The following is a 72,089-nucleotide window of genomic DNA, read 5'->3' as shown; positions in this document are numbered from 1 at the left end:
ATCAGGGAAACCCAGGGCACAGGGCACATCAGTGGCACAGGTCAGGTTCTAACCAAACAAGGTTTCTTCCCCCCACCAGATCCGACATGGACAACCCAAGGACGAGCGACGCACAGCCTCTAGAGGCAGAGGATGGCACGGAAGGGCATCCTAAAGGTGCGTCGCCGCCCAGCTCAAGGCAACCACGGTCCACGACCAGCCAACCACACGCAAGGCACCACTCCCCGACCCCGCAAGCAGAACCGGGCAACATCACGCAGCATGGTCCATCAACAGGAGAATGGAGAATGGACACCAGCTGGGACGACGGGTGGCACGCCAGACTGCAGGAGTGGGACGCGCAGGAGGAGGCGGCAGCCCCGGAAAGAGGGGAGAATCCCGATTGGCAGCCGCTGGACCACGCACCAATGAAGTGGCTATCGCCAGTTCCCACCGACCACAACGCCCCGAACCCGGAACCGACGAACTGCACGGCCCGAGAGGCCGAACCAGGAAACCCGAGCCAACCAAAGGAGGACAGCGACCTGTCATTGGGCTTGGAAGAGGCAGAGGCGGGCGGACTACTCACAGCGTTCGAGGGGATGCCCGAGCTAAACGCGCTGCAGGAGGAGCAGGAATGGCCAATCGCCCCAGTCGCCTGGCGGGGAAGCACGCCTGACCGCCGCATCCCGCAAAGCCTGCTGGAAGGCGCCAGCGCTCAGGCAAACGCGGCGCGTCACGTGCGCAGCCGGATCCGCAGCCTAGAACACCACCACGGCCAACGCTTCCGCGTATGCATCAGCGGAAATTTGGTGCGCATTTCACCGCGCCCCACCCCGAAGTAGGAAGGGAGTGTGAAGGCATAAGCCGCCACAACACTGACCACGACACCATCCCCTGAAGGGACCGCCCCGACGGCTTGTTATCTAATTTCATTATTATCTCAGTTCATTATCACTATTATCCGATTTTATTACTTCTATTATTATTAGTATTACCAAGACAAGCAACAATGAATCCTTATTTTCACCCATTAAACAGTAGGCCTTTTTTACTTATTAGAACTAAGAGAACCAACACGTAAGAGAGACGCACACTACGGCCACGCAGCAAAGAGAGACGCACACCACGGCTATACGAAGGCGAAGAGAACCAACACGAAAGAGATACGCTCTTACGCCCACGCAGCCAACGCAAGGAAGAGAACGGCTATACGCAGACGAAAAGAGACAACATGAAAGAGAGCGAAGCGGCAGAGAAGCTGCCGATCGGTCTTACGCCCACGCAGCCGAGGAAAAGAGCCGACGGCGAAGCAGGCAATACACCCACGCAGCCGGGGCCGGCAGCCGAAGGCGGCGCAGCAGCGAAGCGGCAGAGAAGCTGCGAAAAAGAAAAGTCGAGGCCTGGCACGGTCTAGCGCGAGCCAAGCTCGGGAGTGATCTCGGAGGGCTGAGCCAGACCGGTTGTGCGGCGGAAGCCAAAATAGATTTAAAAACTAGCCGTGACCGCGCCGTGTACGCAATAAGCCGGACGCGGTGAATAAAAACCAGCTGTGAGCCCTGGTGTGCAAAGGAAGCCACCGACGTGACGAGGACCGGCCGCCGGACCCAAGGAAGGGAAAGCAAGGGTGAGCCACCTCACGTATGTGAGCTCTGGGGGGATAGATCGGTGCAGTAGGCACCGTGTACGCACAGAACCAGAAGTTTTCCCGAAAATGTTGTAAATTTTTGTCATTTATTCCCCCCACAATAAAGACACCCACCTCATCCCACCGGTTTCAGAACTCTCGCCCGTAGGAGTCCCTCAGCCCCACCCCCTCTCTTCCCTATTCCCTGGGGGCCCGGCGAAGGGGATGTGAGTCGTGGATCATGCGGCATCCCCCAAGCTGGGCTTCCCTTCCCCGTACCTGTCTCCCCTGGAGACCCGGCGATGCTGGATGTGAGTCGTGGATTCACGCGGCATCCGCAAAGCTGGGTTCCCTCTCCTACACCCTCGCCCTTGGGGACCCGACGATGCTGGATGTGAGTCGTGGATTCACGCGGCATCCGCAAAGCTGGGTTCCCTCTCCTACACCCTCGCCCTGGGGACCCGGCGACGCAGATGTGAGTCGTGGATCATGCGGCATCTGCTAAGCTGGGCTCCCCTCTCCCCTACCCTTCCGACCCCTGACCCAAACCCCCTCCTCCCGCCTCGCATGACCCCCAACACACGTCTCGGCAGCTCCCCAAGCACGGGCTCACCCGCGCCTCGATTCACCCCACGGGTGCGCTTTCGCTGCGAACAGCTCTCCCCTTAGGTCCTCACACAACAAATTTTGCTGTGGGGAAGGACCGGGCCCTGGACAGACTGAGAAGCTGTACCTCGGCCTGAGAACTTCCTTACAACGGTGAGGTAGAAATTGCGAGCCGGCAAACTCAACCGTAGTATTTCCTCCAGCCAAGGTAGAATGAAACGGCATGCGGCCGCTACTCTTAGCCATTTCCCTCATAATCGCCGCCTTCAGCGAGCTTGCAAGTGACTCAAAAATGTCACACAAACCACTGTGAATTTCGCGTCGATCCAATTCCTCAAGCTCGCCGTGAAACATCTCAAATTTGCTGATCAACTTCTCGACTTGCTCTTGCTTTACCACGAGCATGTAGTAGTCACAGTCTGACGACTCATTCTGCCAAGCGGTAGCTAACCTTTTCATTTTCTCGCATAATTCCGTTGACTTAAGCTTCAAAAAAGACACCCTGTTTTGCTCACTGGTCATTGGAATTTCGTTAGCAGCATTAACTTCCATGGTAGCGGCAGCGTTAGCAGAAAGACCAACGTCTCTAGCGGGAAGATGATCGCAAAGAGTAACACGAGCAATAGACGACAAGAACCGAGCCCAGCAAGCGAACAGCTATGCACGAACTGTATATACAAAGGCGACCGGTGTAAGAAACGTTTATTGCGGGAAGATGACCGAAAAGAGAAGCGCAAGCCAACAGCTCCGTGCACTACCGAATATGCAGGGGAGGCCGGTGTATATATGTATGGATAACTTATGTGGTCGATGACACTGGTTGAGATGGCAATTAGTTAAGATCTTTGAATGCTATATTAGTTTGTGATTGCACTGATGGATTATTTATTGCACAATCACGTCGGGGTCACCAAATGTTAAGCTATTAAGCGTTTTTAACAACTGTTGCAATTTGAAGTTAATGAAAGTCGAGAGGCTGTTTATAATTCACAATTTATTTGCATATGTAAACCAACTTATCGCGTATGTACATATGGGGATGATTGGGGCGAACGATTGATGCGAGGATGTTAGTCTAATAGCTGCGACGATTAGCTCAAGACTGCCCATGCAAGGGCTGATGGGCCAAATTGCCGGACCCTATGCAGCAAGCTTAGACGCGAGCGAGAGCGTATGATAGCCCGAGAGCGTTAGAGCTGCTCGGGGACGCTGTTAAGCCGAGTCCGAGAGATTGCGACATAAGGAGACGAAAGAATTCCGCTGCATTCGCATATGCGGTAGCAAATGATCTTTGCAGTGGGGGCATTGGAAACGACAACACCAAAATGCATTTCCTTTGGGCCGCACCACTGGCAATAATTTAAAATATTTAAGCTGCTTGACCCGACATACCCCAATACTCATTTTGAGTATCGGGTATAATTAGATGCCATCCAATTCGAGTCATTAGATGATTACGACATAGTAAATAACAGCAACAATCCTAAACACACCGAAATTTTAAACAAACTAAATAAAAATTTTCCCCCACAGTTCAAAACCATTCTCACAGAACTATGCACCAAATACAGTGACATATTCGGAACAGAAACCGAATCGATATCAACTAATAATTTTTATAAACAAAAGATAAGAATGAAAGATGATGAACCGGTATATATTAAAAACGAGGGGGAACGTTGTGAGTTGCTGCAGACACCGCAACTCTACGGTTATACCCGATACTAAGTCAGTATGGCTCTCCTCCGGCAGACGCCGCTAATATTGAACGACACGACAAAGAGTGCGTGCGAGAGAGACAGAAAATCAGTCTGAGCGTGACGTCGGGCGCTGCGAAGCCACTGCAAATTGATTTGTTCCTATTGGCTATAAAAATGATCTGATCTGATCCAGATTCAGCAATCTGATAGATATGGTCATTGTCTATGATTCTGCGTTTTTAGTTTTCTCGAATGTGCAATATTGTGGATGCAACAGATTTTCGTCCTTTGTGTGGGCGAAAGGGAATGGGGAGAAATTTTGAGATACACGTTTACTCTAGCCTTAATAGTCTCTGAGATTTTTGAATATCCCCAGATTTTCGTCCTTTGCGGGGGCGGAAGGGGGTGTGGCGAAATTTTGAAACAAACTCGTCACGGTCCGATATATTAGGAGTGTGGATACCAAATTTGGTTGCTCTAGCTTTTGTAGTCTCTGAGATCTAGGCGCTAATGTTTTACTCTAAGCAAAGCCGCCTATGCTACGTGTGTGTTAGAGAGAGACAGGGCGAGAAAAAACGAGGGGGAACGTTGTGAGTTGCTGCGGACACCGCAACTCTACGGTTATACCCGATACTAAGTCAGTATAACTCTCCTCCGGCAGACGCCGCTAGACAGAAAATCAGTCTGACGTCGGGCGCTGAGTAGCCACTGAAAATTAATTTCTTGCTTTTGGCTACAAAAATGATCCGATCTGATCCAGATTCAACAATCTGATAGATATGGTCATTATCTATGATTCTGCCTTTTTTGTTTTCTCGAATGTGCAATATTGTGGAAGCAACAGATTTTCGTCTTTTGTGGGGGCGGAAGGGGGTGGGGCGAAATTCTGAGATATACGTTTTATAGTGAGATCTAACAGAAGTGCGGATACCAAATTTGGTTACTCTAGCCTTAAAAGTCTCTGAGATTTGTGGATGCCCCAGATTTTCATCCTTTGCGGGGGCGGAAGGGGGTGTGGCGAAATTTGGACACGAAACGGTCAAGGTCCGATATCACAGGAGAGTGGATACCAAATTTGGTTGCTCTGGCTCTAATAGGTTCTGAGATCCTTGAACTCATATTTTGCAATTGTCAAAACCGACCATGAAACCTGTGTGTTAGAGAGAGACAGAGCGAGAAAGAATGAAATTGTTTTCTTGATTCTGGCTATAATCATTATTTGATCTGGTTCAGATTTTCAACTGTAGAAGATATGGTCATCCTCACCGATTCTGCGTTTTGGTTTTATCGTATCTTTAAAAATGTGGATGCCACAGATTTTCGTCCTTTGTGGGGGCGGAAGTGGGCGGGGCGAAGTTTTGAAATATTTTTGTAGCAGTGACATATCACAGAAGTCTGGATCCAAAACATCGTTGCTCTAGCTCTTATAGTCTTTGAGCACTAGGCGCTGAAGGGGACGGACGGACGGACGGACGGACGGACGAACGGACGGACGGACGGACGGACAGACGGACAGACAGACAGGGCTCAATCGACTCGGCTATTGATGCTGATCAAGAATATATATACTTTATGGGGTCGGAAACGATTCCTTCTGGACGTTACACACATCCACTTTTACCACAAATCTAATATACCCCAATACTCATTTTGAGTATCGGGTATAATGAAATTGTTTTCTTGATGCTGGCTATAATAATAATACGATCCAATTCAGATTCCGCAGTCTTAAAGATATGGTCATTCTCTACAACTCTACGTTTTTGGTTTTCTCATATCTTTAAAATTGTGGATGCCACAGATTTTCGTCCTTTGTGGGGGCGGAAGTGCGCGGGGCGAAGTTTTGAAATATTTTTGTTGCAGTGACATATCACAGAAGTCTGGATCCAAAACATCGTTGCTCTAGCTCTTATAGTCTTTGAGCACTGGGCGCTGAAGGGGACGGACAGACGGACAGACGGACGGACGGACAGACAGACAGGACTCAATCGACTCGGCTATTGATGCTGATCAAGAATATATATACTTTATGGGGTCGGAAACGATTCCTTCTGGACGTTACACACATCCACTTTTACCACAAATCTAATATACCCCAATACTCATTTTGAGTATCGGGTATAAAGAGGGGGAACGTTGTGAGTTGCTGCGGACACCGCAACTCTACAGTTATATCCGATACTAAGTCAGTATGGCTCTCCTCCGGCAGACGCCGCTAATATTAAACGACACGACAAAGAGTGCGTGCGAGAGAGACAGAAAATCAGTCTGAGCGTGACGTCGGGCGCTGCGTAGCCACTGCAAATTGATTTGTTCCTATTGGCTATAAAAATGATCTGATCTGATCCAGATTCAGCAATCTGATAGATATGGTCATTATCTATGATTCTGCGTTTTTAGTTTTCTTGTATCCTCAATATTGTGGATGCAACAGATTTTCGTCCTTTGTGGGGGCGGAAGGGGGTGGGGCGAAACTTTGAGATATACGTTTTAAAGTGAGATCAAACAGGAGTGCGGATACCAAATTTGGTTACCCTAGCCTTAATAGTCTCTGAGATTTGTGAATATCCCCAGATTTTCATCCTTTGCGGGGGCGGAAGGGGGTGTGGCGAAATTTTGAAACAAACTCGTCTCGGTCCGATATATTAGGAGTGTGGATACCAAATTTGGTTGCTCTAGCTTTTGTAGTCTCTGAGATCTAGGCGCCAATGTTTTACTCTAAGCAAAGCCGCCTATGCTACGTGTGTGTTAGAGAGAGACAGGGCGAGATAAAATGAAATTGTTTTCTTGATGCTGGCTATAATAATAATACGATCCAATTCAGATTCTGCAGTCTTAAAGATATGGTCATTCTCTACGATTCTGCGTTTTTGGTTTTCTCGTATCTTTAAAATTGTGGATGCCACAGATTTTCGTCCTTTGTGGGGGCGGAAGTGGGCAGGGCGAAATTTTGAAATATTTTTGTAGCAGTGACATATCACAGAAGTCTGGGTCCAAAACATCGTTGCTCTAGCTCTTATAGTCTTTGAGCACTAGGCGCTGAAGGGGACGGACAGACGGACGGACGGACAGACGGACAGACGGACAGACGGACAGACAGACAGGGCTTAATCGACTCGGCTATTGAAGCTGATCAAGAATATATATACTTTATGGGGTCGGAAACGTTTCCTTCTGGACGTTACACACATCCACTTTTACCACAAATCTAATATACCCCAATACTCATTTTGAGTATCGGGTATAATTATAGAATTCCGCACAGTCAAAAAGAGGAAGCAATAAAACAAGTGGACAAACTAATAAAAGACAAAATAGTAGAACCCTCAGTCTCAGAATATAACAGTCCATTATTAATCGTACCGAAAAAATCATTACCAAATTCAGATAGTAAAAGATGGCGCCTAGTGATTGACTACCGCCAAATAAACAAAAAAGTATTATCAGACAAATTCCCACTGCCCAGAATAGATGATATTCATGATCAATTAGGTAGAGCCAAATACTTTTCATGTCTAGATCTGATGTCAGGCTTTCATCAAATAGAGCTTGAAGAAAGTTCAAGAAATATAACGTCCTTTTCAACGAGCAATGGCTCCTATCGCTTCACGCGGTTACCATACGGTTTAAAAATAGCGCCCAATTCTTTTTAAAGAATGATGACAATTGCATTTTCAGGTATCGAACCTTCTCAGGCATTCTTGTATATGGATGACCTAATTGTCATTGGTTGTTCCGAGAAACATATGATTAACGAGGGGGAACGTTGTGAGTTGCTGCGGAGACCGCAACTCTACAGTTATACCCGATACTAAGTCAGTATGGCTCTCCTCCGGCAGACGCCGCTTATATTAAACGACACGACAAGGAGGGCGTGCGAGAGGGACAGAAAATCAGTCTGAGCGTGACGTCGGGTGCTGCGTAGCCAGTGCAAATTGATTTGTTCCTTTTGGCTATAAAAATGATCTGATCTGATCCAGATTCAGCAATCTGATATATATGATCATTATCTATGATTCTGCGTTTTTAGTTTTCTTGTATCCTCAATATTGTGGATGCAACAGATTTTCGTCCTTTGTGGGGCGGAAGAGGGTGGGGCGAAATTTTGAGATATACGTTTTATAGTGAGATCTAACAGGAGTGCGGATACCAAATTTGGTTACTCTAGTCTTAATAGTCTCTGAGATTTGTGAATATCCCCAGATTTTCATCCTTTGCGGGGGCGGAAGGGGGTTTGGCGAAATTTTGAAACAAACTCGTCTCGGTCCGATATATTAGGAGTGTGGATACCAAATTTGGTTGCTCTAGCTTTTGTAGTCTCTGAGATCTAGGCGCTAATGTTTTACTCTAAGCAAAGCCGCCTATGCTACGTGTGTGTTAGAGAGAGACAGGGCGACAAAAAATTAAATTGTTTTCTTGATTCTGGCTATAATAATTATACGATCTAGTTGAGATTTTTCACTCTAGAGCATATAGTCATTCTCTACGATTCTGCGTTTTTGGTTTTATCGTATCTTTAAAAATGTAGATGCCACAGATTTTCGTCCTTTGTGGGGGCGGAAGTGGGCGGGGCGAAGTTTTGAAATATACTTGTAGCAGTGACATATCACAGAAGTCTGGATCCAAAACATCTGTTCGGAGCAGAACCCAGCCGATTAGCTGCTTGCCAAATACCACCTAATTCTTGGCCCTCAGCCGCTTATTTTGTTTGTTACTTATGTCTATGTCACTCATTTGTTTGTTAAAGCTCTGCGCTTGCTTGCCCTGCTAAACGCTCTCTGCCAGCTCGCTCTTCGCTATCTCCGCTTTGCGTCTGCCTACCGACGTCGGCCGAGCGAAGCTGCGCTTAGCGATCGGAGCGGCAATGTAAAGGGCAGGCAAGCCACACTTGCAATTTGGATGTCACGCATTAAAGAACATATCGTAATTTTATTTCTGCGCCGAGTTTTATTTAATTCGAAATAATTAGTCGGCCGATTGGGGATAAAAAACATTATCTCCTCAACATCGTTGCTCTAGATCTTATAGTCTTTGAGCACTAGGCGCTGAAGGGACGGACAGACGGACGGACGGACGGACGGACAGACGAACAGACGGACAGACAGACAGGGCTCAATCGACTCGGCTATTGATGCTGATCCAGAATATATATACTTTATGGGGTCGAAAACGATTCCTTCTGGACGTTACACACATCCACTTTTACCACAAATCTAATATACCCCAATACTCATTTTGAGTATCGGGTAAAAAAATACAATTTATGAAGCCAACCTTATTGCAATATCCAGATTTTAACAAAGAATTTTGTATAACAACGGATGCAAGGAACAAGTATGTTCTAACACAAAACTATAACGGAACTCAGCTACCAGTTTGCACAAATCCAATTACCACAAATCTAATATACCCCAATACTCAATTTGAGTATCGGGTATAACAAACAAATTTCCGGCTTCTGCGTTGTTTAAAACCAAGAAATTGATTGCACGTATTATATTTGCACAAGAACAAAATAATTTGGCATCTTAATCGCTTGAACCGCTTTAGGTGTGACCGACCGAGGGGGAACTGAGAAAGCTGCGATAAGAGTGCATGCGTATGCAGACCAAAAGCTCTGCTTAGAAAAAAGCCTTGGAGAGCGAAAGCCGAGCAAAAGCTAACTCTCTTTCGGGTCATTCGGTTTGATGAAAGAAAGAAGAATGCTGTTGCTGTTTTACTGAGCAAAATAAGACCCGAAGAGACAGCGTAGGCGAGTCAAAGCTCCTCTCCCTCTCACACCGAAGTACGAATCATCTGGTAGTATATATAATATGAGCAGGTGATCTCTCTCGCTGCAAGCTCGCTCCCTAATTAACATGCCTCTGTAGCGACCATACAGAATTTGTTCATTCTCTGTTAGGTCGCAGCTAACAGCAGAGATCTGCCATGTGTTGAATAAACTTATACATACATATGTAGCCTTATACATAGATCTATGAAAATAGGTTATGTAGAGTGTTCTCTTTTTGTTTTTCCCTTTGATTTCGATCAATCGATCTGGTGCCTCTCATTGTTTCATCCACGCCACGAACGGTCTGCAATTAGACACTTGAAATCCTATGTAGTGTCTTTTGGTCTTAAATTTAAGGTGTTATTGTGATCCATTTATATTTGTGTATCCAAATGTGTTCATACGTTCTATATAGCCATACACACATCCTTTAACATCCTTTGCGAATGAACCAAAGGGATTACCATTTCCCGGGGACTCCACTAACTAACTAACCATACCCTGCACCCCCCAACCACCCTCTCACGGCAGTCCGTTTTCCTCTCTGTAAATTAGCGCTCCATCCACTCAGGGAAACACCTGGGAAACTAAACGGTTCTTGTAATTTTTTTTTGAGCCACTTATAAGTTGATATAAAAAATGCATGCCGAGTGCATTACGAGCACTTCCGCCGGCAGGGGGCAGCAAGGGGCGTGCAATAGAGCCAGCTCATTAGCCAGACGCCTTCACACTTCCACTGACCCCCCACCGTCCCCACCGTCCCTACCAGACAGCCGCCACACTTCGAACTGGGGAAATTTGAGAGAGCGTGAGCGTGAGCGGGTCGGAGGCGTGCTCAAGTGACCCGCCCAGCTGCAAGTCGGGAAAACTATGTCAAAAACTTTAAAAATATTCACTGCATCCATTGGCGTCGTCTCTGTCTCCGTCTCCATCCCCGACGCTTTTCCCTTCGCGTGGCGCTAAAATGTTTGTTGTTCCGAGTGCTTGCGTCTTAGAATGTTTGCCACTTGTGTGTGGCGCCGGCGCCTGGTTGCAGGTGTGAGGTGTGAGGAATACTTTAAAAGTTTCCCGATGAAGGTACCCTTTCTGCTTCTGCTTCTGCCTGTGCCCCTGCTTGTGCTGCCAGCAGCAGCTGTAAATTATATGCAAATTACTTCGAAACGACAGATATACGTATCCGTGCGGAAAATCATGCGAAAAACAAAGTTGCTGACTCCGCTCTGCGCTGGCAGAATGCGAAACGTGTTCAAGATGCCGGCCAGACCGAGGAGTTGGGCGTCCTGCCTGGACGTCCTGCCTTTCCACCATGGAATCCTGCCACCATGGAATCCTTGAGCTGTATTGATATTTGTGGCACGTCACAGTCGGAGTCATCACGTTGCCGGAACGCAATGCCACCGTATCAGAATGCCACAATCTCAAGGCTGCTGCAACATGCAGTCTCAGACTCCAGCTCCAGCCTAAAAGCAGGCAACACTCCTTTGCGAGACACTCACACAGGGACAGAGGAGCAGGGGAGCAGGGCCAGGCTTAAACACATCACGTCAGCGCAATATGGTCCGAGTGACCACTTTTGTTGGCCAAAATTAATAACTCCCGAACGGAACAAGATTTTTTAATTTAGTTTTTTGTATTGGATTTATATAATCAATAAGAAGTGGATTTAAGAAAAAAAATGGGTGTGGCACCGCCCCTTTTTTTAATAATGCATATTTAAATTATTAGATATAGTGAAAAACAAGTCTTGAGCATATTTTCAACATCTTTATTAAAAATAGAGGCATTGGATGCCTAAAAGAAATTTTTTTACTTAAATATAAACAAAAATTGTGATCCAAGTCAAAAAAATAATTTTTTAAAAGTTGCTTTTGTCAAGGGGCTCTGAAATATAAAAGATTTACATTTATTCTAACTGTGCTGTTAGTTTACCAGATTATACACACCTACATGTTTTTAAGCCTCATGCTCTTCGTTTTCCACTTCCATACTCCATTGCAATCCAAAATTATCATAATCATCTTCATTCCGACCGTGGTCTTCTAATGGGCTACCTTCGCTTGATAACATTTCCAAAACTTCAGTTGGAAGCTTTATTCTGTTTTGTCTCTGAATACGTCTATCTAGATTTACCGATGAAATAATAGTATCTGATGTATCCATTGCTCGGTGGAACACGTCTGTAAAATTATGCATTCGGCTGCACTTCCGTGCATGATGTAACCGATCAGATTTATATAGTTTATTTCTAGATTCAGCGCCCTCCTCTCCAAAATATCCTACAGGAAGAACAGTGCTTTCCATAATATCACTTGAATGAACCAGAATTTTGTGAACTGTTGCAGTCATTGGTAACCAAGGGTATTTGTCAATAATTATTTCCGCAGTTTTATAGCAGAACTGTTTAAATTTTGAAACATTTATTGGCAATTTTCATGAAAGACATATCAACACAATCCTTAAGTTGCTAATAAGCTGTTCATCAATGCCAGTGATTTTTATACCCGATACTCAAAATGAGTATTGGGGTATATTAGATTTGTGGTAAAAGTGGATGTGTGTAACGTCCAGAAGGAATCGTTTCCGACCCCATAAAGTATATATATTCTTGATCAGCATCAATAGCCGAGTCGATTGGGCCCTGTCCGTCTGTCCGTCCGTCCGTCTGTCCGTCCCCTTCAGCGCCTAGTGCTCAAAGACTATAAGAGCTAGAGCAACGATGTTTTGGATCCAGACTTCTGTGATATGTCACTGCAACAAAAATATTTCAAAACTTTGCCCCGCCCACTTCCGCCCCCACAAAGGACGAAAATCTGTGGCATTCACAATTTTAAAGATATGAGAAAACCAAAAACGTAGAATTGTAGAGAATGACCATATCTTTAAGACTGCGGAATCTGAATTGGATCGTATTATTATTATAGCCAGCATCAAGAAAACAATTTCATTTTTTCTCGCCCTGTCTCTCTCTAACACACACGTAGCATAGGCGGCTTTGCTTAGAGTAAAACATTAGCGCCTAGATCTTAGAGACTATAAAAGCTAGAGCAACCAAATTTGGTATCCACACTCCTAATATATCGGACCGAGACGAGTTTGTTTGTTTTAAATTTCACCACACCCCCTTCCGCCCCCGCAAAGGACGAAAATCTGGGGATATTCAAAAATCTCAGAGACTATTAAGGCTAGAGTAATCAAATTTGGTATCCGCACTCCTGTTAGATCTCACTATAAAACGTGTATCTGAAAATTTCGCCCCACCCTTTTCCGCCCACACAAAGAACGAAAATCTGTTGCATCCACAATATTGCACTTTCGAGAAAACCAAAAACGCAGAATCATAGATAATGACCATATCTATCAGATTGCTGAATCTGGATCAGATCAGATCATTTTTATAGCCAATAGGAACAAATCAATTTGCAGTGGCTACGCAGCGCCCGACGTCACGCTCAGACTGATTTTCTGTCTCTCTCGCACGCACTCTTTGTCGTGTCGTTTATACGACATACATACCCATACTGACTTAGTATCGGGTATAACCGTAGAGTTGCGGTGTCCGCAGCAACTCACAACGTTCCCCCTCGTTGAAAATATTTTTGGGTCACTAAAGGCACGGCGGGCAGTATTTCCATCATTTGTACTGCCAAATCCGCCAGTTTTCGGTCTATCAACTCTTAGAGAAAGTTGTACCCAAAACAATTCTTGAATATGCCTTTTTCTTTCATAGACTTCCATTTTATTATTTTGATTGCATATTTTCCACTTTTTAATATTGCACTTGTATCCAGCGTGGAAAATATATTCAAACATGCGAATCCAGCAGTGTAGAGGGCTTAATCCATATTTCAAATTACTTAAAATGGGCAAAAACTTTTCACATTGGAAATTTTTATTATTAATAAAATCGGAAGGTAATGCACCACATATTGGACAGGCGTGTGTTGACTTTGTGCCTGTCAAGGCGTTAAGCACTTTGCCATCGATTGCTGTTAGTTGTAAATTGAAACTTATATAAACAAATTTTCCGTCTTCCATAATCATTTTGCAGGGTTGCAAGTGTTTTATCTCTTCTTTTAAGTCTGAATTTTCTTTTAATATGCACTCTCTTTCATAAAGGCTAGTCTTAAGGGCCGACAAAATCTAATAGATTGAGGTGTTCGGTTGTTCCACAGTATGTTTCCGGATGAATCTACTAGCCTTAATGGTGTAACAGTTGTGGCTAAAATGCTGGAGTCCATATCAAATGCTTCACCTCCAGAATAACCTTGGTTGTAATTTGATTGTCCAGAGCTACCATCGAAACCATAACTCAAAGTCAAATCTGCAGTCAAAAACTTCACGCCTTGCTCTTGCATTACATTTAAAATAACTTCATCTTGTAATGAAACAATTCTACTTGCAGTGTGGTCTAGAAGACTTTGAAGCGGGACCTCTGCTTTTGTGTCCACTGTGAAAATATTATTCGGCCGACAGTCTTTCTTTTGGTCCAAAATTTTGTGATATGAAGGGTATATGTCGCAATTTTTCCGTTTTGTTTGCTCCCTTATTGCACAGTACTGCTCTTTGCTAAGATCCTTGTCGAGAAGCAGAGCTAACGCCTCGTCAGGGGAGATCGGGGTCGGCTTTCCTACTGGGTCCTGCACAGCCTATTTTTGGCCTTCTCTGGGCATACAGAGAGAAGTTTTAGCACAAAAGCGAGGTCGTGTTTGCCTCGCTTTCGTGCGGCAATGCTTGCCGCTTGAATCAATAAATTGATGTTTCCTTTCTCTGATGTAACAAGATCTGCAGCCTGCCTTCTTTGTGCTCTGCGACCTTTTTTGGTATATAACAATACAGGGCGTCCCACTGACTTTAAGGCTTTTGGGACGACTACACTTGTTTGTTGATCAAGCCAATCCACATATTTCCGTTGAAACATCTTTATATTTGACCTGCATATTTTCCATTTTGTTGTCAACCGATAACAAATTTGTTTGCTGGTTTCAACAAATGCTGTGGTCATTTCTTCTGATATGTCACCATTAAGTGCTGATTTTAAAAATTCCAGTACCACATTTTCCTTTTTGCTTTTTTTACCCTTTTCTGAATGCCATAAGGCAAACAATTCTGCATTTTTGAATGTGAGGTAATGATCTAATAATGCAAATTTAAAGAATTGTGGTGAAAAGTGGCAAACCCGACTGATTAAGATTCATCAAAAAAATATAATCAGTTCCTTGCGTTTTTTAATTTTTGAGAGATTTGAAATTGTTCTTAATCCGGCACTTTTTCCCTTCACGTGCTTTTCGATGACAATAGCTGGGTTGAACAGCTGATTTTGCAGAAGTGGCGCCATCTATCGAAATTTCTGGTACGCAGTTTTAACGGTCCATCTTTTTCGAATGCAGCGCGATCAAAACCAGGTTTCAGCTTTGACTTTGAAAAATTAAGTTTTGGCCAACAAAAGTGGTCATTCGGACCATAGTGCAGCGTGCTGTCAATGAGCACTTGCACGGACATGGTACAGAATGGACGGGAATGCATACGGTCTCCTCGAGACTCCCCGCCTCCCTGCCTCCCTGTGGCTGTTCACAAATGTTTTATAAGTCATTTTTTATAAATTTTTTCCTGTATTTCAGCTTTATCCTGCCTTCAGGGATTCTCACAGTGATGACCACATTTCTGTGCTTCTTTTGCAGTGCTTTGAAGAAGTGGAAGATCCAAGTAACAGTTCGATCCTATACCCTTAGATTAATCGGTTGGGAGAGAGCTCTGATTCAGAAAATATCGGCTTCTTTGCTGATGATCGGTGGATGGTTACCTAGCTTCAGAGCTGCGGGAAGAACCGAGCACCTCTGACGACGTTGCCTGGCCCGGCCTCAGTGTGAATATTTTTTGTATTCATTTTCCATTTTCTTTTCCTTTTTTTCCTGCTACTGGGGTGTTGCTGCTGCCGCGCTCATGGCTTGATGCTAACAATAGCACTCCGGGAAAGGGGAACGGGCAACGGGGAATGGGGAATGGGGAATGGCGAGTGGTTTGATTCTGATGCCATGCCGGAGTTCCCCAGCTCAGAGCATCACAGCATCAGCTCGCCTGGTTTGTCGAGTTTTCGGCGTTCCTTCCTGTGCTGGCTCACGCAATGCATACACATGCACAGATTGACAGTCTTTTAATTAAGAAGCCGTCAAAGATGGCGTTGGCACGCTCTCGAGCACTCCGGAGCCATTGGAGTGCAGCCGTGTCACTGGCAATTATGCAGTGCCTGGGCCCGGCACCCAGCCTCCCACTCAGAGGCCGCCCAGCCAGAGATGCTGCTGCAGCAGGCATCCCGCAAACGACAACGACAACGCCAACGCAATTCAATTTAAAGTTTATTCACAAATTAATTGAATTTTTGGTATTCATTGTGCGAGCCGAGTGAGATGGAGCCATGGAGGAGCCACACAGATGCAGATGATGCAGTGGACGCAGACGCTGATGGAGCTGCTGCCGGCCCAGGAAATGGTCTGATCGATTAATCATATGGCCAGCTAATTAACCGCAAGCTCTATATCGGAAAAAACGATAGAAATGACTTGCCGGACACTGGGGAAGACAACAGATTGCTATCAGATAAACATACCCGTACTTCTGGGACTCTTGGGAATTCAATGATGATATTCCTTGTGCTTTTAACTGCCTTCAGTCGAAAGTTCAATCAATCATATCACGAAAACCCTCTATGTGCGCGTATTCCCTTGATTGCAGGTGTCATATGGATCCTTTAGTGGGAGAATGTTTCACAGGAATAGGTTGGAGGAACACTCGTAACGAAGTTAATAATAATTTAACACTGGATCTGCTCTTTTCTGCTGAGCTGTGCTTGTTTGAACTTTGAAACTCATCGTTAGGGAACTTTTTCTTGTTGTTGTTGCAGCTTGCGGGGCGGATGGGGGGGCCAAATTGCATCCTCGCTGCTCGCTATCTTTGATGGGACACAGGAAAGCCTTGACAATTTATTCAGTTGCTCCTATTTAACTTTGGCAGCTCAAAAGTTGTCCCACTTGGACTTTGCTAAAAGCGACTCAAAAGAACTTATTTCAGTTTGCCAAAGGTAAAGGGGCACGGACTGGGTCAGGCACTGTCGCTGGAGATGCTGGGGAAGCTATTTTCGAGAGGCCAATGGAACCGAAGCTCCAAGAAGTCTCCAGTTCAATTTGAAGCGTCACTTCAGGGGGCAGAGAGAGAGAGAGCGGCGCGGCGCACGGGGTAAGTGCTACTTGAGGCTGAAGGACTGCTCGCATGCAAATGCACATAGGAATGGATGAACTACATACATTAGAAGGCAGTTATTTGGGGCCTTCAAACGACGGCTTATGCTAATGGTGTGGGGGCAGCAGCGGGAACCCGTCCTGGCAATTTATTCGAAGCCCGGCCGAAAATACTTCGCATTTTGTGCTTTTCTGGTTGCTTGATTACTTATGCCCCTCCGTTCCCAACACCACATCCGTTCACACACCCGGAAGAATGCAACAATGTGCATAAATTGAGGCAAACTTTGAAATGGCCGCCGACGCTGCAACCAACAATGTAAAGTGCCACATACTCGTATAGAGAGAAAGTTGCAACATATTGCGCATAATTAGTGTTTATTTTTGCACTTTAATTGGTTATTAGAAGTGGAAGCAGCCAACTTTTAATGGCTCTGACGGGCCATCCACATAAGAAGCCAGAAGGGAAAGGAATGTTGGGTTGTGGTGGAGGGGGGGGAGGTGGTTACTTAAAGCATATTAAGTGCATTGAAATTTATGTTGATTGTAGCCATTGGGGGGCACCAGCAGCCGCCTAATTGAAATAATTGACATTTAATGCCACATGTGGCAAAGTTCCTAATGTTAACTGGGAGGAGCCATGAAATGCTTGATATGCCACCTAATTAATCTGATTGCTCCACTTGAAAACGAGTCAAAAGAATTACAGCATCAATTGCTCGGCAAATACGAGTACTTGTCATCAATCTGTTTAGAATTGGTGTAAAATTAGCAATCAGTTCCAGTCTCGGCATTAAAAAATAAGTCTTTGGCTTCTTCCACGGTGTAGCAGTCAGATGCCCCCCCTTCGACTGGGAATAGTTGGGAAGTGGAAGGTTTGACCCTTGAGGGTGAGCTTCAATTGGTCCATGAAATGAATATGAAACGGGGAGTGGTTGGGGGGCTGTACTCGTACTCGCTGCACAAAGAGTATTTGCCTCACGCTCTTCTTGGACAGTGCCTCAACAGAACTGCCTCTAGCTGCCTCATCTTTTCACACATTAAAGACCTCAAAGCTCATTCCATTAATCTGCTCATTAATTGCCCTGCCACTTGCCGTGTATCTGCTTGACAGCTTTTTTTGCGTATCCGTCCAGTTTGCGCTGCACTTTATGTCGCTTTTTCCATTAATCGGTTCCTGTGGCGACAACGTGGCAGGTAAACATCATAATCGTGAAGATAGTGCAACCCATCGCCCACCGCCCAAGGGGGTCTTCACACACGGGCAAACATAAGCACTTTATAATTATGACACATTAATTAAATAAAGTGCACTTCCGCTGTCATTAACACGGCTAGATTCAGAGCCAGAGCCACCAGCAACGTGCACAATGACGAACTAAGACCCGCTCTAGCCGGTGGCATTGTTCGACGACTTCTGCAGCTCGACATTCGCTGAGGGGACAACAAACAGCGACGGGGATGCATCTGCAGGTGAAGTGACAAAAGCAGTTGCTCAGCCCAGCCCATGCCCGCTCCAGTCCGGAGGCCCGTTGACATTTGACAGCGGCAGTCACACCGAAGAGGCTAAGCAGCAAGGGCGAGGTCATCCCAGGGTCGGCTGAAGCTAGTTGATGGTCAAATGGCCGACGCTTAAGTCCGGGCCCCCCGTGAACCGGCAGACACACATGTGAGGCCCACAGTCCCCTGGGCCCCAGAGATGCGCCCGTTTGCAAAGTTGCTGCCACAGTGGTCCCACAGAACATTCTCCCATCTAATAGTGCAATCTTTTGAGTGTTCACACCACACAATCTCCACTGTAGTTCACTATTCAAAGCTGATTATAGTGCGGGGGCACCAGGGAGTGCTGAGAGTGCCTCAGCACTGATAGGCATTTGTCCGAGGCAGGCCTGCGGAAAGTATCCCACCCACTCCCCAATCCTTTCAAAGAGTTTTCCGACCCACTCAGCCACACCCACACACACACACGCACACACACACACACACACACAGTCAGAGAAGAGAGTGTGTATTCTAGTGAGTGCGGTCGTGTTTTTAAATCGTTCCGTATAATTCAGTGGAAAACGTCGGAAGTTAGCCTGGAAAAGAGCCAAAGAGTAGTTAGCGCGAACCATAGTAGTGCTGCGTTGCTTACCTGCGCGGAACGCAAGTCCGCAAGCAGAGAAGCGGCCACCTGGCCAATAGTACTGGCCGAAATCCCAGTGGGACGCCGTCGAGCCCTAGGCCGAAGGGGGGGAAGGAACAGCAGGTAAGTGCCTGTTTTCCCGCCACTTGTTGGTTGCTGCCTTCTTTTTGTTTTTGGGCAAAATTGGCCAAGCACACCGCAAGTGGTGTTGGATAACGACTGAAGAACAGCTGACTGGAGGCACGGAGCTAAGTGCTGGAAAACGACAGCGTCTGGCCAATATAGGGCGCGGCCACAGCAACCGGAGTTGCCAGATCAACGAACAGATCGGAGATGAGCGATCAGCGGGAACAAGCTGGGGCTTGCAGCACTCCGCTGACAAGCTCATTCGCCTGGGATGAGGAGAATCCCTTTCGCCGGAAAAATGCTCTGGCGCGATCGCCAAACCAGCCGGCGGAAGCAGTGGAGGAGCGCGCAAGTTCCTCTCCTCCAACGCTGCAGCGCCCCAACAGGAGCAAGCAGACCCGAAGGAGAGGGCCATGGCGCATTTGGCGAGCTTGGGCCAAAAGGCCAGAGAGCTGAGGAAGCTGATGGTGCTCCCAAAGAGGTCCATCACGAACCCAATCTGGTGGATGCGATCGAATATCTGCAGCGACAGTTGGAATCGTGCTGGCAGGCGATCTCTGCGGAGCAGGCTGTAGCCAAGGTTACACAGCCGGAAGTGACGGAGATGGCGGGAAAGAGGGCACGGCCAGAGCCCAGGAACACCACCCACCCGTCCCCGTCCCCAATGCCGAAGAAACCAAAACATGGACCCAAAAAGTAAAAAAAAACCGAGAAGAAGCCGCAGGAAGGCCAAATGAGGGACGCCGTAGCTCGCAAGGGACCGGAGGACGCCCCAAAGGATCGAGAGGTGGGGTGGGTGAAGGTCGTAGCTAGGCAAAGGCCAAAGCCAAAGCAGCAGCAACGACCAAGACCGGCACGCAGGGATGCAATAGTCATCGCCGCCACCAGCACTGTCTCATACGCAGACATTCTAAGGAAGGTTAAGACAGAGCCAAGTCTTAAAAAGCTAGGGCAATCGGTGCAAGGGGTGCGACGCACAGCAAAAGGAGAGCTGTTGCTGATAAAATCGGCGGATCCGAGAACCCACGAGATGCAGGCAGCAGTCAAGTAAGCGCTAGGAAGCACGGTTGAAGTAAGGAGTCTTACCGAAACTGTCATTTTGGAGGTAAGGGACATAGACGAAGTGTCCACCAAAGAGGAAAATCTGCGAGGCCGCAGCCATCTCCATCAGACCAGCCTATAGGAGCACGCAGACCCTGACTCTGAAAGTTCCACCGGCCATAGCAAAGCCCCTCCTGGAGAAAGAAAGAATTCGTCTGGGGTGGGGGTATTGCAGAATACGACCCAAGTCAACTCCCAGAAGATGCTACAAGTGCATGGAGTTTGGCCACATCGCGCCTAATTGTAAGAGCAGCCAAGACTTCACGAAGTGCTGCTACAATTGCGCAGGAGCCGACCACCAGGCCAAAGATTGCAAAGTCGAACCAAGTTGCAAGCGCCACCGGGTGAAGGACCCGAAGCACCAAACGACGAGTTCGAGGTGCCCGCAGTACCAAAAGGCGATGCAGCAAATGAAGGATAGATGAAAATCATCCAAATAAACCTCAACCACTGCGAGATGGCACGGTAGCTGCTGGACCAGACCATAAGGGAGCACCGTATTGATGTAGCAGTCATACGCGAGCAATACCGGAATCGCAACTCGGGAGAGTGGATTGCTGACTCGAGCAAGAAGGCAGCGATATGGAGCTGTGCGAGTCCCACACAGCAACTACTGCAAACATACGTCGGAGACGGATTCGCCAGAGCCCGGATAAATGGAGTGCACATATATAGCTGCTACCTGCCCCCGAGCCTCAGCCTACAGCAGGCGACGCAGGCACTGGAAAGGATTGCTGAAGATGCGCGGGAGAAACACCCTACGCTCATAGCCGGCGATTTCAACGCCTGGGCGACGAAGTGGGGATGCCCGAGAACGAACCCAAGGGGACAGGCGCTCTTAGAATGCTTTGCGACGTTGGATGCCGTACTGCTGAACACAGGCACACAGCAGACGTTCGGCAGAGCTGGAACGGGGTCTATAATAGACCTTACGTTCGTGAGCAGCAGCCTCAGCCGCAGGACAACGTGGGAAGTTAGTGGCTTATACACCGGGAGTGACCACCAAGCCCTCATATGTGAAATCCAGGAAGCGGGCGCACCTAACCTGTTCATTGGCAAGCAGATCGGTTATAAGACCGAAACGCTAGAGCCGGATATGGTCCGGGCCATGTTTGAGGACTACGAGACCAACGGTACGGCTGAAGAGAGAGGCTGGTAATAAAGAGACTGCGAGTGTTCAGTCCCCCGCCGCCTATGTGTGCAGATCTGCTGGTTAACATAGTAGAAACCCTATTTCCAGAGAAAGTGGCAGCCCAGAGGGTGATGGATAGAATTCCGGCACGTGAAATAGAAGCCACCACGGGAGCAGAAGTCCTCGAAGCTCTACAACGGATCAAGAACGGCAAAGCACCAGGACCTGATGGGGTCCCAAATGCCGTTCTCCGCACGGCTATTGAGACCAATCCACAAATGTACGTGGATTTATTCAATGCGTGCATGTCCGAAGGGACCTTCCCCAGACCATGGAAGCGACAGCGGCTAGTCCTCTTACCCAAGGGGAACACGCAGAGCACTGCTTCTTCGAATGTCCAAGATTTCGGCAAGATCGAGAGGATCTAAGCAACAAGCTTGGAAGAATGCCAGCGGTGGCAAACCTGGCAGAATGCCTGCCTGAGTCGGAAGAAAACTGGTCCGCGATTAGATTCATGGCCGCAACTATGGCTACCAAACTGCGTCGCAAAGAAAGAGCACGCAATGCAAGGAGATAAAGGATAAAGGAGATTATTAAGAGAAGAGCCCTACGGGCGTCTCCCCCGGCGAAGTAATATCTAGCGACAGTACCGCCGGGATCCGGGATAGGTGTGGTTGGTTTTAGAGCGGTTAGAGTCCCTCACTTCGGCTTCGGCTGAGTCGGCATGAAGCTTTCCCGTAGTCACACAACAACGAAAAAAAAAAAAAAAAAAAAAAAAAAACACACAGTCAGACAATGAGAACGACACTGGAGTCGTCGTAGCAGTTGTTGTCTCTGCTGCTGCTGCCGCTGTTGATGGCTACAGTTGTTGTCGTTGTCGTTGTCGTTGTCTGACGCCGAGTGTATTTGCTCTTTGTTCGCCAGCGAGGCTTTGTGCCGCGACTTGCGATGAACTAATAATTTGAACTCTGATACTGGGGGGCACAGGCAGACGGGGGAGCGGGCAAATCGATATTGCAATAGGGCTTCCATCAGATACATTTCTGCAATATTGCATTTTTGTTGCCGAATTTAATTCTATTGGTAAATATAGCTACGTATACGTAATACCCCTATGTGTGCCCGCGTAGTGCCGGTTTTGCTCGGTCCTGGCTGGTAATATCAATTAGCGGCACTCATGCGATTGATGGTTGCATAAATTACAGCGTTACGCCAGTGGCGGCGCCATACAAATTGCGTGCAACATGTAATATGACAGGCGACAGTGTTCAAACAGTCATCGCTCACCCGGGTCGAGCGGCGGATGGAGATGACTGTATGAGTGCCGGGCCATCCACTCAGTCCATCCATCCGTTGCGACAGTAGCAGGTGCCGCCCCGCCCCGCCCCGCATGCTCATTCCGTGCCCCAAGACATGGCAAGACATAATTTGCAGCAAAGGCGAGAGGAAATGTCCCGCCGCTAAAGTTGCGGCTGTGTTTCCTCAAAGTTTCCTATCCTGCAGACCCGGCAGACCCACAAACACACACGTACTTAGAACCCGCCTCGCCTTCCCAGTTCTTTGGCGGAAAAATTTATCATTTCACCACAGCCAGGCAAAGGTCTGGGGAGGGAGCCCCAGAGGGCTCGGAAAATTGACTTAAAGACCATTAAAGCAGAGCACTTTTTAATGTTATTAAGTCAAAGTTGATTTGTTCAGGCTTAAACCGATTTGCCCTTGTCGCTCTGTCCCCCGCTGCCCCCGCTTGCGGTAGGCCACATCAATGGCCATGGGCCTGGCCACAGCCGCGCTCTTAGCCGGGCTCAACTGAATATTGAATTTATAAACCCGCACGATATTCCGCAAATTTGTTTCACCAACAAATCTATTCGCAGTCCTTGATAAAGTCGCGGAAAAAAGTCGCATTTTGCATTGACACATCAGCGTAAACAAATTAACTTTAACGCCCTCAACAGGCATGAAAAAAGAGTGGAAAAAGCCGTGACAAGTGACAGGAAAGAGTCACTTTTAGCCGGAGTAGCCGCATCGTCCCGCACCGCATCATTTATGCACTATCCCAGCACAGAACCCTCGAGGTTCGGGCTTTCGGATCGAGTAAAACCAAAAGCCAAAATTAGTCTTTATATTGTGCAAAAGAGGTACCAGGACTGTACAATTGAATGAGCCACAAAAAAAATATCGAATATTATTCAAAAGTATTTTGTGGAATAAAGAAATCCATACGATTTAAATATCATTCCATCCAGATTCAGTGGAGCGGAGAGAAGCGAATCTTTACGACAGCCATAAACATGTCGAAATGGATCCCTGCAATATGCAAATATTACAGTGGTGAAAAAAAGCTATCGGCGCAATGCATTACAGATGTCGAGAGAGTGCCGCTTCTCCATACCATACCAACCATATTGATAAAAAAACATCAAATAGTCCTTGGGACGGGGTGGGGGGGAAAGTGCACGAAACCAAAATGAAAACGCAAGCAATAAGGGAAATCGTAAATGTCGGAAAATGCTACTGGCCCTGGCGGCCCCTGGCAGTTTGAGGTTGAACGCGGGCCTGGTCCTGGCGCTGCTCCTGGTCCCCGTCCTGTGGCAGTAGGTGATGATGAGGATGCTGACGCTGTTAACAGTACACCAAATGGTTTGCATTTTCCATTTTTCGCAAATTTACAACTGCAATCAGTAGGGAGACGGACACAAAACGGAGGCAAACGACAAAAAACGAGGGGGAACGTTGTGAGTTGCTGCGGACACCGCAACTCTACGGTTATACCCGATACTAAGTCAGTATGGCTCTCCTCCGGCAGACGCTGCTAATATTAAACGACACGACAAAGAGTGCGTGCGAGAGAGACAGAAAATCAGTCTGAGCGTGACGTCGGTCGCTGCGTAGCCACTGCAAATTGATTTGTTCCTATTGGCTATAAAAATGATCTGATCTGATCCAGATTCAGCAATCTGATAGATATGGTCATTATCTATGATTCTGCGTTTTTAGTTTTCTCGAATGTGCAATATTGTGGATGCAACAGATTTTCGTCCTTTGTGTGGGCGAAAGGGAATGGGGCGAAATTTTGAGATACACGTCTTATAGTAAGATCTAACAGGAGTGCGGATACCAAATTTGGTTACTCTAGTCTTAATAGTCTCTGAGATTTTTGAATATCCCCAGATTTTCGTCCTTTGCGGGGGCGGAAGGGGGTGTGGCGAAATTTTGAAACAAACTCGTCTCGGTCCGATATATTAGGAGTGTGGATACCAAATTTGGTTGCTCTAGCTTTTGTAGTCTTTGAGCACTAGGCGCTGAAGGGGACGGACAGACGGACAGACGGACGGACGGACGGGCGGACAGACAGACAGGGCTCAATCGACTCGGCTATTGATGCTGATCAAGCATATATATACTTTATGGGGTCGGAAACGATTCCTTCTGGACGTTACACACATCAACTTTTACCACAAATCTAATATACCCCAATACTCATTTTGAGTATCGGGTATAAAAACAGTGTCGAAAATGGCCAACAGCATTTCGCGCTTAAAACAATCAAATTGTTTTTTTCGATTTGCGAAGGGTAAACAGTTAAACAAACAACGGGGCCTGCAATTAAGCCGTGGCGCTTAAGCCAGAAGCCCCAAATCGGGACATAGGTCGGGCCAAAAGTTAAGCCAAACAAATCGAAGCGAAATTTAAAAATTCATTGGAAAATGCACATCTGCTCTGCTCGATTTCATTGTCAAGTGCTCCAGCTTTGATCTGTTTGTGTAATTATCTTGGCCGCCGGGCTGCCTGGCTGCCTGGCTTTTTTCCAACTTTCAATTGGTTTTTCTTTCGTTCGGTTATGGACATTCATTCATAGTCCCTGCAGACAGGACACGAACGAGGTGGCTTTGGTCTCCTTTTTTCACAGTAGGCACTGTTTGAGCGAACTTCAATTTGCAAGTGGCAAACAGTTGTTACCAGTTCGCTTCGCTCGTTTTTTGTCTGGTGTCCGCTGGCAGCACCCGTAATTAAAAATTCATCATACGCCACGTTGACTGCGGCCCACACAGAGAGTAAGAGACAGACAAAAAGCGAGATAAAACGAGGGGAAAAAGCGCGCCAGGGGCTAAATGAACTTCAAAGTTTTTACACCAAAACTAATTGGAAAACAATTCTGGATGCTGAACGGACCCCAAACTACGAGTGTTTGTATTACAATACAAGAACCGGCACAACTTTCAGCTTGCTACTTTGCCCACTTTTTCATCTCTTGTTCAAGTTGGGGGCAGTCGTCAGAGCCGCCCTCCTGTTGTTCTATTGCCTGTTCTTGCAGGACAAACAAAACTATGGGAACATGAAATTTGTTTCGGATCCCCGCGCAGGGACAGGCCAATCGAGCGGAGCTGAGCGCAGCAGGTAATTGAAAAACTTTGAACGCTTCAGCTTTTGGACTTAGCAGCAGGAAAGGGAAAGTTTTCGATTGAAACTTTAGCTTGTTGAGGCAAATGCGCCAAAGAGCAGAGGCTGGCTTAATCAATTGGCGATTGGATTTGAATTGGCACTGCCCTGCCCACCTCCTCCCATCGCCAGCCCGAACTAGGCCAAATATTCAATGCGCATCAGTTGGCTTTGTCGCAGCAGTCGACAGGAGCAGGCCGTGCACTAGCTCTAGCGCCACCCACATCCTGGCATGGCAGCTTCCGGCCTGGCCACACGTCGCGTGCGTGTTGCCAAAAAACGGAAATGCACAAATCATCGACCGCATACATTTGTTGCTGCCAGCCAGCCATCCAGCCAGAACGGAAATATATGCCAAACATATGCGTGGGTGCGACAGCATACCACACTCGGGTGCCCCATGGCACACCCCCGCTTGGATACACTGCAGCTGCGGCTACTGGTCTTGAGTAATTATTAATTGGCAAAGCAGCGGCAGAGAAATGCAGATGCAAGCTCCCCAGCACCCAAGCTCTCTCGAACTGTGGACACGACACTGTTGCTGGAAGAGTAGAGTGTGGAACGACTATGGCAAGCAAGCGAAACGCGCCACCGAGGCGAAATCCACTACTGACACACAGAGAGATGCAAACGAATCCCAGCCCCATCCGCCGGTGTGGGAGGGGCTGCTGCAGCTGCTGTTGCCGGCTGAGAGAAGAGAGGAATGTTTACACATGTTATGGCCAGAACGGCTGCCGTTTCATCTGTAGTTCGGCCCCAGCTCCGGGGCGAGCGGGCTGTCAGCAACTTAGGCACGTTCGCTGCAATTGAAACTTAAACTTTTTTCGCAAAATGCGAAATACAAAATTGCAACAACAACAACCAATGTCGGGGCTAAGAAAATAAATAAAGAGTGGAATCATGCCACAGCGCAACACAATGGCAGTTGAACAAAAGTTTCGCGAGCATGTACATATGTACATATGTGCATATGTATAGGTTTTTTATGCAACTTTCGGCGGATGCGGAAACGCGTGTAGCGCCATTGCAATGGCAGCTTTGTTTGGCAATATTTGACTCAAAATAAAATGTACGAGCGGAGCACGCCAGTACAGTGGGGGCTGGCATTGAAGGATGCGGGGCAAGGGAGCTTCGAGAGAGCATTTCCATGCACCGGAGTGCATGTACAATCGAGCTACGGACGTGGCCTAAATGCAATTCAATAGTCAACTTTCTGCCCCATTGTGGCACTTGCAACAATGCAGATTTATGCGCTTATCTATCCAACGGAGTTCAACGACATGGCAGCCGGTGCGCTGGATCCTAGGATACTAGGATCCGCGAGAGTTGTGGACTCCACGAAAACATAATTAAAGTGCCATAGAAAATGGCCGCCAGCCAATTAACCGCTTTGCCAGCTCCGTGCCCCAAGTTCGGAAACAATGGAGCTGCAGCCAAAAGGCAATGGCAATCATAAAGTCAGTTGGAGCACGGAAATTGCAAGTTGCGGCTAAAAAGGTGGCACGCTTCAGCCATAACTTCAGCTGCTCCTGCTCCTGCTCCTTCTGCTGCTCTGGCTGCTGCACGTGACCAGAGCCGGGGTCACGTGGCTGTCTTAGTCTATAGCTAAACGTCCGAAACTATTCAGCAGCTGCAAAACGGAAATTGCAAACTACGGTTCCTGCTCGTCCTTCGCCTCCAACCTCCCCCCTTCCGCATTCCACCCGTCAGCGGCATCTGAAAATTTTTATATATTTCTCATTTTACAGGCACCTTGGGAGGACTTGCGGGTAAAGACCGTTCGTGTAATTACAAATATTTAATGCATTTCGAAATACATCGGCTTTTGTGGCTGCTGTGCTCTATTGGCCCAGGTTGAGGCTGAGCTGCTGCCCAGAGTGGAGGGGCAGCGGCGGCTTTACCTCGTTGGAAACGCCCTTGACGATCTCCACCTCAATCTGATGAGGGGGCTATTGCTCAGGACTAACCTCCACTTCGACTTCGTGATGGCTCTGCACGCCAATGTCCGGCAACCAGCTCCACCACGTGGCTTGCGCTCTCGTGCACGGGCTTGATGTCCAACTCTACGTGCTGGGGCTTGTGTTCCGCTTGCTTGATCTCCACCTCAACGACGTGGCTCTCGGCAGCTGGCTTGAACCCCGCTTCAACAACGTAGCTCTCGGCAGATGCTTGATGAGCTGGCTTTGTCTCTACCACAAGATGTTGCTCCTTGACCTCCAAGTCGACACCTTGCTGTTGGTGCTTCTGACCTGCTGGTCGTACCTCAGCAAAGATATGTGCATGGGGCTCGCTATAGGGCCTCCCCTTGATTTGGGGAGCGCCCAGAACAGTGCCGACGAGTACCAAAATAATAACTGCTTTCATGTTGAATTCGCTTGAATTGACTTCGAACGAACCACTGGAAAAGCGAGCTTAAATAGTCGACTTCAACATCTCGGTGTGCGAAAATCGGGCACTTAATTAACCATCAATAAGTTGTTATCAGGAAGCAAACTCCCACTGCTCTGGGGGGAGCCCAGAACTCCGTGTATTGCAGGTGATTAGATAACGTCGTTCGATATACAATGTACGATACTGAGAACGGAGAATTCCGCCGTGTCTGCACAGTGGCTACAGCTTACTAATTAAACGCTAAAAGTTTAATAAAGGCTGTTTAATGCACACAATGTCAGATTCACGTCATCTTTATGTTGTAGATGCGGACCAAGTGGTCCTCCCCACAGCTGGCCAGTTGCAAATGCTGTTGGCCAGGTCGGAACTGCAGCCGACGAACGGTCAAATGGTGGGCTTGACTGAAAATAAACAAAACCCTTGTCAGACGAGGCCGGAAAACCCAACTCCAGACTCTACTCACTTTTTGTTTAAATCGCAGAGCAGCTTCCATTCTCCCTGAGCGAGCTGGTAAATCCTGATCTGGCCAGTCTCCGTGCCGCAAGCAAGAACGTAGGTGTCAGTAGTGCCACTCAGGTAATCTCTGGCAAAGGCCACCGCTGTAATCGACTCGTTCTTGAGCTCTAGAATGCCCGCCGCCTGCCAGCCGTTCAGAGAGGATTCCCCAGACTGTTCTCCCTTCTTCCATGCCACGACCTTTCCGTCCCGGAAGCTTGTGACAAAGTGTCTTCCATCGTGCGACCAATCGCAGGCCCAAATGATGCGCGTGTGCACTCCATTCGTCTTGTCCGTGGTGGCCACCAGATTGTAGCCAGCGGAGGACTCCTGCCTCTCGAACAGAGACCAGCGGCGGTCGCGGGAAACGGACACCAAGTATTGTGCATCGGGGGAGAAGCTGAGCTGTGTAACGGTCAACTGATGTCCACCCAGCTTCTGCACTTGCTTCCAGTTTGAAGGGTTCCTGCAACAAGGCTGTCTCTATCAGTTTTGTATAGAATTGTTTGCTTTGGCTACCCACCAGAGAATAATCTGAGCATGATCTGCGGTGCTGGCTCGACAAGTGGATGCTAGGAGGGAGCCATCTGCAGTGGCGGCCAGGGCAAAGATCTCATAGCCATGTCCATAGAGTTTCTGCAGCTCGGTCCAGAGCGTGTTCTGCATCAGAGTCTCCTCCTGGGGCGGGGTCTCCAAGGTAATAGGCACAAAGTAGTTGTCTGGATAGTCGTTTTTGGCCTTCGCTGTCTCGCCACTGTCGGATTCTACTTTGTAGACAGCCTTGTTGGACAGTCCCAGCGAAGGCACGGAGGCTCCTTTGGGCAAAGCTGCAAGCAAAAACAACAAAATATTCAACTAACGGAAAGAAGAATGTATCCATTACTCTCTTACAATCCAAAAGAGCATCTCCCGCCTCATCATTCTCCACGCGACTGATGTGACGGAAGTTCTCAATGAAGTTCGCCGGGGCCTGGGGTCGGGCCAGCTCATGCCAGGTACAGTCTCCGCTGTCCTGCAGCCAAGGGGCATGAAGGCGTGTTGTCTGATCCACGGAGACCGTCATCAAATAAGGTCCGTCATGCTCCCAGGCCAGGTCGCGCACCTCTCCGTAATGACCGCTAACAACAACGCTGGAAGTCCATAGATGGGGCTGATCTTGGTTCTGATTCCATATGTGAAACCCTCCTTGATAGCCATGATGGAGCGCCCGTCGCTTGAGAATTTGCCCCCAAAGAAGCCCATCGAGTTGCCTCCCACCTCGCCAACTCGAACTTGCTCCAGCCACACTCCTTGCTCCGTTGGTGCCCACACAATGAGGGTTTTATCGAGGGAGGCAGACAGCAGGCGTATCTCTAAAAGTATCGGCTGCATATTATGAAAGTTCTTGAGGCTTATTATTCTCTTCTTACCCTGCTGCTCTGTGATGTGCCAGTGGACTCCGTAGATCCATCCTTCGTGCCCGTACAGAACAGATTCTAGACTCACGGCATACCAGGCATTCGCCCCCAACTGTAGAATCTTTTCCTCTACTTTGAGCTCTTTATCGCTGTTACACAACTGAAACAGAGTCACCCGATTCTCCTGCCTTTGCTCTTCGCTGCGTGGGGCGATTCTCCAGAGTCGGATGAAGTTATCCTGCGAGCCGCTGGCCAGCAGCAAATCCTCTCCGTCGTACACAAAGTCCAGCCCTCGCACCCAATCTTCGTGGCCAATCAGCTTGTGAACGCATTCAAACTGTCCCTGTTCCCGTGCTTGACTGCCGCCAGCATGGATCTGCTCTGTCCACAGCGACACGGTTTCATCATCACCGCTGAAGGCCAGCAACGCATGATCTTTCGGCAGAAGCGCGAGCCAGAAACAGAAGCCCCCAGCCTATTGGATTGTTTGAAAGCATCGTACATCGTCATCTTTGCAGATCCAGAGCTTCAGGGTGTTGTCTGCAGCGGCGGTGGCTAGGACCCAAGAACCGTCTGGCCGACGCACGCCATCACCGGCGTTTACTCCACTCGAATGTCCCTTGAGCACAGTGCGCTTTGTGGCCCCAAAGTTATCCAATCGCCAGAGGACGGCGCCGCCATCGTCGGCCCCGGACAAAAGTTGATCATTATCCAGCCACTTTACAGTGTTCACCCTCTTTGTGTGTTCCACGAGAGTGTGCAGAATCTTGGCGGAATTCTTATTAAACTGCAAGGAATCTATCTTATTAGTTTGCCATATCCTCTCTCTGTATATTATTCCCTTACCTTGGGATCCATTATAGCCACGGCATTGCAGGCCCCGAAAGCAATTAGGCCATTTGAACCCCAATCGGCACATTCTGTGCAGCGGTTGCAGGCCACTGAAGTGTAGAGATTCTCTACTTGCATGCTGTTTTACTTAAAACGTCGTTTATTCAGCAGAAACATTCACAATTAAAATCCAGTCGGCACTTTGTTTTTGTTTTGCACGTGTGGCTTCAGTGGCTATCAAACTGTTGATCATATGGCGGCGTGGACAGTGCTGCCAGTCTATTGGAAAAAGGTGATTCTCAGCGCTGCCATTTAGTGGAAATTTTAACCGGTATATTTACGGTATATCGGTATCTTGTCAATTTTATCCATCTATTAAATTTCATTTTTATAGAAATCCAAGAAAAATTAAATGTTTAAGATACGCCAGTCAAGTAAAAAATAGATTCATCAATTGTATAAAATTATGTGGGCATGGCCAAATGTTCTATTTAGCTGAGAATATTCGACGGAAGATAAAAAACGAGGAATATGTAAAATAGAACTTGAATTCGTAAGAATATTTACGGTATATTTTTAAAGTAAGACGGTATGTTTCGGCATATTTCTGAGGTTCGGACGGTATAGGTCACACTGCTTGTTTATAAATAAATAAATAAGTGCAAGCGTCCACAGCATTAATTAAAAGTAATTTTCATAATTGATTCGATTGGGTGCACGGGTCACTAGAGCAATGATGGTCAAAGTGGGGCTCAGTTCATGGCCGCCTCTCGGACTCACAGTGGTTCCCCAACAGTGCGCTTATTTTCTGTATCAATAATTTTTTTTACGTATCGCATCGCAGGGTTCTTCAGTGTAGAATGCTTGAATGTGTTTCGCCAGCAGCATAATTGAAGCGCATAAGAAGTTATTTATAGCGCCCCCCGAGACCACTCCCTCGCGCTCAAGTGCCAGCCACAGTCGGGCGAGCATTATGTCGCGCAGCAAACGGCAGCGGCAACTTGACGGGCAGCAAGCACGTGCCACGCTGGTGCAAGCCCACGCCCAAGGATGCCCTGCACGTCAATCTGACATTTGTGCTGAAGCCCAGTCTGCAAGATGACGGCGACTCCAGCGGCAGTGGCAGCAATCTGGAGCAGGAGCTGAGTCGGCAGCTCCACGCCAGCGTGCGGACCAGCAACCTGGAGACCTCCCTGCGTTTCCTGGTGCAGGGTGCCGATCCGAACTACTATCACGAGGACAAGCTGTCGACACCTTTGCATATGGCGGCCAAATTCGGCCAGGCCTCGCAAATCGAGACGCTGCTTGTCTATGGAGCCGACGTAAACGCCTTGGATGGCAATGGTATGACTCCCCTGGAGCTGGCCAAGGCCAACAATCACAACACTATTGCCTAGCTATTACCAGGGAATCTTAAAGATTACTGATCGTTTCTGTTCATATCCCTAGAGTGGGCGCCACCTGACAATACCCGAGACGAACGGAGCCGACATCAGCGAGCAGCTGAAGATAGCTCCTGTGCGACGAGGTCGATCGACGAGAGTGCGAAGCCAGTGAGTCCGATCGAAGATTGCCTGAGCAATAAACAACTCTAATCATATATTAATGTTTTGGACCTATTGCAGTCTGGTCGACGAGCACCTTAAATGCTGATCATGCAACTGTGCCATTCTTGCCAGCTAATCCGTTTTTGAGTGCCACGCGCAATCAGGTTTGACACGGCTACATTCTACAAATTATTTGAACCTTCATTTCTCATCGTTTTACTCGTACACAGGGTCGTCAGAAATTGGCACGTTTTAATCGCGCCGAGTTTGCTGGCCTCTTGACTGACGTTCTCGTCGACGCCTTGCGGCGCCAGAACATGGCCAATCTGCGGCCGATGGATGCTTCTGGTCCATTACCAGCACATTATTCACTGCAATCGTTGCCGTATGCGAACAATTCCCTTCTGCTCAGTTCATTCGAGCAGAGCGGACACGATCCGAATCTGTCGGACGGTGAACCCATATATGATCCAGTGGCCAGTGACGATGACTATGCTCCAGTGCCCCCGATGGCCCAGCAGGTAAACCTAATGCGCCAAAAGATACTCAAGCTGAACAATAGCTTCGGCTAGACACGTAAGAGGCTAGAAGACTGAAAGTTAGACATCCTGTGCTGTTCCTTCCCATTGTGTTCATCTGTAGGCAGGGCCCTATAGCCCCCCTGCTCTTAGCTAATATACATACATATATAATCCATCCCTCAACGGTAGACTCCCAGTGTAGAAAGTAGAATGTAAGCCTCAATAAAGCTAGCCTGAGACTTGTGAAAGTGTAGTTTGACTACTTTTAGTTGCCTTACGAGTTGTGTTTAGTTTCGTTCTGCTTTCGTTCCATGCTTATTGTATTTTGTAAATAATTTAGCTTTAATTATGATTTTCGTTCAATTTTTATACCCGATACTCAAAATGAGTATTGGGGTATATTAGATTTGTGGTAAAAGTGGATGTGTGTAACGTCCAGAAGGAATCGTTTCCGACCCCATAAAGTATATATATTCTTGATCAGCATCAATAGCCGAGTCGATTGAGCCCTGTCTGTCTGTCCGTCCGTCCGTCTGTCCGTCCCCTTCAGCGCCTAGTGCTCAAAGACTATAAGAGCTAGAGCAACGATGTTTTGGACCCAGACTTCTGTGATATGTCACTGCTACAAAAATATTTCAAAACTTCGCCCCGCCCACTTCCGCCCCCACAAAGGACGAAAATCTGTGGCATCCACAATTTTAAAGATATGAGAAAACCAAAAACGTAGAATTGTAGAGAATGACCATATCTTTAAGACTGCGGAATCTGAATTGGATCGTATTATTATTATAGCCAGAATCAAGAAAACAATTTCATTTTTTCTCGCCCTGTCTCTCTCTAACACACACGTAGCATAGGCGGCTTTGCTTAGAGTAAAACATTAGCGCCTAGATCTCAGAGACTACAAAAGCTAGAGCAACCAAATTTGGTATCCACACTCCTAATATATCGGACCGAGACGAGTTTGTTTCAAAATTTCGCCACACCCCCTTCCGCCCCCGCAAAGGACGAAAATCTGGGGATTTTCAAAAATCTCAGAGACTATTAAGGCTAGAGTAACCAAATTTGGTATCCGCACTCCTGTTAGATCTTACTATAAAACGTGTATCTCAAAATTTCGCCCCATTCCCTTTCGCCCACACAAAGGACGAAAATCTGTTGCACAATATTGCACATTCGAGAAAACTAAAAACGCAGAATCATAGATGATGACCATATCTATCAGATTGCTGAATCTGGATCAGATCAGATCATTTTTATAGCCAATAGGAACAAATCAATTTGCAGTGGCTACGCAGCGACCGACGTCACGCTCAGACTGATTTTCTGTCTCTCTCGCACGCACTCTTTGTCGTGTCGTTTAATATTAGCAGCGTTTGCCGGAGGAGAGCCATACTGACTTAGTATCGGGTATAACCGTAGAGTTGCGGTGTCCGCAGCAACTCACAACGTTCCCCCTCGTTTTACTTATGATTTCTTTGTTGGTGCTCACCTACGCCATTGTCCACACGCTACCGCGCAATGCCAATTCGCATACCGAAATGGAGACGCTGCGCAAACAGCTCTGCGAGTACAAGTCGGAGATCAACCAGCTGAAAAACGTGGTGCAAATGCTGTCCAGCGAGAACACGCAGCTGAAGTCCAAGTTCTCCAGCACCTCCAACAACAGCGTCTACGATGAGCCACTGTAAGAATTTTGAGGTACTACTTTTTCGTTTTGTATATTCGTTTCGTTTAATTTGGTTTTTTCGGCGTTTTTCGGTGATAGGCGCATTGATCTGAGCTTGAGCAGTCCCGAGCCTTTGTCGCTGCCCGAAGGCAGTGGGGCCAATGCTGATAGCGCCTCCTCGAACCAGTCGACCATCAAGCGGCCAGCCAGCATGTACGAGCGTCGCCTGGCGCCCCACGTGGCAAAGACCCACACGGATGTGCGGAACACGACGAGCATGTATCAAATGGCTGGCGAGGGCAAGCCTTTCGGGGAGGAGGTTAAGCTGCGCTCCGATTTGGTAACGCGTTGCCTAAAGGAACTGATACTGGCCATGCAGCCGGTGCCAGAGGACCAAAAGCAGTCGATTGCACCGCACGGCGAGCTCATACGAAGTGCCGTCACAGATTTGATTGCTTTGTATGCGAACTTGGTGAGACTCCCAGGGAAACTGTCAGGATTGAAATGATTTCATTGTACCTTTTTCGACCATTGTTGCAGCCCCCAAATACAAGCGAAAAGACACGAGAGACTCTCAAGCAGCTCACCCGCCGCAACATACTCATCCAGCACGAGTTCGAGAATCTGCAAAAGGCCATCGAGGCCGACGACAAGCAGGCCATACAAAAGAATACCTTGGAGGTGCGCGACTGCGCATTCCACATTGCCAGTGCCATAAAGACCTTGGTATTGCAGTTCTACTGAAAACTGAAGCTGAAATACAATACAATAACCTAAGCAGTTTAACTCGACCCCCAATTTAGCATTAACTGTCGACTAACCAACGTGCTTCCGCCAAATAACATACACAGGACCCATCCCCTTTTACATATGTATTTTATGTATCGTATTTAATAAATGTTCACATCAATGTACTTCGTTCAATATACACAAAATGCGTTCCTTATGGGTTAACGTCAATAGAAAAGACGACTAAAATGGTTGACTGTGGGTATTTTCGCCTGAACGGTCTAAACGGGAAGGAAGTCAAGGATGTGTTATGTTCAACATCTATCATATCATATCATGTCATATCATATATCGTTTACTATCAGGTGCATGGGCATCCCTCTCGATTGGGGCATGTATAAGCATGGCGTATACATATATGTATACATACATGTATATACATATATATATATATATATATATTTATTAATTGTTTAGCTGTTTACAATACCCTGCAGTACCAGCAGTGAGCCATGACGAATGTCATCTACAATGTCATCGAGGCGTTGACGCCAGCCAAATCGAACCCATGATGCAATTATACAAGGTCGTCTCGTCGGGAGCCGAAGTTCGTTCGTGTTGTCCCTTATCGTCAGCATGATGCAATTATACAAGGTGGTCTCGTCGGGAGCCGAAGTTCGTTCGTGTTGTCCCTTATCGTCAGTGCATGCTTGCTGTTGATGATGAAGGTTGTTCAGGGACGATTTTTTTGATATATTCTTAACCCTTATGTCCCGACAGCAAAAAAATTACATATTGCATATTATATAAATAGCATATAAAAAAAAATATCACAGAATTATAAGTAATATTTATATATTATGCAAAAGAAAATTTTAATATAACTAAAAATGTTGAAGACTGTTAAAGTTATTTTATTTGTAAGACAGCAGAAGATTAGTATACAGAATTATATGTGCTTCCGAGTAACATACGCAAGAGACAGACGCCGAAAGAAGAATATCGATATGAGAACATCGATATGCAGCAGGGCACATGCGCAGTGTTGTTAGAGATCAATATCTAATTATCGTGGCGGTCACTTTGAACACTCCTCCTCAACACAACGCATGTTTACAATATTCAATAACATGTCAAGCACTTATAAACGATCTTTTAAACCAAATGCGAATACAAATTGATGGTGCTTAACCTTGGCTAAGTTCTTTGTGAGGACATCTGCTATCATCTCATCGGTTGGCAGATACGCAATGTTGACTTCACCTCTCTTGAGAACCTCTCGAATATGATGTATCTTGACGTCTATGTGCTTTGTACGTGCATGAAACATGGGGTTTCTAGCAAGCTGCTGTGCTCCAATGTTGTCGCCGTACATCTGAATAGCTGACTCCTTGGACATCAGCTTCAAATCAATCAGTAGGCTGCGAAAGTATATCGCCTCTTTTGCTGCAGATGATAAGGCTATGTACTCTGCCTCCGTGGAACTGAGGGCAACCGTCGATTGCTTTCTTGACTCCCAAGAAACCGCTCCTCCTGCCAACATGCATACATAGCCAGTGAATGACTTTCGGTTCGTCATATCACTTGCCCAATCTGCATCAACAAAACACTCAATTGCCTTTCCTTGCTTTGTGTAGCATATCTCCCAGTCGATAGTTTTTGCCAAATATCGAAGGATGTGCTTGGCTGCCGCTTCATGCTCGGAATGAGGATCCTTGTTACGTTGTGCTAATTTGTTCACCGAATGCGCAAGGTCCGGACGAGTCATAACAGCAAGATAAGATAACTCTCCAATTAGCTTTTGGAACGATGTGATGTCGACCCTGCGGCAGTCCTCTTTGTTGCATGCCACCTGGTAACCAGCTTCAAGAGGCGTGGACGTCTGTCGACAATCTTTCAAATTGTACTGTTCGAGCAACTCTCTAATATACTTCCGTTGGCTGATTGAAATCGCACCCGTACTGCCTTCACGTTTCACCTCAATACCTAAAAAGTATTGCATAGGCCCGATGTCAACCACATCAAATTCTGCTGCGATCTGTATTTTGATATCAGATATATCATCTAGGTCCTTACACGCCAAAATAATGTCATCTACGTAGACAGCTATTAGACACATATTTTTACCTGGCTTACAATACAGACAGGGTTCGTTGACAGTCGGTATAAAACCAATGCGTCTCAGCGTTGCATCCAACGTAGAGTTCCACACTCTTCCTGATTGTTTTAGGCCATATATACTTTTGTGAAGCCTCAAAACGTGATTTGGGTGAACTTCGCTGATGAAGCCCTCAGGCTGTCTCATAAAAACCTCATCTTCCAATTCGCCGTTGAGATACGTCGTGACAACATCCATTTGATGTAGGTGGAGACCATGTTCGACTGCAAGTGCAATTATCAACCTGATAGTTGCGTGGCGTACAACTGGTGCAAATGTTTCCTTGTAGTCGATCCCGTAGCGTTGGCTACAACCTTTCGCCACCAGACGTGATTTGAGCCTGTTCACGCTTCCATCCGGATTGGACTTAACTGCATAAGCCCATCTGCATCCAATGGACTTTTTCCCGCTAGGCAATTTAGTAAGCGACCACGTGCCGTTCTTCACGAGAGATTCGTACTCGTCCTTCATTGATGCTTTCCATATCTCGCCTTCAGTAGACCGTTCAGCTTGTGCGTAGTTTTGTGGAACTTGTACGTCTGCTGCCAGTATCGCATTGAGCATATGATACTGCTTCCTTGGTCGTCCTGGTTTGCCCGTCCGTACTATGGTTGGGCGTCCTGGTCCTCTTATTGGTTCTGGAATTACAAGAATGTCATTACTAGACTTAATCTCCTCCTGATTTTCTGGCTCATTTTCTGGATCTTTAAATTGCTCGCTATCCATTTCGGGTTCAGAGTCCTGGTTTTGTTGAACCTCAATTGATGCCATGTCATTGGAACATGATGCATCTAGTTTGCCCCCTTCAGGTTCTACAAAAATGATCCCTACTCTCTACGAGTTTCCTGGTTTCTTTACTGACCAAACGGTATGCTTTGGCTGTATCCGAGTAGCCCACCATTATATACTCTAAGCCTTTCTGTGCGAACTTTGATTTCTTTTTTTTATCTAGAGCTATCGCTACTGAGCCAAAAACTCTTAAATGCGATACCACTGGCTTTCTACCTGTCCATATTTCAAAAGGTGTCACCCCGTTCAAGCAGCTGCTTGCCACTCTATTTCGCAAATACGTGGCAGTTCGAATCGCTTCTGCCCAATAGCATTCACTTAACCCAGCATGCAGCAGCATACTTCTTGCCATTTCTACCAATGTTCTGTTGGCCCTTTCTGCAACTCCGTTTTGTTGAGGTGTATATGGCACTGTTAAGTTTCGCTTTATTCCATTTTGGTTTAGGTAATTATCAAAAACGTTTGATATGTATTCTCGGCCATTGTCGCTTCGTAAAACCTTGACTTTTCTCCCAGTTTGGCACTCAACTTGACTTTTAAATTCTTTAAAAGCATCGAAAACCTGATTTTTGGTTTTTAGGAAACTTACTGATACATATCTTGAACAATCATCAATAAATGTGGCGAAATATCGATTGCCTCCCATTGACTGCTTTTGCATTGGACCGCATACATCAGTATGTATTAAGTCTAGAACGCCCTTTGACCTGTTTGTGCTCGATTGAAATGGTTGCACGCAAATTTTACTTTTTGCGCATGTTGCACACACTTGTTTTGGCTTGTATATGCCCTTGAAACCTATTACCATCTCCTTGTTAACCATTTCCTTTAATGCGTCAAAATGTACATGGCCGAACCTATTGTGCCATTTGAATGCATCTGCCTCAACATTTACAATGTTCATACACTTTTCCTGATTGTCCTGAACCATAAACAATCCATTTTCCAGATGTGCCTTTATAACTATTTTTCCCTTTTTTAAAAATCATCGCTTGATTTTTCTCAAACACAACTTTTTTCCATGTTTTAATAGTTTTGTGACCGATATAAAATTGTACTGCAAATCTGGTACCAAGATAACCTTTTCCAGCGTAACGGATCTATCACCGAACTTTACTTGAACAGTTCCATGCCCTTCAGCAATAAGTGATTTACCGCCGGCTAAAAATACTTTTTGATTATCTTCCGTGAACGACACAAAGCGTTCCTTGTCACAACATAGATGCGCCGTTGCGCCACTGTCTATGCACCATGCATTTAACATCTGGTCATTTGGCTTAGCTAAATTTAGGATTGGTACATATTTTTCTGGTTCCACTTTGGCATATTCGGTTACGCAAAGCATTGTACCCAATCTTTCCCCGCTTTTACAGTTTGCGCCCTTGTTGTTTGCTCCTTCCTGCTTGCTTTTAGCACGGCATTCCGATTTAAAATGCCCTTCCCTTCCGCACTTTTTTCCCTTCTTAAAGTTTTTCTTAAAATTGTTGTTGTCATAACTGACGTGTAGTTCCGCGCTACTTGTAATTTCCTTGCTAATGCTATCTTCCTGCCTATTCGCTTCTTCAGAAATTTTTTTTTTAGCATGCTCAAGCTCGGCAAATCATCTCGCGTCTCAATCGCAACAACAAAACTTTCATACGATTTAGGCAAACCATTTAGCAACACAACTGATAAGATCTTTTCATCAACCTTTATGTTGACCTCTGCTAAAGCCTCGTGTACCACCTGGAATTTACGCAAATATTCCTGTGCACTTATACCATCCGACATTTTTAACGTCAACAATTGTTTAATTAAAAGCACTACCCTTGCTGGTCCGCTTGGCCTGTGAATTTTATTTAGCTTTTGCCATGCCTGTGACGACGATACACAATTTTTAATATTGTTTAGTTGGGTCGATTTAACACAAAGTAAAATTGACGCCAACGCCTTTTGATCCTTTAGTTCAAAAGCTGCACGTTGCTCATTTGTTGCACTTTCACTAAGCTCAATTTTACCACTGACGATTGGCCACAAATCATTTTGTATGAGAACACTTCTCATCAAAACTTCCCATGTGCTATAATTGTTTTCGTCCAGTTTCTCAATATTGAAATACATATTTCCACTCATTTTTGATACTTATTGTCCCACAGTGCAAAATTTGTAACTGTCGATCGTCTCATGCACAAAGCAACTACGACGACAATACTGTTGTCCGTGTCTTTCTTTTGTTTTTTCGTTTTCTTTTAAGTATCCCTCCGAGTTGCTATTTACACACACACACTCGCGATTTTCTATGCCTTGGTATACAAACTTTTGGGTATACACACTCGCGGTTTTGTGCGGCTTGGCATACGCACTTTTTGGTATACACACTTGAGTCTCCGTTCGCTTTTGTGTTTCTTGATCCGTTGGGACTGCTTTATTTTGGACTTTAAACCACGGCAACGGTCCGATTCGCTGCAAAAATCTAATCAAAAAAACACAATGCGAATTTGTTCAACTTGTTCTTTTGCCTTTCTATGTACACACATACACTAATGAGTGTATGCCATTTTTTTTAGCACTGCTTTTCACTAAGCACCAAACAATGTTTATTGTTTCTCACTGTTTCTGTTTTATACTGTTTCTGGGTGAATTGGTGTCTGGGCCCATAACCTGTTAAAGTTATTTTATTTGTAAGACAGCAGAAGATTAGTATACATATCATATCGATATGAGAACATCGATATGAGAACATCGATATGCAGCAGGGCACATGCGCAGTGTTGTTAGAGATCAATATCTAATTATCGTGGCGGTCACTTTGAACAAAGACAAATTTTTAATGGCTGCATAAAATTTAAATATTAATATATCAGTAAAATCATTTTATTTTAAAATTTTAAGCCCCACGGGCCTGTTAAGGGTTAATCAACATCAACATATGCCGTCTCACTCACACTCACTATACCATGTGCCTTTCATTCGCACTTATTAAGGGACTAACTTTTGCCGACGAGACCACCTTGTATAATTGCATCATGATCGAACCCTTTGTTTTTTCTTTTGTTTCTTTCTTTTCCGCGCGTGCCGAACGTAATTCGGTTCTGCCGACCGTGCGCAGTAGCAGAGAACTTCGTTTTATCTTTTCGTCTTCTTTGCGCCTGCGTGGACAGAACTCTTTTTCTTTCTTCGCTTTGCATTTGCTATTTTCCGCGCGTGCCGAACGTAATTCGGTTCTGCCGACCGTGCGCAGTAGCAGAGAACTTCGTTTTATCTTTTCGTCTTCTTTGCGCCTGCGTCGACAGAACTCTTTTGCTTTGTTCTTTGCTATTTGCAATCGTCACACGGAGTTTTAATAAGTGAAAATAAGTAATCTGTGATTATTATTATTATCAGGTAAGTGCATTTTTTAAATAATTAATAATATGTGTTGTACGCGTGTTAAATAAAAAATTATTTCAGCGGCGGTGAAGATGAAAATACCCGACGAGCCAGCAGAGAAAGGCTATTCACAACATTAAGAATAGTAATTTTCAGAAGACCTCAAGAGAAAAAAAATACAAAGCAGACAATAATGAATAATAATAAATAAAAATAATTGGAAAAATAAACAATTACAATGTAATACTTTTTATATTAAATGAATGATTTTTCGTGAAAAATCATCACTTATTAAGTGCATGATATTTAGGTAAAAATCATCACCTATAAAATGCATGATTTTTAGGTAAAAATCATCGCTTATTATGTGCATGATCTTTAGGCAATGCTCGATGACAATGTCATCGATTATGCCCTAGGACATCTCCATGTTAATGTCATCAGCTCAGCGTATGGCCGGTCATCGACTATGTAGTGACGCGGTCATCGACGTGTCAGCAGCTGAGTCATTAATGACCCGTATTGCAGGGTATAAGTAATTGATTTTGTTGCTGCCGCTCCTGTTTCTGTGTGCCTGTGTGTCTGTGTGTTGTTAACCTGTTGGTCGTCTATTAAGCAATCAGATTGCTTCTATGGACACTCCTGCTGTGTCTATTGCACTACATTCCGTTGTTGTGCAAGTTCGAGGAACTTTGATTGGTTAAAGCCTTCATTTACGTGTGTCTACAAAATAATATTCGGGCTCTCTGTGAACGCTCCAAAAGTATTCATAAAAGTATACATATCCAATGCAGATATACAAAAATTAAGGAGCATTGTCTAAAATATTGCTTTACATTCATTTCCATTAGTTTGCTTCTCGAGCGTGTTCCTCCGTCCGATATCATGCCACAACCTATTTTGATTGCGAGTAAAAAGCTAGCTTGCGCATGGGATTTTTAAATTATTTGAGGAATCTCCATGCTCTTTCCCTCCGTGAAGACAACATATCAATCAGCTGTGAATCAATCAGATTATCTAATTTAAATTAAGTTTAACTATTGGTAATCTTTAGGTACACATAAGGACTACAGATACATAAAATCCATACAGATCCTTAAAAACGTTTAAAACGAAACTTAGCCAAAACGAAGATCAGTAACAATGAACATCAATACATGGACAGCAATAGGTGATAGATCCCAGGGGTCTGGTCTGGCCTGCAAAACTAACTAACTAGCTAACTGTCTGTGCTTATCCTTATCAAATATGTCTCTCCACCCCGGACCCTGGCTTAAAATCAAATTGTCTAGACTTGTAACTAGAAAAACGAAAGAGAATTCAAAAATTAAATGCAACAAATGCCGGAAATGTCTTTTCAATAAAACTTTACTCGTCCTCAGCCTCGGTTATCGTAGAGTTCATAATCTGCGTCTCCTTTTTGTACAGAAGCTGCCGATGATGCTGCAGAAGACGATGGGAGAGGAGAGATTGTTCAAACCTACGAATATCTGTATCTTCTGCAGAGTGCTTGTTCCTACCTCTTCGTTTTGAATCATCACGATGCGATGCTCCAGCTGCGGCGCCAGCTCGCACGAGGACTGCTCCAGATCATCGAGGGAGGCACGACGCATCATCTGAGGGGGTAAACTGAACGTTATCAGGGATTCGTTTTCCATGCTCGTATCACGACTGACCTTCTGCGAGTTGCCATGCGACAGATCCATCGACTTGTTGTGGTGGCCCACAGACAGCTTGCGGATGGGCGATGGGCCGTCCAGGTCCATGCTGTCCAGGCACTGGACCAGGCTATGCCTCCGCGAGAGCGTCACCAGCGACTGTCGGTGCTTGGTGTTCTGGCCGCACTTGCGCGAATTGATGGCCTTGAAGTGATTCTGCAGTGTTATTCCCAGCTCTGGACAGGCATCGTCATCCATCTGGTGATTGAACGAGAACAGAGCTTTACAATAGGAACACACACCAAATGATGGAAGACTCACCAGAACATTGACGCCTTAGAACATGGTATAGCCATCGCAGCCCATGAAGATGTAGCTCTTCACGCAGAGCTTGTAGGTCTGCTCCAAGTTGAGGTACTCATCGCCCACCTGAATCAGCTGGGGATCGATGCGCTTGCCGGGCTCTGCCAGTGGATTGAAGGCGAAGCTGATGCCAGCCACTTGGGGAAAGCGTCCTTCAAGCTTGGGATAGGCCGATACGGCGTTCTCGAGGGCGTGCCACAAGACACGGCCGCTGACCTCGAGCAGGATCAGGGGATCCCTCATGGGTATGACATTGACCAGGTCCCCCATGGTGAAGGCTCCTACTGGATGGATGCGTTCCGAGCGGAAGGTGCCGCCATTGAGTATGACCACATCGGCGCCAACCGCAGCCAAGACCACGTCGCACACCCAATTGCCGAGATTCGTCTCCTGGGTGCGCACCCGGTAGAAGCGTCCGTCCAGCTCCACGCTGAACACCCCCATCACATCCGACAGCTTGCTCTCAATGAACTCTGCCGGAGGAACAAGCGAAGGATTAGGACTAGAGATTCCAGCCACCAAACTGCGACTTACTTGAGTACTTGGAGAGCTCCTCCTTGAGCTCCGGGTCCTCCGGTATTTTGGCTGTCACGTCCACACACTTTACATCCGTGGTAAAGTGCTCCCGATTGGCGGGATCCCGCTCGATGGTGATGACCGAGAACTGCTGGAAGTCCGTTCCGGACTTGACGATCATTTTGCCGTTAATCTCCGTCACCTCCCGGACGTGGTCGTGTCCGCCCAGGGTGATGTCGATGCCGTTGCACTTCTCTGCGAGATTGATGTCGTTGGGGGTGCGCATGTGGGTCAGGGCAATAATCAGGTCGCATCCCTCGTTGCGCAGCTCACGGGCCAGACGATTGCCCGCCTCCACGTAGTCGATGAATGTCACTTCGTTGGGGTCTATGGTGGGCAGCGTCTCCAGCCACTCGTGCTCCACCAGCCCAATCAGGCCAATAGAGATCTGGTTGTGCAAGATGAAGTGGGAGATCTTGCCCCGCCCAAGGGACGGCCGGTCTCGTTGTCCACCACATTGGACATGAGCCAGGGGAATTCCGTCTGTTTGATCAGTTTCACCAGCACATCCAGGCCGTGATCTGCAAAGGCAATGATTAGATAACCTTCTGATTCTTAACCACCAGATGGCTTCGCTTACCAAAATCATGATTGCCAAAGACGGCGCAGTGTGTTCCCACCGAATTGAGCACGGGAACCATCTGTTCTCCCTGGGTGAAGGTGCTCACTGAAAGAAGGAATACACAATACTAGACATTATGGTCTTGCTGCACACCCCCCCCCCCCCCCATTCCTCTGCTACTTACACATGCTGGGCGAGAAGGCGTCTCCGCTGAAGAGCAGCAGCGGATTGAGATGTGCATAGCTCTTGATGGCGGTAGCAAATCGGGCTGCCCCGCCCACCGGCTCCGTCTCAGCCATGGACTCGATGTTGTAGACATCGTTGTAGTGCCAAATAGTCAGGGGCTTGTCGTCCTCGGTCATCTTCAGCAGCTTCTTGGTCTTCTCCAGCTGCGAGGAAATCGACGTGGAGCGGCCGTTCAGGCCTGGAGGTGCTACCCGCGAGGCGTAGACGTACGCGCGCGTGGAGTGTGTCAGCAGCGGCGTCAAGGACTGGCTGCCGCTGGGGTCCTCTTCGTTGGCAAAGTTGGTCGAGCCGCACAGGGAGGCGGCGGCACTCGATGCCGCGGCGGGTCCGGTTGTCGCGGTGGGCACAGTGGTCGTCGGCGTTCCCAGCGACAGATCAAGCGAGCGAAAGTTTGGATTGCTGCTCTGGAGCATGGACAGGGTGCGAGTGCCTGCGTCGCGCACCTCGATGGAAGCCTGCAAGCGAGCAGAACAGTGCGAATGGTTGTCAGTTGCTTCATCCGATATGGAATCTCGCTTTTTCTCTCACTTCACTCTGACACTGACACTGACAACGACAACGACATTGAGTAAATCTGGCCACTCTACTGGGGCCAGGGGCAACTGAATATTCAAGCGGGAGGCAAGAAATCAAAAATAAAGAGGAACAAAGCTAGGTGGAGGGTGAGGGGTGGGGGTTGGAGAGCATTGCCTCGGTAGGGGTGCAGGTTGTAAGCGACACGCATTCACATGGGGGGGCTGGGGGTCACATCAATAGTAGGGTTCGGATGGATTTTGACAGAAACCTGCTTCAGCCAGCCGACCACGTTGCCCATGGTGGCGGCTCCTCCTGAGCGAGTGCTGCTGCTGCTGCCCGACAAGTGGCTGAGGCGACGACATGATCCCGAAACCGGTCCATGGCCAGACGGTGATGGCGTTGAGGGCGGTGCATCTACTCCTCCACATCCACCTCCGCCTCCTCCTCCGCCTCCTCCATCGGTGCCCGCAGTACTCATCCTACAGACGCTGCTTGGTATGGAAAATCGAAATGGAAATGGCACACAAAAGGTTTGTTCATGATTCTCGGCTTCACTCGGATTACACTGGTTCGACTTACAAAACGGCCCGCCAATATTTCACGCTACGTAGGCGCATTTTCAATGCAAGAAATTAATAAACAAATCAGAAAAGCACAAAAGCAGAAACGGAGAAAATATTTCGTAATTTCGCGCTAAAAATAACGAATGTGCGAGTGCCTGCAAATGCAGTGTGTGAATGCAAATCAATGTGTAAACGGAACAAAAGCATTCAATATCTTCTCCCCATCAATGCAATAACAAGAGAAGAGGCTGAGAATGAAAGTGCAGAAAGAGAGAGAGAAAGAGGCATTGCTCACAGCTCAAGTCTCAGGTCTTATCAGAGTGAAGCGGACTAAGTACACAAATAGAGTCATTTCCTTCATTTGCTCATCGAAACAATAATGAACGAATCGGACATACTGTATGACCTCTTTCCCTCATCTCAGGGTGAGACAATCGCAAACAATCGGACACAGAAACAGCGACGGAAAGGTTTTGGCGAATAGTGAAACGGTTCCACCACATTGACATTGATAATGAAAGCAGCGAGCAAATCGAAAAAGTCATCTGCACAATGCTCATACGCAGCGTTGGCGGTGTCGCGACGAGCAAGGTCTTCGCCTGGGATGCATGAAAGCTGCTTGGTCTGTCGACCAACACAGCACAGGATATGATGTGCAGTCGCCCGGGAACATGGCTTCGATGCTCAGTCTCTTCAATTGGGGCAGACAGCACCGCTGAAGAACAGTTGCAGACAGCTTTGACGAGTTGGCCAACAATCGAAACCAATCAGCCACCCCCTTCTGACACTAATTGTGCGGACAACATGCCATTTGTTCGTTCAATTTACCAGGGGAATGTCCAATGGAATTCAATTACAGTTATTAAGTTGTGCGACTACTAATTAATGCAGATGTCGGTGCTAAACTTCAATTAAATTCGTTTGGCTAAACTGAAAAGCAAATTAATTTCGTATTTCCGCAAAGAGCACTTCAACAAGTTTATCGAAAAACCATATCAAAATGCGCTATGATATTCACAGAAACTCTTATCACACGCGCAAATGTATCTCATTAAGCTGCCCTGCAGAACCTGCAGAACCAGCAGAGCCCTTACAAATCCACGTACACGGATTATGATTGCGAGAAGCGACCGCAAAATCCCATTTCGTTTTTTGCAAAGACCGCAAACAGGACACCAATTTTTTTGATACCCGCATATATGTAGTACACATGCGTATACTTGTACATATGTAGATAAAGGACCCCAATGTTCTCTTCTGGGAATTTCGCTTGCAGCTAAAAAACTATAGGTTTTGCTCGTTGCGTAGCTGTGGCGAAATCCCGATCAAATATGATGCACTTGGCCTTCAAAAAGCATGGGTTACAGTTATACCAACTCTCTGTGAAGTATTCTAGAGGACACAGAGCACAACGAATGCACTTTCTTTTCACTTTCCACTGCGGCTGGCCAGGGAGATGTGGAAGTTCTGGGAGAAACCATTGCATGCAATCAATGCAGGAAATCGAGCATGCGATGTGGTTTCTCTGTCCTTGACTCTTTCCAGCAAGGTAGAGGGGAACCAACCGAACAGAGACAGCCTACAAGAAAAGAGCCAAGGGTTAAGGGTCAACAAAGTGAGAAGGAGGGAGGCCATACCATCCGCCTGCTGCTTGTTTTTCGAGAGCCAAAGGACAACCGTTGTTAAGGGAAGCACACACACACTTCTACTCAAGGAACGAGTTTATGAAGTTCGGATTAGGGCTCTGGCTGGTGCTGGGCCTGGGGCTGGGGCTGGGCTCGAGTCTCCGTTTATCACACATACTCGTAATCGTACTCGTATGCAGCCAGGTCAAACCACAAGTTCATTAGCATATTAGGTGTAGGTCCCTCCGACGGTGCATGCTGATTGCCTTGTAACATTCTAGTTTCGGCTCCGAGACGGAAGTGAAGAGTGTAATGAGCAAAATGGAAACACAAACCACAAGCCACAGATGAGAACTGAATTATTAACTAGTGAACTAGTTCTTCATCTAATTTCGAATCCACACAATTTGCGAAACCTCTAGAGCTAGTTTAATGCCGTCCCAACCTTGACATTCGAAAATGATCAATAAGTTTTCATATGTCAAAAATTAGAGCTTTGTTTTGAAAATCCTTTGAATTCGTCTCACTCACTTGCGTGCGTTTTAGTGCTTCAGGCGTTCTGCTTTCCAACGGCTCCGTTTGGTGTCGAGTTGGGGTTGGGCCAGCGACTATTCTTAGAATTTCGTTGTGGAATGCATGGGGACTGCAAGAGGCATACAAATATGTTCATTAAATTCATTAACTTGTGCAGGGAATCTAAGAATAGCAATCTAGATTCTATCATTAACAAATGAGAACTTAATACTTGAGATGTCCGATAATAGTACTACATAGCGCCTTGCTTTCCTTCAATGATTACTCTATTATTATTTTAATCTACTTTAATCAAGTTAGAACAACCTCTAACATTCCTCAGTGGCAAAAAAATAGTTAATCGATTTTTTAAACTTCATCTTTAAAGCCTCTTTTCAACGCAATTCCTATCCACGCAATTAAGCACGCAACCAGACACGGAATGACACCCACACGCACCCACCCTCCACACCCATTGGTGTATATATACAGCATATACATATATACATATATATACATATATACATATACATATATACAAACATATATAGAGCAATGCCAATCCAATGCATTTCCGAGCACAGTCAGTTCCGAGTGTATAGCAATCAGCTGTGCTAGAACGAGAGTGCTAACGAAAGCTTTCTCTCACGCAATATTGGGCTTTTACTCTCTCGCGTCGTGTGTTTCCTATCTCTCTCTCTCTCTCTCTCTCTTTATTTTAATAAGCAAACACGTTGTTCGGACGCTTTATTATTTGTAAGTTAATAAGCAAAAACGTGTTGAACGGTAAACGGTTAGCAGTTCTACCTGCACACAATACCCATTACACATGTACATACATATGTCATGTTCATGTCCGTGGGTATTAGTGGTTCTGTGTGTCGTGCGTAATAATTTCGTGAGGGTTACGGATATCGCGTACACTTGAACTTGCAGCTATCTCCTAGCAAGTAAAAATAAACTGTTTATGCAGTTAAACGGTGCGTAGGCTGTGCTTTTTGGGCTCTGGAGCTCCAGTTCGCCACCTTTGGCCCGCGAGCAACCAACTCCACCCCGCTGGTGACCCGTTATCCTAATGTACGCGTGTGCGTGCGTGGGGGAGGCATTAATAATTCAACACTTTGTGAGCGGACAGGGCATTATTTCATTTTTGCAAATCCCTGCGAATTTTTCAATTGACGCATCCGCCGTCCTACAGCCAGCGTCGTTTGCAATTTGTATTTCACTTAACTGCAGGTTTGTGCAGGTACAAATCCTTTGTGTTTCCTTGTGAAACTGGGCAATTTCCTTCTCCATGTCCTGTGCAGCTCAGTTTTTGTGTTTTTTGTAACAGAGCGAAACGAATATAATCTGTTGAGCCAAGATCAAATGTACAGAGAAAGCTTTTTGGGAAAAGCTTTTACTGCTAGCTGCAAGCTTTGGCAGACACCTGTGCAACAGTTTTAGAGCAACTGAATGTTAGCAAGAAGAACAAACGCATCACCCTGCTTTATTATTTAATCGTTTTATTTATAGTACCTCACTTTAAAAATTACGTTATACCAATATTACATTAAATGTGGTTTGTTTCGTTTATTACATGGGTGTTGTGTTGTGTGGTGTTTTGTTTTGTTGTGTTCTCTCCATTTCGGCTGTTGCATAGATAGACGTTTGTATTTTCTGGGGATTTTGTTTGTATGGGTTTACATTTATGGTTTATAATAGATATTTCTGTATACGCATATTTGATAATCCAAAATGTGCTATAATATTGAGTGGTTAAAGGTTACACTTATACGTTTAGTTAGATTACGGTTACATGTATTATTTCATTAGTTTTTAGTTTTCCAGTGATCCTTTTCCATTCTCCATTTTCCGGTTCCTCGTCATTTTCAAATTTCTGGCCTTTTTTTATTTGCTTTTGCGGCAATCGTAACAATGTTATGATATTTTGCTTCTGTTTATTGTTTTTTTAACTTTAGTATATGCTAATCGTACTTCATATGCTTTCATTAATTTACAATGATATACAGTTTTGCTATAAAACACTTGTGAATCCAACTAAAGATAATAGGAATAGAATTAAATAATGTCGAGTATAAGGTAAGCATGTTGCATTCAGTTCTACGGATGATCTATAACGCTAAAATAAATTAGTTTCAAACTTTGATTCTCAAATTCCACATATGTGTATTCCTCTACCCCTCTGCCTCTTCCACTAACCACTAACAACTATATTTAAATGTATTTACATGTGTTGTTGTCCACCACGAATCTCCGGATTCGGATTCGCCTAAACTGAGATGAAACCAAAAATAATCAAAGTTTCCTCAGATACTGCATTACTATATATGTGTAGATGTATATCCCACGTATTCAAATTCGTATTCGTTTTCGTTTACGCTACTGGAAGTTATCATACATTTGGGGTTTGTTTTTGTTTTTAATTTGAAATTTTTTTAAATTTAAATTTACTATCCAAGCCGATGTCGGTGGAAAAATGTTCTATCTCATAAATAATAATTTCAAGGGGCATCTTAAACATGCCTGAAAGAAAACTATTTTAAATGTTCCACCGTAGATGTTCGGGTTTATTATTATTCTCTTCAATTTTGTAGTGTTCCGTTACTAACGCTAGAAATTTTACAAATTCACTTGGAGGTTTCCAAGTAAATATACATATATATATATATTTATATATAGGTGTGTATTTATTGGTTGACTTCTCTTAGATACTCGTATGCGTTTGCGATTTGTTCGCAAATTTCTACTATTTTTATTTTTTTTTTCTTTATCAAAAATACACTTTATTTCACATTTTACTTCAATTCTACACAATGTACTTTCAACGTATCATAAATTCAATTTTTAAATTAAATCAAAACTGAGTGGCTTCAGGGCGCTTCCGTAAAATTCATATAACTTTCTGATTTTCATCTGGGCTGGTTGGTTGGTTTTACACGCTAATGGATCTAATTGCTAGGACCTTGATAATTTGGTGTCTATTCTATTTTAAGGTATTTCTTCATTCCTGCCCTCGCTCCCAACCGATAAACGGTGTGGTTTAAAGCATTTGATTTGATTCAAGTGTTTCTTCGCTCTTCGCGCTATGGTTTTTTATACCCGATACTCAAAATGAGTATTGGGGTATATTAGATTTGTGGTAAAAGTGGATGTGTGTAACGTCCAGAAGGAATCGTTTCCGACCCCATAAAGTATATATATTCTTGATCAGCATCAATAGCCGAGTCGATTGAGCCCTGTCTGTCTGTCTGTCTGTCCGTCTGTCCGTCTGTCCGTCCGTCCGTCTGTCCGTCCCCTTCAGCGCCTAGTGCTCAAAGACTATAAGAGCTAGAGCCACGATGTTTTGGATCCAGACTTCTGTGATATGTCACTGCTACAAAAATATTTCAAAACTTCGCCCCGCCCACTTCCGCCTCCATAAAAAACGAAAATCTGTGGCATCCACAATTTTAAAGATATGAATAAACCAAAAACGTAGAATTGTAGAGAATGATCTTATCTTTAAGACTGCGGAATCTGAATTGGATCGTATTATTATTATAGCCAGCATCAAGAAAACAATTTCATTTTTTCTCGCCCTGTCTCTCTCTAACACACACGTAGCATAGGCGGCTTTGCTTAGAGTAAAACATTGGCGCCTAGATCTTAGAGACTACAAAAGCTAGTGCAACCAAATTTTGTATCCACACTCCTAATATATCGGACCGAGACGAGTTTGTTTCAAAATTTCGCCACACCCCCTTCCGCCCCCGCAAAGGACGAAAATCTGGGGATATTCAAAAATCTCAGAGACTATTAAGGCTAGAGTAACCAAATTTGTTATCCGCACTCCTGTTAGATCTTACTATAAAACGTGTATCTCAAAATTTCGCCCCCCCCCCTTCCGCCCACACAAAAGACGAAAATCTGTTGCATCCACAATATTGCACATTCGAGAAAACTAAAAACGCAGAATCATAGGTAACGACCATATCTATCAGATAGCTGAATGTGGATCAGATCAGATAATTTTTATAGCCAAAAGGAACAAATCAATTTGCAGTGGCTACGCAGCGCCCGACGTCACGCTCAGACTGATTTTCTGTCTCTCTCGCACGCAGTCTTTGTCGTGTCGTTCAATATTAGCGGCGTCTGCCGGAGGAGAGCCATACTGACTTAGTATCGGGTATAACCGTAGAGTTGCGGTGTCCGCAGCAACTCACAACGTTCCCCCTCGTTTTTTTTGGTCCTGGCTTTACGGTTTTTACGGCGCTCTTTCAGTCTCACATAAAGCGAAAATAATGTTGGATGTTGGTGTGGAGGGGAGGAGAGGGAGAAAACTAAAATCAGAATTCTGCTACTTTTTTGCTTAAAACTACGGTTTGCTCCTCATTCAAAATTCTCAGAATGGTTACAAGTTATATCTGTATCTGTATCCGTATACGTACACGTACGTTTATGCATATTTTATGTCCACTAAAAACGAACTACTCTCCCAGCCGGGAGCCCCAAAAACTAATTCATTATCTTTCGAGTTTAGGCAAAGCTAAATTCATGTTTCCTGTACGATCTATATATATATATATATATATATATCTGTATATCTTTCCTTCTTTCTTTCTCTTTACGGTCTGCTTACACGGTTAGAACAAAGGACTTCGAGAACCTACATCTATTTAACTATGTTCCGTATAATGTAGATAAAGCATATTTCTTGTTGTATTTACAATTTATACACATCTCAATTGTGTAATTAATGTCCATCTAGTTTTAATCGTATTTGTGATTGGATTACTCTTGGGAAGTTCGAGATGGGTGAGGGGGTATCTATCTGTCTATCTGCCTATCCGACTGTTCCGACGACTGCTCCTAGCTCTCCTACTGTTTGGACATTCGCAAATGAAACTGCATCAGCTTGCGCTTCCAGTGCTTGTAATTAAATCTAAACTTGATGTCCTCGGACTTGGCCACGCCGGCAATCGTTTCCATCTCTTGATGATTATGCTCCTGCTGCTGCTGCTGCTGTTCCTGCTGCTGCTCCTGCTCCCGATCGTGCCTCTGGTTCCGCGGCTGATCCTGCTTTCAACGCTTTTGTTTGGACGATTTCTTGCGCTTGCTGGTTCCAGTAGCTGCTATTGTGGCCGTGGCTGTGGCTGTTGCTGGAGGTGCAACAGCCGGTCCGCTGACCAACGCTGATATACTGGCAAACGGCGTGGTGCTGGTGCCTGGGCCGCCACCAGTTCCTCCTACTCCTACTCCCACTCCCACTCCTACTCCTAGTCCACCGGTGCTGCCCATTATTGCCGCAGCGTGCAGTGATTCTCAACTACGCTCGGGCGTGCCATGGTGCTGATAGATCTGCTGAAGCTGCTGCTACTGTTGTTGCTGTTGGCTATGCACCACCTGGCTGCTTGACGTCACCACGTCCTGCTGCATGTGCTGCGGATGGTGGCCTTGGTGGGGCGACTGCTGTTGCTGCATATGCACCACATGCTGCTGCATGTGCTGCGGCGTGGGCGGCCCCTGGAACGAGCTGTGATGCTGCGGCATGCTATGATGCTGGGGCGTTGGCGGATGCGGCGACGGACTGTACGGGAACTGTTGCTGCAACATATGCAACTGTTGCATAAATAAATCAGGTTGTTTTTAATTGTTCTATCGGTTAGTCAAAGCTGGCAGGCACTTGTGCGTGCGCGAGTGCGCCGCGTGAGCTACTTACCGACTTCTCCTGACTGTGCTCGATAATCTCAATGCTGCCGGTGGTGTTGCCCGAGGTGTTCAGCAGCGAGACGCCGCTTGTGTTGGCCACTACGTCGTACTTGCCCCGCTTGAAGCGGCCGTAGAGCGAGCTGTAGGGCACGTTGTAGTGGATGGCCGCCTGATTAATGGACATTTGGCCAACGCTGTGCGGCGGAGGGAAAGGGGGATACGACGATACGAGGGTGTGGATTAGTGGGCCAAGATCCAGACTCGAAACAAAGACTCTTTGAGAAGAGCCGCACTGAGTTGAGGGCCTCGTTCATGGCGTCTTCGGACCATGGTGTGGGATTCGAACGCGACAGCTCAATGCCCTCCCGCTTGCAGCGTCCGTAAAGTGTTCCTTTGTGGCAGTGAAGTGGAGTGAAGGGGAGGGAGTGGGATTAGTTTTGGGATACTGGACACACGAGAGACACGAGAGCAAAGTAGACAACGCGAGAGAGACAGCAATGGACAGAGGGTGGATCGACCGTGGATCATCAGAGGAGAAACAACGACGAGAACTTGTGGACAAAATTTCAATCCCGGACTTGGACTTGAATTTGGATTTGGGGCCGACTCACCTGTGGGTATGCCAAACTCAGCGCTGGCTTTCTGTACAGAGGTATTACCCGCCCGGATCGCCTCCAATGCACGCTCCAAGTCCTCGGGCGTCCACGTGGTTGGGGCGGCATTGAAGGGCGCCGCCAGGCGGATGCCCTCACGACGCGCTATCTTGTAGAGCGTCGATGAGGGTATGCCAAAGGCTTTGGACGCCTTATTGGCGGATATTTGGCCCGAGCGCAACGCCTCCAAGGCGTTCTGCAGGGCATCCTCGTTCCACGACTTGGTGCCGCCCTCCTTCTTGGGCGTTTCGATGCCCAGGCGATGAGCACGCTGCCAGAGGGTGGTCGATGGGATGCCATAAATGGCAGATGCTTTCGTCAGGCTCATGTTTTGGTTCTTTAATGCATCTAAAGCTGAATTCATATCATCTTGTGTCCAAGCTTTGGGACCATTAAACTGACCTTTCTCGCCAGAGCCAGAGCCAGCCCCACCACCCATGCCCCCACCACCACCAGCACCACCGAGGCCGCAAACGCTGCCGCCCAGCCCTCCTCCTCCTCCTCCATGCTGCTGAAAAAAGTTCGTGTAGTGCGGCTCCTTCTGATCGTGCGGCGAACCGTTCGCGATCATCATCGAATCCTCGCTCGTGTCTGAATTGTACATATCTGCCGCAGGACGAGAAGTATAGAGGATCGTTAGCAATCGTTCAGGGACATTAGGACTAGGATGTTCTAGTGGGTCTAGCAGCACTCACCCATATGCCCTGAGGACATCATGTTGACAATCTCCGGCGTTATAATCATCCCCGGCTTGTGCTTTATCTGGCTCGGCTCAATCTCCATGACAGTTGCCCCACCCATCTCCGCGTGCGTCACATGCCCACCATGCTGGGCGTGAACAGCTGCTGCGGCTGCCGCTGCCGCCGCCTGCTGCTGCTGCTGCTGGTGGTGCTGCTGCTGTTGCTGCTGCTGTTGTTGATGCTGCTGTTGCTGCTGCTGGGCCTGACTCTGGGCCATCAGCTGCTGGGCATGGAGGTGTTGCTGCTGCTGCTGCTGGGCCTGATGATGGGCATGCTGCTGCTGGGCCTGGGAGAGCGCGTGCTGCTGAGCAGCCGCCAAGTGCTTGGCATCGATCACCTCGCTCTTGATGTGCTGCACCAGGTTCGAGTTGCTCTCGTCCCCGGTATGGTGATGGGCTATCGAGTGCATGGGAGATTGATCGAGTCGGTGGATCTGCTGCGCCAGGTGATTGTCAATGTCGAGCGGTTCGGTGGGATCTAACCGTAAACAAAAGAAAGAATGCCTTGCGTTAGCTTTGATCGAGCCAGGAGAGTCCCCGCTGCTTGGACCGGTGCCCTCAACACTACCGATAACTCAATTGATAGATCGCGTGTGTCCGTGCTGGGGTTGCACGACAGATCGACGTGCTCCGTTACGGTCACTGGTGTGGCAGATGGTGCTGGTGGCTCGGGTGTGAAGTCTAGGAATCCCATGGGCACGCCTAGCAGGCCTCCGTTCTGCGTGCGATCGAGATTCGTATACAAAGAACAAAAAAGAGGACAAGATTAGCCTCGATATGGATGCGGGGAAAGTGCAGGCGGGGGGAAATGGTCTGGACAGGACTGGGGGTTACGGTTGCCTATTGCCTAATGGGGGTCGCGCCCTCCCAGTTTCTGGGGTGCAGGAGAGGCTGAAGAGTGAGACGGCGACACACTTACCATGCCCATGCCTAAACTAGTCATATTTTTTGTATCTTTTCCGTCGCGCGCTACTACAATTTGTGTGACGATGGCTTGGCCCGCTGCAGTCACTCCGCCGCTCACGCCCGTTGCATTGTTCGAGTGGCTGGACGAGTTGGACGACGGCGAGGCCAGGGATTGCTCTGTCTTGCAGATTTTGCTCGGCCTGTTCTCGTGATCGTGGCCGTGCTCGTGCTCGTGCTCGTGGTCGTGGGAGTGTGACAAATTGTGTGAGTGATCGTGGGAGTGGTCGTGGTCGTGGTCGTGATCGTGTTCGTGGTCCACGTTCGACTCGTCACCGGTTCCCGGCACGGGTATATAATTGCCCTCGGCCGTCTGCTACAGGCTCACAATGGAGGTTTGGCTCTGGCTCTGACTCTGGCCCTGCAGAAGCAGCGTCTGCGAGTGGTGGTGGGCCGGCTGTGGCTGCTGGGAGACGCTGCTGCTGCCGCTGGCACTGCCTCCGCCCAGTTGCAGATCCGGAGACTTGGATCGCTTGAGTCGCGACTTGCGCGTCGTCGGCTGTAGCCCGGGCTGCGACTGCAGACCGCCTGCTCCGCTGCCGCTGCTCCCACTCGCTGTCGCGCTGAGCAGCTGTCCGCCCAAAGATGCACTGCACCTGGCCACTCCGTGGTGCGTCAGCAAGGCGTTGATTTGTTGCTGTTGCTGCTGCTGCTGGGCATGCACCTGCGCCTGCTGCTGCGCCTGCTGTTGCTGGTGTTGCTCCTGCTGGTGGGCCTGCGCCTGGGCCTGTGCTTGGGCCTGGGCTTGGTGGGGCTGGTGGTGGTGCTGGTGGTGGTGCTGCTGCTGTTGCTCGAGCGGGGGCGATGCTGCTCCCCCCGACACTATGCTCGGATTGACGATGCTCCCCACGACCGCCTGCTGGATGTTCTCCGACACGGTTATTGTCGCTGTGGCCGCGTCGTTCAAGTCATCCGCGTTTTCCGCTGTCTCGCAGAGGCCTTTGATCTTCAATTGTTCGGCGGTGCGCAAGAGGCCCTGCAATAAAAAAACCAAAAGGAAAATGGGGATAAGTGATGCGATTCGAGACAGAATACATGTCGTGTGCATGACGCGAGGCTCGCTTCAAGTCTGCCCGATAAGAGTCGTTTTGTTGTTGTTGTGAAACATTGAAGTTTATTTTACTCCACTGTACTGTACTCTTCTCTATATTTGAAACACGATCCATTGATTGATTTCTCTCTGGCCGACGGCCAGGGCGGATTGGATTTAATTGGAAAACAGCCTACTGTTCTGTGGAAAGTTGAAAGAGTTCCAAGAACCACGCCCGTTCCGGCTGATACACTGGATACACTGATACACGTCGCACACCGCACAGGATGCGGGACAGGGATACCTTTTATACATTTTTTTTCATGCTTCGCATTTTAAATTAAAAATACGGAAAAGACACAACGCCGCACGCACACCCCCACTCCCACTCCTTCTCTTCTCCGGAGAAGAGATGCTAAAGAAAAAATTCGTATTACCGCCTTTCAGGGCGGGCCGGGAATGGGTTTGTGCGGGGTTTCGGATGGACTGGGCATGGAATGGAGTCCGGGGAGGAGGTCTCCTTGCGAAACAGAAAAGAAATTAAGGCGAAAAATTGAGTAGGTTGAAATTTGTGTACCCGTTCTTTCGGTTCGCTCAAGCCGCAACGAAATATCCACCCCCACACACCCACCCCCCCCACCCCCACCCTTGGGCCATCGTCCGGTTTGTGTGTTTTAAAAACACAGCGCAGGCGGTGGCCAAAAGAGTGGGGATTGTGTGTGTGTTTTTTTTTATACCCGATACTCAAAATGAGTATTGGGGTATATTAGATTTGTGGTAAATGTGGATGTGTGTAACGTCCAAAAGGAATCGTTTCCGACCCCATAAAGTATATATATTCTTGATCAGCATCAATAGCCGAGTCGATTGAGCCATGTCTGTCTGTCCGTCTGTCCGTCCGTCCGTCTGTGCGTTTGTCCGTCTGTCCGTCCCCCTCAGCGCCTAGTGCTCAAAGACTATAAGAGCGAGAGCAACGATGTTTTGGATCCAGACTTCTGTGATATGTCACTGCTACAAAAATATTTCAAAACTTTGCCCCGCCCACTTCCGCCCCCACAAAGGGCGAAAATCTGTGGCATCCACAATTTCGACGATACAAGAAAACTAAAAACGCAGAATCGTAGAAGATGACTATATCTTCTAGAGTGAAAAATCTGAACCAGATCGTATAATTATTATAGGCAGAATCAAGAAAACAATTTAATTTTTTCTCGCCCTGTCTCTCTCTAACACACACGTAGCATAGCCGGCTTTGCTTAGAGTAAAACATTAGCTCCTAGATCTCAGAGACTACAAAAGCTAGAGCAAACAAATTTGGTATCCACACTCCTAATATATCGGACCGAGACGAATTTGTTTCAAAATTTCGCCACACCCCATTCCGCCCCCGCAAAGGATGAAAATCTGGGGATATTCACAAATCAGAGACTACTAAGGCTAGAGTAACCAAATTTGGTATCTGCTCTCCTGTTAGACCTCACTATAAAACGTATATCTCAAAATTTCGCCCCACCCCCTTCCGCCCCCACAAAGGACGAAAATCTGTTGCATCCACAATATTGAGGATACGAGAAAACTAAAAACGCAGAATCATAGATAATGATCATATATATCAGATTGCTGAATCTGGATCAGATCAGATCAGATCATTTTTATAGCCAAAAGGAACAAATCAATTTGCACTGGCTACGCAGTACCCGACGTCACGCTCAGACTGATTTTCTGTCTCTCTCGCACGCACTCCTTGTCGTGTCGTTTAATATTAGCGGCGTCTGCCGGAGGAGAGCCATACTGACTTAGTATCGGGTATAACTGTAGAGTTGCGGTGTCCGCAGCAACTCACAACGTTCCCCCTCGTTATACCCGATACTCAAAATGAGTATTGGGGTATATTAGATTTGTGGTAAAAGTGGATGTGTGTAACGTCCAGAAGGAATCGTTTCCGACCCCATAAAGTATATATATTCTTGATCAGCATCAATAGCCGAGTCGATTGAGCCATGTCTGTCTGTCCGTCTGTCCGTCCGTCCGTCTGTCCGTCTGTCCGTCCCTATTAGCGCCTAGTGCTCAAGGACTATAAAAGCTAGAGCAACGATGTTTTGAATCCAGACTTCTGTGATATGTCACTGCTACAAAAATATTTCAAAACTTCGCCCCGCCCACTTCCGCCCCCACAAAGAACGAAAATCTGTGGCATCTACAATTTTAAAGATACGAGAAAACCAAAAACGCAGAATCGTAGAGAATGACCATATCTTTTAGACTGCAAAATTTTAATAAGATCGTATTATTATTATAGCCAGCATCAAGAAAACAATTTCATTTTTTCTCGCCCTGTCTCTCTCTAACACACACGTAGCATAGCCGGCTTTGCTTAGAGTAAAACATTAGCGCCTAGATCTCAGAGACTATAAAAGCTAGAGCAACCAAATTTGGTATCCACACTCCTAATATATCGGACCGAGACGAATTTGTTTCAAAATTTCGCCACACCCCCTTCCGCCCCTGCAAAGGACGAAAATCTGGGGATATTCAAAAATCTCAGAGACTATTAAGGCTAGAGTAACCAAATTTGGTATCCGCACTCCTGTTAGATCTCACTTTAAAACGTATATCTCAAAATTTCGCCCCACCCCCTTCCGCCCCTACAAAGGACAAAAATCTGTTGCATCAACAATATTGAGGATACGAGAAAACTAAAAACGCAGAATCATAGATAATGATCATATCTATCAGATTGCTGAATCTGGATCAGATCAGATCATTTTTATAGCCAAAAGGAACAAATCTTTGCACTGGCTACGCAGCCCCCGACGTCACGCTCAGACTGATTTTCTGTCTCTCTCGCACGCACTCTTTGTCGTGTCGTTCAAAATAGCGGCGTCTGCCGGAGTGGCTCTCTCTCCTACTGACTTAGTATCGGGTATAACTGTAGAGTTGCGGTGTCCGCAGCAACTCACAATGTTCCACCTCGTTTTTTTTTTGTATTCTATTACTTTTATTATGCTTTAATACTAGTTCTTATATAGGGTTAGCAACTAGTTGTGGGGGTCTGGGACTGTGGTTTGTTGGTGGGGTAATGGGGCGTAGCTATGCGGTACGGCCGCAAAGCATTGCTTCGCACAGCCGTTCCTCCTTACTCCTCCGACACTTTCCTTTCCCTCTCCGCTCTCCGTAGTTCCCGCATTATAGTGGTGGCGAACCTAGTGGTGACATCCCACGCCTTGGGATTCGCTACCATGAGCGGCACGATCCCTCCGACGCTAATGCTGGTGGCTAGCTCATCCTCTAGCTGGCGCCTCTCGTACTCGAAACGGTGGCATTCAAAGAAGACGTGGTGAGCGTCCTCCACGATACCTCGACCACATGATGGGCACCAGTCCTCCGATTCGTGTCCAAACCGCTTCAGGTACGATCTGAAGCATCCGTGGCCGCTCAGCATCTGAGTGAGGTGGAAGTCCACCTGTCCGTGCTTCCTCTCCATCCGGAATCAGCTGGTGGGTCCAGCGTCCTTTAGTCGAGGAATCCCACTTTATCTGCCACCTCCTGACGGTCTCGTGCCTGGGTGATTCTCTCTCGACTCCGGTGGGAGGATTGTGGGTGTCCCTGCGAGATAGCTCGTACACCTCGGCCCTTTCCCTCGCTTGCTCTGCTATTGGGACTAGTCCCGCGATGACCAGTGCTGCGTCGTCAGATATGGTTCTAAACGCGCAGGCGATCCTCGGCACCTTCGTCGCTTTGGACCACACTGCGGCAGCATACAGGAGCTGAGAGGAGACGACGCTGGTGATCAGCTTCCTCCTTGCTTGCTTTGGCCCCCGGTGTTGAGCAGGATTCGCGAGAGTGCTCGGCAAGTCTGTGCGGCCTTTGTGTTGGCATACTCCAAGTGCTCTCTAAATGAAAGCCTAGTGTCCAGCATTACTCCTAGGTATTTAAGAGCCCTTTGGAAGTAATGTCGTGTCCGCCGACCGACACTCGGGCCGTCCCCACCTTCTTCCTGCTGCTAATCAGAACAGCATCGGTCTTGTGGGCCGCCAGCTGTAATCCCGCTATGGCGAGCCCCGTCTCCACGGCACGGATTGCCCCGTTTGCAGCGGCTTCAACTGCTGCAAGGTCCTTGGCTACCACTACGATGACGACGTCATCGGCAAACCCGACGACCGTCGTGCCCTCGGGAAGATTCAGTCGCAGAACTCCATCATACATCGTATTCCACAGGAGCGGCCCCAGCACCGACCCCTGCGGGACTCCAGCAGTCACTCTATATGATCTTATCCCTTCGCTCGTCTCGTACAGCAGCACCCTCTCACTGAGGTAGCTGTCCACTATTCTCAGGAGGTATTCCGGGATCCGTAGCCTCCGTAGGGCTTCCATCGTTTTACCCCAGTCCGCAGAGTTGAAAGCGTTTTTTATATCCAGGGTAACCAGCAGGCAGTACTGCTTTTGGCCCGCTCTCCAGCGGGTCCCACTTATTGCATTCTCCGCTATGTTGGTGACTATGCCAATGGCATCCAGGGTTGATCTGCCTTTCCGGAAGCCATACTGGTTGGGCGACAAGCCGCCGGCATCTTCAATGGCACGGCTGAGCCTACGTGCAATGAGCTTTTCGCATACCTTCCCCGCGTTGTCCAGGAGACAAATTGGTCTGTACGAGGAAGGCTCGCCTGGTGGTTTCCCTGGCTTGTTGAGCAGCAGTAGCTTTTGAATCTTCCACCTATCGGGGAAGGTACCTTCTAGCAGACACTTATTGAAGACCTCGGCGAAGGCGGATGGCTGTAGTGCCAATGCCAGTTTTAAAGCCCTATTTGGGACTGCATCCGGGCCTGGGGCTTTTTTGCTGGGCAGGCTCCTACCGGCTTCCAGGATCTCCGCTTCCGTGGTCATTTCGATGCCCGTGATCGGTGCGTGGCTTTCTAAGGGGCCTGGACGCCTCTGTTGCTCGCTGGGGAACAGGATGTCCTCGAGGGTGCTGGGGTCCGTTGGCGCCTTGCTCCCGGCACTTAGCCGCTTCATAACGATGTTGTAAGCCCTGCCCCAGGGGTCTTGTTCCGCTGTGTCGCAGAGCTGGAGAAAACATTCCCGCTTGCTGCTCCGAATTGCATGCTTCAGTGCCTTCCTGGCGGTCCTATACTCCTCATGCGATGTGACGAACCGAGTCGTGCGTCGCGCTCTCTGCATAGCTCGTCTGGCCCTTAGACACGTTGTCCGGAGCCTGTCGATGTCGGCGTTCCACCACACGATTGGCTCGTGGTGCCGCATGAATGGCTTCCGCTGTCTCATGCTCCTGTCACAGGCCTCCTCCATTCGCAAGGCGAGCTGGTTGGCCGATTCGTTGGCACTTGTGTCCCCGAGGGCCTCCCACGCCTCGAGGCTTCTAGCCAGAGCGCTGGTGTTGAGCGTGTCCACGATGTAGACTTTGCTCCTCGCGCGATCTGCTGGGTCTGGGGCGTTCGCCAATGGTGCAAATGGCTTCGTGGTCGCTACCGGTGTACACGTCTCCTATTCGCCACCTTGCATTGCGCAGCTGCGAAGGGCTCGCGAACGTTAGGTCAATGATTGACCCAGCGCTACCCCTGCAGAAGGTTTGCTGGGAGCCCTCGTTCAGCAGCGCTAGGTCTAGCGATGCTAAAGTTTCTAGCAGGATTCGACCTCTTGCGCTGGTGACTTGACAGCCCCACTCGTGTGCCCACGCGTTGAAGTCCCCGGCGATTAGGACTGCCCCGCGGTTTCTTGCGTCTTCAGCTAGTTCCTCAATGATTCGGGCGAAGGACTCGAGGGGTAGACTGGGCGCTAGGTAGCAGCTGTATACCCATAGGTTGCCAGCTCTCGCGCGCACAAATCCGTCTCCTGCCAGCACATTGCTGAGTTTACAGGGATCGCCTCCACATGCCCACAGGGATGCCTTCCCTGTTCTGTCGTCGCCCAGGATTCGTTGTCACCTGATTTGTACGGCTCGCTGAGTATGGCCAGGTCCGATTTGAGTTCTCTCACCGTCTTCAGGAGCAGGTCCTGTGCGGCCTTACAGTGATTCAGATTGAGCTGGATCACTTCCATCCTCTTGTTCCGGCTACCTCTCCTAGCTTCGAGAAGGGACACTGCCGGCTTCCCGATTGATGGCCTCTGTCCTCTCGGCCTCTCCCGGCGCAGACGAAGCAGGTTGCCTTGTTTGGACAGTCTGCTATCTTGTGCCCATTGACGCCGCAGCGAATGCAGCACCCAGTTCGGTCCACCGCACTATGGCAGTTTGGCGCAATGTGCCCAATCTCCAAGCACTTGTAGCACCTAGGCTACGAGTCCTTCTCCTTGATCTTACATACCGTCCATCCCACCTTGACCTTGCCCTTGCCGAGGACCACTTGAGCATCCTTGCTCGGCAGTCCAATTACGGCAGTCTGGGTGTCCCGGTATGATGGGCGTAGGCTTCTCACATTCACCGAGTCGGCTTTTTTGGCAAATTGTTCCGCTAAGGCCTTGACAAGGTCCTCCGCGGTTACTAGCGGGTCCAGGTCGCTCATCGCTAGCACCCTCGTCCTCGTGTCTTCGGAAAGGGCTCGTACCTCCGCTACTCCATCCAGAACCGATTCGAGGCTCTCCTTAATCCTTGTTGCGCTTTCTTTATCGCCTCTGTTCAGCTCAAGGAGCAGGTTACTATTTGCGGTACGGCGGACCTTGTTGACGCTCGTACTCAGGTCCTGAAGCTGACCGTCTTCTCTCCGGGTAACCAGGGACAGCACCTCGCTGTAGGTTTTTCCTTTCGCCTCGACGACCACGGCGTCCGGGCGGTGACGTTTCCTAGCCGGCTTCTTGGCTGCCCTCGTCTTCTTGGCCACCTCCATCCGCTGACCGGAATCTCGGGGCTCTTTGTCTGGCTCATAACGCTGGGCGTCGCCACGTCTTCTTGTGGCGGCAACGGGGCTTTCTTCTGCGGCCTCCTGGTTGCGTTGGCGCCTTTTGGCTGCCTTGGGCGCGTGGGGGGAGGGGGGGAACCCGGATCCACCAGTGGCTGGCTTAGCCTACGCCACGGCTCCGTTTGCGCCGCGGCCTGGTCCATGCTCTGTAACTCTGCTCCTGGAGCAGACGCAGCTGCTGGCGATCGGGCGAGCTTGCTGCCCTTCATGAAAGCCAGGTTTTCGTCCTCTTCCATTCCTTTGGTCGATGTTCCAGTTAATTCTGGGTCGATTTTAATTTGAAATTTCAAATTTCGTTTGGCGCGTAACTCTGCTCCGGCACTCCGGCAGCCCTGTTCCGTACGAGGCTGTCCGGCAACACCGTCCGAGCTGCCACCCTGCGCGATCACCTGACTGGCAGCTCAGTGATCAGCTGCTGAGTGGGAGGCTCCCGGCGAGAACCGTAAACAGAAAAAGAAAGAAAAATTTGAGTGAGAAAATTGTTTTGCTACAACTCCACCAACAATGTGTATAGCGGAAGGCGCCAAACAAGAGTTCACCCCTCTCCCCCTCCTGCACGGAGCGCACTGGATATGCCCCTGCAACAGAACGGGTGGTCGGCGAGGGCCGATTTCATACGCAGTACGTACCGGTGCTTCAGTGACCTGCTCTTAACAGCTTTCCGTTCAGTTGCCAGGCGTGGCGCGGATTTTTTTTGCCGGAAAACTTGGTGCTCGTGATAAACACAACCGCACTTGGAAAACACTCAAACGCTTCTCTCCTGTGTTTTTTTTTTTTTTTCCATGGATACGCCACGGCGGGTGAGAATCTCTAACAGACGCGACCGGCCCGTACCAGTCAACGAACTGGACTACCCCTTCGGGGCTTCCCAGCTAAACTCACCACCACGCACAGCTGCACACCTCATTCCCCGCGGGATCACCGCAAAGTATTACTTCGCGGGGATGGGTTGCCTACGTTAGGCACTCTCCTTTACGCGTCGCTCCCTTTCGCATCTTCTCAGATCGCTCTGGATGGCTATTAGGGTGTTGCTAACGCGCTGCCAGTTCTCGTCGGACTCCGTCATGAACGCCATTAGCTCCTCTGGTCGTGGGAAATACTCTGCACTTGAGCGGTACCTCGTGCAGTGGTAGATCACATGCTCCGGATCCTCGCTCTCATTCGAACACTCAGGACACTCGGGAGTATCCTCGTGTTTGAACCTATGTAGATACTTCCTGTATCCTCCGTGACCCGTCAGGAATTGGGTGAGGTGGTAGTTCATCTCTCCGCTTCTCCGCCCTATCCATGACTCAATGTCCGGGATTAGTCTATGGGTCCACCGTCCATTTGTGACCATGTCCCATCTTGCCTGCCATTTTTCTATCGACGCCCGCCTTTCCGACGCACGGATGGTCTCTAGCGATGCATTAGTTCGCATCCCTGCGTGCGCTTCATATACATGCGTCATCTCGAGCGCTAGTATATCCACCGGTATCATGGCCGCGAGGACCAGGGCTGCGTTATCCGACACCGTCCTATATCCAGACACTACTCGAAGAGCGCAGAGCCGATATGGCACTGACATCTTTCTTCTTAGACTCATGTTGCCGGATAGGGTTGAAGACCACACCGGCGCAGCGTACAGTAGGATCGAGGCCACTACTCTCGCCAGGAGTATGCGACGACCTGCCTTGGGTCCACCAATATTGGGGAGCATCCTTGCGAGTGCTGCCTGCATCCGGGAGGCTTTTTAACTCGCGTACTCGATGTGGGCCCGGTAGTTCAATCGGTTATCCAGCATCACGCCTAGGTACCGAATTGACTCCTGCGACTTAATAGTCGCATTACACACGCGAAACGTCGCGTACTCCACCTTCTTCCGACTCGTGATGAGTACAGCCTCCGTTTTGTGGCCAGCCAGGTCCAATCCCGCGTTTTCCATCCAGTTGGATACGATCCGGATTTGGCTACCACGACCAGGGCGAGATCGTCAGCGAAACCGACAAGCGTGCATCCCTGCGGGAGCTGGAGTCTCAGGACGTCGTCGTACATTATGTTCCACAGTAGAGGTCCTAAGACTGATCCCTGTGGAACTCCGGCTGTCACCCTGTAGAGCTTTGGTCTCTCCTCCGTCTCGTACCTCAGTACCCTACCCGACAGGTAGCTGGCTATTATCCGAAGCAGGTAGGTGGGAACTCCAATTCTCCCGAGCGCCTCGTTTATCCGAGACCAGTTCGCTGAGTTAAACGCGTTACGGATATCCAGGGTCACCACCGCGCAGTACTCCTTTGTGCCAAATCTCCATCTTATTCCCTCGATCGCTCTGGATGCAATGTCGGTGACTGCCTTGATGGCGTCGACCGTTGATTTGGCCTTCCGGAATCCGTACTGGGACTCCGATAAGGCCTCCTTCTCCTGGATCACAACTTGCAGTCGGTTGTAGACGATTCTCTCCAGGGTTTTGCCGACCGTATCCAGCAAACATATTGGGCGGTATCCTGATGGTTCCTCCGGGGACTTATTTCCTTTGGGTAGAAGTATTAGCCGCTGCACTTTCCACTGCTCTGGAAACACTCCTTCCCGTAGGCATTTGTTGAACGTGTCAACAAATACTTCTGGTCTGGTGGTTGCTCCAAGCTTCAATGCCTTGTTTGGGATACCGTCCGGTCCTGGTGCCTTTTTATCCCCAATTCTCCTGGTAGCCGCTATCACCTCCTCAACAGAAATCTGTTGCCACAGCTCGGAGTCTTGGCTCGAGACGCTCTCCTCCCTATACGGGTGCTGTGGGAATAGGGCCTCCACGATGCTACGAAGCAGGATCGGGCTGGTCACTCTCGGTGTTGACTGGCTCCTTATCCTCTTGGTGACGACCTTATATGCCGTCCCCCAAGGGTTGACGTCAGCCTCCTCGCATATCTGCCTGAAGCAGGCTGACTTGCTCTCCTTTATGGCACGTTTAAGGGCTCTTTTCGCTGATCGGAGTTCCTCTCCCCTGGTTTCGAACTCAGGCCGACCTCGTGCTCTCTGGTAGTGTGTGTGTGTGTGTGTGTGTTTTTTTTTTTTTTTTTTTATGGATGCGTCATGAGGTGTGGAAATCTTCATGAGATACCAATGACCCGTGCCATTGGCATGCACGATTCCTTGCTCTAGTCAAGTCATACGTACCAAAACCACCCCACACACATACACACCTCTTCCCCCGCGGGATCACCGTTAGGTATTGCTTCGCGGGGAGGGGGGCCTATTCTAGGCCGCTACATGCCGCTCTTTCTCGCATCGTCTCAGGTCATCCTGGATGCGCTTGATGAGACGGTACACGTATATATAGTTATCCTCCGATGCTGTCATAAAGCTAACCAGCAACTCTGCTGGTATCGTGTTTGTACTTATATAGGTAGCTACGATAGCCCCCATGCGCGGTTAGGAATTGCGTTATGTGGTAGTCCGCGTTGCCTCTGCTCCTTCCGATCCACTCCTTCGCGCTACTGATCAGTTTATGCGTCCACCTCCCTTTGACGCTCTGATTCCACCGTTCCTGCCATGTTTCGATGGAGGCCTGTCGCGCTGTATTGCGGATGGCCGCCGTGCCGCCTATGGTTCCCTGCGCCGTACTCTTTTCGTACACTATTTTCATCCCCTGGCCAGTATGTCCACGGGTATCATACCCGCTAGGACTAGTGCTGCGTCCTCGGACACAGTCCTGTAAGCCGAGATGACCCTCAGCGCGGCTAGCCTGTATGGAGCAGCTAACTTCCTTCGCAGGCCTTGGTTGTTTATGACCGCTGCCGCCCAGATTGGCGCTGCGTAGAGAAGGATGGAGGACACTACGCTTGCCATCAGTCTTCGGCATCCAGTCTTTGGTCCACCAACATTTGGAAGCATGCGGGAGAGAGCTCCTTGCATCCTCGCTGCCTTCTGGCTAGCATACTCCACATGCGAAGGTTAGGCGGTTGTCCAACATCACTCCCAAATACTTGATGGAGTCTTGCGATTTTATCAGGTCTGCTCCTACTCGCACTGTGGCGTACTCCGTCTTCTTCCTGCTCGTGATGAGGACTGCTTCCGTCTTGTGGCCAGCCAGATCCAGATCGGCTTCCCGCATCCATCCAGAAATTAGATCAATAGCTGTATTGGCTACCAATTCGACTTTCTGGACCTCCTTAGCTACAACGACTAGGGCCAGGTCGTCAGCGAAACCGATTAGCTGGCAACCTGGGGGTAGCTGCAGTCTGAGCACGCTGTCGTACATGAGGTTCCACAGGAGCGGCCCCAAGACTGATCCTTGCGGGACTCCTGCCGTAACCTCGTACGCTATCTCTCCTTGGTCCGTCTCGTAGCCCAGCACCCTGTCCGAGAAGTAACTGGAGATCATCCTCAGAAGGTATACCGGTACCCCGATTCGTTACAACGCCGTCTCGATCCTTGACCAGTTGGCCGAGTTGAAAGCGTTTCGGATGTCCAGCGTCACGATGGCACAGTACTCCTTGGTGCCCCACCTCCATCTTGTTCCTTCTATAGCCTTCGCTGCGATGCTAACTACCGCCATGATGGCGTCCACGGTCGAGCGGGATTTCCGGAATCCATATTGCGCCTCTGAGAGTGCTTCTGTTTCCTCCACGAACTCTAGAAGCCTGTTGTACAGCACTCTTTCAAGCAGCTTGCCCACCGTGTCCAACAGGCAGATTGGTCTGTACGCCGATGGATCGTCTGCTGGCTTGTTGCCTTTGGGCAGCAGAATTAGACGCTGCCTCTTCCATCGTTTTGGGAATGTTCCCTCCCTGAGGCAACTGTTGAAAGTCTCCGCAAAGGGTTCCGGTCGGGTGGCCACCGCGAGCTTTAGGGCCTTGTTGGGTATTCCATCCGGCCCTGGTGCCTCCAGTGTAGATACTGGCTCGTATGGTGGTTCCTCCTGGTCCAGGTTAGCTTCTTCCTTCTGCGGGTGCCTGGGGAACAGCGCTGTCACAATCCTATGCAGCAGTTGCGGGCACGTCGGGGTAGGGGTGCTTATTCCTCTGATCCTTTTGGTGACTACTTTATAAGCAGTACCCCAGGGGTCTACCTCCGCTTCGTCGCATATGTGGCGGAAGCAGTCGCTCTTACTCTTCTTGATAGCCACCTTCAGCCCGTGTTTTGCCGTGCGAAATTCCTCTTGCCTGGTTTCGAAGGCGTAGCGGCCTCTCGATCTTTGGGCATGCGCTCGGAGACAAGCCTTTCTAAGCTCGCCTATTTCCTGCGTCCACCAGTAGCAAGGTCTTCCTCGTAGAGACGGCTTCCTCCTTGGCATGGACTGATCGCATGCGTCGGCTATCCTCTGCGTCAGTTCCCGTGCCGCTTCCTCCGCTGAGATACCAGCTAGGTTCCACTCGTGTTGCCTGAAGGAGTCCGAGAAGGCTGCGACGTCCAGTAGACTATCCTTCCACTTTGGCCCCGTTGTTTTTGGCTTCCTGGGGACTCTGTTGCGCTGTCCGAGCTCAAAGTGTATCGCCTGGTGGTCGCTAAATGTGAATTCGTCACCCACTCTCCAGGTGGAATGTCTACATAGCGAACTGCTCAGAAAGGTCAGATCTATTATTGAGGATCTTCCCGCCCTGCAGAAGGTCATCTTTTTCCCGTCGTTTGCCAGTCCGACGTCGAGAGACGAGAACTGCTCCAGTAGGCAGTACACTCTTGCGTTGGTCTCTTTGCTGCCCCATTCGACGGCCCACGCATTAAAGTCCCCTGCGATGACAAAGGGTGTCCTCCCACGAGTGTCTTCCGCAATGTGTTCCAACATAGTTTGGAAACGCGACAGGTCCCAACTCGGCGGTGCGTAACAACTGTAGAAAGTTACACCCTTGAGTCTAGCTCTTCCAAAGCCCTCCTTTGACGAATCCACATCGAGCGGAGGGGTCTCGACGCCCCAGATCGCGGCCTTCCTGCACTTACTTTGTGCCCAACCGCTGCCTGGCACCGGTTTGTATGGTTCGCATACGATGACCACGTCCGGTTTCCACTCCCTGGCGTCTTGGCTCAGTAGTGCCTGTGCCGCCTCGCAGTGGTTAAGGTTCTGTCTGTCTAAAGAGGGGGCACCTGCCGCTTCCTGCGATATGCCCCCAATCTTCCTTCTTTCCCTTGCAGAACATGCACTGGGGGTCCTTGTCGCAGTCTTTTGCAAGGTGGTCCTCCTTCCCGCATCTCCGGCACAGCTTAGAACGATCTACATCGCTCCTACACTGTCTGGCCATGTGGCCGAACTCCATGCAGCGGAAGCATTTGGTGACGCTGACCCTTTCCCTAAGTCTGCCTCTTACCCAGCCGACCTTCAGTCCTTCTATTTTGAGTGCCCTGCGGGCGTCCTCTGTCGCAAGTCGGACAGTTGCAATCTGCGTCTGTCCGTACCCTCTCCTTATTGATATGTCGTCCAGTGCCACGTTTGCCAACTGGACCTGGGACATGAGGGCGTCCCTTATCTCCTCCTTGGTGGTCACCTCGTCCAAGTCGCTGCATTCAACGATGACTCGCTGTTGGAGGGCGCGGACCTCTGCTGCGTCCCCTAGCGACTCGCCGACCAGACTCTGGAAGGACGAGGTTTCCTCTCCTGATTTGCTGAGCTGGAGCAGGAGTTCCCCCTTTTGGGTGCGGCGGATTCTTGCCACCGCCTCTCCTAGCCCTTGTAGCTTCTCGTCTCCTTTTACCTTTCGCAGAATTTTTGCGTAGCTGCTCGGGTCTTTCGCCGCTATGATGATGGCATCCGGGCGTGCCTTCTCCGTCATCACCCTAGAAGGCTTCGGCTTCCTAACTCTCGGCCTTCTTTCAACTTTCCTCCACTCCCTGTTCGGAGGCGCCGTCGGTGTCTCCCCTGTGTCGTTATCTCGTGGAGTTGGAGTTTTCGCATCCACTCCAACCGCGCAGGTTTTCGTCTGGGTGTCCACCCCTTTGCTCCTCTTGTTTTTCGGTGCTTTCCCATTTTCCTGCTTCCTTTTTGCCTCCACCGCTGTCCTAAACAACGGCGAAGTTTGTGAGGACTGGTGGGTACGGATCACCGCCTTTGCCCTATCGTCATGAAGCTGGATGGCCACCAGCTCGTAGAGCGCTCGGATGCTTTCAATGGAGTCCCTTATCGGCTGGTGGATGGAGCGCCTCTTCCCGTCTTCCAGCATCTCCACCAGCTTTGCAATTTCCTGCCCGAGATCGCGTAGCGCCGTGCTGCTCTGCACCTTCTGGGTCTGTTCCGTTTGGGTCTGCCCTATCTGGGTCTGCTCTATCTGGGTCTGCTCCTTCTGTTGTAGCTCCTTTTTGTTCCGATCTTTTTGAGTTCGCTCCTGGACTGCTACTGCTGCTTCTCCCGCAGGTCTCACCTCCACCGGTGATCTTGCCATCCTTGCACTCCTCGTGAATGCGTTTTCGTCCTCTGTAATTTTTGGTTGTGATTGTGGTGTTTCCATTCTAATGGGTCTAATGGGACGGGGGCGGCCTCAGCATTAGCCTAAAAGCTATTTCAGCAGGATTTCACTCCGCTTACTGAAGTTCTAGAATACTGACGCCGTCAGCCCAAAAACGTCTTTCCGGTCGGCATCTGATATATCGATCAGCTGGCCTGACGAGTAACACTTGCAGTGAAGAACAAGAGCAAGACGGCCGGGCCAAAGAGTGAAAAGTTACAATTAAAACAACAAAGAATATCGAGTGCTGAAAGAGCAGGGAGAACAAGAAAGGAGGGCAAACTCACCACCCCCCTTGGCCAGGTGGACCAAGGGGGACGCATTTTGCCTTCCTGCCGTCTGGAATTGGACATGCGGCCTCTCC

The 72,089-nt window shown here is 48.1% G+C and overlaps 1 protein-coding gene and 4 pseudogenes across 1 annotated transcript; 1 reads left to right on the top strand and 4 right to left on the bottom strand.

Annotated features, from left to right (window-relative positions):
- Positions 1-27,624: 27,624 nt before the first annotated feature.
- On the bottom strand, positions 27,625-28,308 carry LOC108160446. The gene has a single exon (XM_017294457.2). It carries the CDS (start codon positions 28,203-28,205, stop codon positions 27,804-27,806), a length of 402 nt encoding a protein of 133 aa, XP_017149946.2. The 5' UTR covers positions 28,206-28,308; the 3' UTR covers positions 27,625-27,803.
- Positions 28,309-28,416: 108 nt separating this feature from the next.
- Positions 28,417-31,203, bottom strand: LOC117193633 (annotated as a pseudogene).
- Positions 31,204-32,005: 802 nt separating this feature from the next.
- On the top strand, positions 32,006-35,456 carry LOC117193895 (annotated as a pseudogene).
- A 7,612-nt stretch (positions 35,457-43,068) lies between these two features.
- On the bottom strand, positions 43,069-46,730 carry LOC117193600 (annotated as a pseudogene).
- A 6,416-nt stretch (positions 46,731-53,146) lies between these two features.
- On the bottom strand, positions 53,147-57,447 carry LOC117193341 (annotated as a pseudogene).
- Between the last annotated feature and the right edge of the window lie 14,642 nt (positions 57,448-72,089).

Source organism: Drosophila miranda (genome assembly GCF_003369915.1).
Source record: "Drosophila miranda strain MSH22 chromosome Y unlocalized genomic scaffold, D.miranda_PacBio2.1 Contig_Y2_pilon, whole genome shotgun sequence".
Taxonomy (NCBI): domain Eukaryota; kingdom Metazoa; phylum Arthropoda; class Insecta; order Diptera; family Drosophilidae; genus Drosophila; species Drosophila miranda.
The sequence above is the reverse complement of the archived record's forward strand: the minus strand, read 5'-3'. Positions and strand labels throughout refer to the sequence as shown.

Excerpts from the sequence above, each read along its gene's own strand:
- LOC108160446 (XM_017294457.2), bottom strand. The coding sequence starts at position 28,205 with ATGAAAGCAGTTATTATTTTGGTACTCGTCGGCACTGTTCTGGGCGCT.